Here is a 72,089-nt window from a genome sequence, read left to right as displayed (position 1 = left end):
ATTGTTAATTATGTTACATATAACTTAGCTTATATATAATTGTTAATTAGGGTATATATAACTTAGCTTATATATAATTGTTAATTAGGTTATATATAACTTAGCTTATATAATTGTTAATTAGGTTACATATAACTTAGCTTATATATAATTGTTAATTAGGGTATATATAACTTAGCTTACATATAATTGTTAATTAGGTTATATATAACTTAGTTTATACATAATTGTTAATTAGGTTACATATAACTTAGCTTATATAATTGTTAATTAGGGTATATATAACTTAGCTTATATATAATTGTTCATTAGGTTACAGTTAAATTATATATAACTTAGCTTATATAATTGTTAATTAGTTTATATATAACTTAGCTTATATATAATTGTTAATTAGGTTACATATAACTTAGCTTATATAATTGTTAATTAGGTTATATATAACTTAGCTTATATATAATTGTTAATTAGGTTATATATAACTTAGCTTATATAATTGTTAATTAGGGTATATATAACTTAGCTTACATATAATTGTTAATTAGGTTATATATAACTTAGCTTATATATAATTGTTAATTAGGTTACATGTAACTTAGCATATATATAATTGTTAATTAGGTAATATATAACTTAGCTTGTATGTAAATGTTAATTAGGGTATATATAACTTAGCTTATATATAAAATTGATCAACTTTATACATATTAATTTCAGTCTATGTTCAAATTACACAACCTTTATAAAAAGTAACTAAATTATGAAATATATTGATTTAAAAAAACGACATCGAATCTGAAATATGTTTATTAAATATATTTATTGGCTAAATATAAATTCAAGATTTTATATGTTGGCGATGTGAGTTAATGGTTATGTTCATGAAATGTGACTTAAACATTATTACAAATTAAGACAGTTTATCTTGACAGTGTCTACCTAAATAAACAGTAGCTGTCTGTTTTACACTGTTCATTGTGCCAACTGACTCTATGTACATACACACTGTTTGTTTTACATCTCAATGATTGTTTGTTTTATATCTCAATGCTCAACACTAATTTCTGTTTAAAGAATTGTGTGTGTGTGTGTGTGTGTTACGCACAAAGCTAGACGATGGGCTTTTCCCACACCTGGTATCGAAACCCGTTTTTACCGTTCATCAGATTTGTTGTTGCTCAATCGAGAGAATGAACAACAGACGAGTATGTGGTATTATCAGTAAATAATTGTTCCCTGTTCCAAGTTGTCAATCTAATTCAAAAGTAAATACACACATGTTCAGATAATTTAGGGTTTATCAGTTGTAGATTAGTGTAAAATAATACCTCGGACAAAAAAGGATTGAAATTCGCCCCGAACGATAATCAAGTCAAACCAATCAAATGAAAGAAATATATTGAAGACTTATAGATGAAAATACTAAATGCGGATCTGTTTTTACTTTCTCAAAGCAATAGGAACAACTAAATAAAGTTGGAGGGCCTGTAGTTGTTCTAACGTAAAGAACTATCCAAAACTGAGTGACTTGGAAACAGGGAGTTCTATCGCTCTACATAACAAATGGCCGGCTGGTCTAGTACAGTGAAGTAAAGCCACCATTGTCCGTCTTATCACCAAATAACAGAGACAGCCTAGACTGATGTAAAACAATAGAAAATATACCCGCAAGGGTTTTGTTTCCACGTGGGCATTAACAAACCTCCGCGTTTTACTTGGGAATGTTTTTCTATTCTAGAAAGATATGAACTAAACCTTCCACCCATTCATCACAACTTGTTCACGAGGTAAATTAAAATAAAACCCGACTTATTAAACAGTCCTTCATAAACTCACGAAACTGGAGAAAAGGATCAGAAAATAAAGATTAAGATATCACAAACTGTATACAGAAAAGTTACGTTTTAAAAACTAAATTTGGAATACAGATGAGAATACGTTAAAATAGTCTGCATAGATTTAAAACAGTATCAGATTAAATAAAATAAATGTTGCGTATTATCCATAATATTTAAAACGTTTCTTTACGAGAGACTAAAAGGTACATAAAACAAATTAGAATGAAGTAGTCACTTATAAACACATTACAATGAAGAAGTCACCTATTTTAATTGAAACTCGGATGGTAGCTCTGTGTAACCAAGGAAGACCAGCTGGCAAGTAGTACACATAACACTAGCGTCCAAAGACTGCCCCCACAGCAGAGGTAGTGATGTAATAAAAGATGACGAGATAATAGTTTCAAATTTTACCATCATATGTGTCGCTATCGAAGGGGACTAAGTAAATAGTTCCAATTTTCCACTAGAGAGGGCGTCGTTAGGGACGCGCTGCTTGGCCACCATAACAGGCCGTCATACTATCATAATGTTGAATTTGTAATTTGATACCAGACAGACGACCCTAATGGATGATTACATAACAGCGTCCATGAATTAGAAAATGGTTTGTTTTGTTTTGAATTTCGCACAAAGCTACGCGAGGGCTATCTGTTCTAGCCGCCCCTAATTTAGTAGTGTAATATTAGAGGAAAGGCAGCTAGTCATCACCACCCACCGTCAACTCATGAGCTGCTCTTTTACCAACGAATAGTGGGATTGACCGTCACATTATAACGCCTCCCCACAGCTGAAAGGGCGAGTATGTTTGGTGTGACAGGAATTTGAGCCCGCGATCCTCAGACAAGAGAATAACCCTACATGTTTCTAAATGTATCCTAGGTTTTGAAGGTGACTGGAGAAGTAGGATCCAAAATTGCGGTGGGGATACACCATCTATCAGTCACCTTCAAAACCTAGGTTACATTTTATTTTCACATTATAGTCAGTGATCTGGGAATACTTTTAATTTGTGCAGCATTTTTATGTTTTTAGGCTTGTTTTTGTTTATTACAAATTAATTGTTAGTCAGAATATTATATTTACTATTTTTAACGTAGCCCTTTCTTTTGATTATGATTTATTTTACTTGACTATTGAGTATTAATATTTTATACATGTATTTAATGAATGTGATTTGTTACTAACTATGTCATATTTCTCCATACTTTGTTCAATATTTATACAGGTAAATGTCATTGCTTTAACTAATTGACAAACTGTATAAAGTATAATTTAGCCTAGCGAGCTGATTATAGTAATTATATTGGTGCTAATGTTATAAATGTAGTAGTAAAAGTTGTTTCACGTGTCCTGTTATAAGCAATTTTCATTCTGTTACCTATACAAATGTATTCTGTAATTTATCTATTAACTTGTGCTGACTGTAATATAGAATATGTGGGTCAAACTTCAAATCCATTATATATTCGTATAAAGTTGCATAGGTTTCAAATTAAAAATAATTCAATGATTTCCATAGAATATAAGCACTTTAGAATTCATCCTTTTACTTCTGGTTTGTTTGTTTTTTGAATTTCGCGCAAATCTACTCGAAGGCTATCTGCGCTAACCGTCCATAATTTAGCAGTGTAAGAACATCACTGTAAGTCATCACCACCCACAGCCAACTCTTAGGCTACTCCTTTACCAACGAATACTAGGATCGACCGTCACTTTATAACGCCCCCACGGCTGGAAAGGCAAGCATGTTTGATGCGACGGGGATGCGAACCAGCGGCCCTCAGATTACGAGTCGCACGCCTTAACCCACTTGGCCATGCCGGGCCGCTACTTCTGTTAAGAAAATTATGTTAGAAATTGTTAATTAAAATATTAGGTTGTTCAAAAAAAATAATGGCAGATTTTTATATTAAAACTTTAATGATATGAAACCAGTTATTTTACAGTTGCAAAACAAAAGCTTTATTCTATTTGTTAGTACTTTTATTATTTTTTATAACTTTATTTTCAATGGTTCAGACATATGCTGTGCCGCTAGGGGGTGTTATTGTTCCTTACTTAAATATTATAAAAGATAAACTATTATGTCGAATGTTTAAAAAAGGATTAAAACAGAGAATTACCACAAAATGTAACATTGGTATGTGTTATGGTTCCATTGATGAAGCTAACTGTAATATTGGTATGTGTTATAGTCCCATTGATAAAGCTAACTGTAATATTGGTATGTGTTATAGTTCCATTGATGAAGCTAACTGTAATATTGGTATGTGTTATAGTCCCATTGATAAAGCTAAGTGTAATATTGGTATGTGTTATAGTCCCATTGATAAAGGTAACTGTAATATTGGTATGAGTTATAGTCCCATTGTTAAAGATAACTGTAATATTGGTATGTGTTATAGTCCCATTGATAAAGCTAACTATAATATTGGTATGTGTTATAGTTGCATTGATAAAGATAGCTGTAATATTGGTATGTGTTATAGTCCCATTGATAAAGATAGCTGTAATATTGGTATGTGTTATAGTCCCATTGATAAAGCTAACTGTAATATTGGTATGTGTTATAGTTCCATTAATAAAGATAGCTGTAGTATTGGTATGTGTTATAGTTGCATTGATAAAGATAGCTGTAATATTGGTATGTGTTATAGTCCCATTGATAAAGATAGCTGTAATATTGGTATGTGTTATAGTCCCATTGATAAAGATAGCTGTAATATTGGTATGTGTTATAGTCCCATTGATAAAGATAGCTGTAATATTGGTATGTGTTATAGTCCCATTGATAAAGCTAACTATAATATTGGTATGTGTTATAGTTGCATTGATAAAGATAGCTGTAATATTGGTATGTGTTATAGTCCCATTGATAAAGATAGCTGTAATATTGGTATGTGTTATAGTCCCATTGATAAAGCTAACTGTAATATTGGTATGTGTTATAGTTCCATTGATGAAGCTAACTGTAATATTGGTATGTGTTATAGTCCCATTGATAAAGCTAAGTGTAATATTGGTATGTGTTATAGTCCCATTGATAAAGGTAACTGTAATATTGGTATGAGTTATAGTCCCATTGTTAAAGATAACTGTAATATTGGTATGTGTTATAGTCCCATTGATAAAGCTAACTATAATATTGGTATGTGTTATAGTTGCATTGATAAAGATAGCTGTAATATTGGTATGTGTTATAGTCCCATTGATAAAGATAGCTGTAATATTGGTATGTGTTATAGTCCCATTGATAAAGCTAACTGTAATATTGGTATGTGTTATAGTTCCATTAATAAAGATAGCTGTAGTATTGGTATGTGTTATAGTTGCATTGATAAAGATAGCTGTAATATTGGTATGTGTTATAGTCCCATTGATAAAGATAGCTGTAATATTGGTATGTGTTATAGTCCCATTGATAAAGATAGCTGTAATATTGGTATGTGTTATAGTCCCATTGATAAAGATAGCTGTAATATTGGTATGTGTTATAGTCCCATTGATAAAGATAACTGTAATATTGGTATGTGTTATAGTCCCATTGATAAAGATAGCTGTAATATTGGTATGTGTTATAGTCCCATTGATAAAGATAACTGTAATATTGATAAAGATAGTAGACGTAGGAGATACAAATATTTTTATTATTACAAGCACAAACATGATTATTACAAGTAGCCATTTGGACCATGTCTTTTATTTATTATCAAAATTTATTTGTATCTCACTAGAAATTTTCTTTTCACCCCTTTCCAGCCCTGGGGGAACAATTTATCACTTTATTATATAGACCTATATAATATATAATAATTTGGGAGTTGCAACAAGTCGTAATATTTGTCTGTATGAGCGTATAGTCGTAAGGTATACACCAAAATCGTAATGGTTGGCATCTATGTATTATTACTGTTGTTTATATCTAGTCTCGTGGACACTTGTACATGAATGGAAATTCCAAAAAGGTAATTTTAGTAATCTTGCATTGAATACCATGTAAAATATATTGAATATATTGAATACCATGTATAGGATTCGTACAAGTCAGTTACTGACATTCTAAATTAAATAAACTTGAATTCAGCCCTTATCATTCATATACTTTTCACAAGCTTTCTCTTAACGTCATTACGTTTACTGTCTCTCTACCCACTTGAGGAGTATTCCTGTATGTGGTGAGAAAAAGGTTCTGTTTTCAGTTTACCCCCTCTGAGATCTGAACATCCACCCACGTGTTTGTTATTCGTGACGACCCGTGAAGAAGAGGAGAGGCTCCTGGTGGTCTTGATTTCCTGTAGGCTTTAGGGTGGCTTCCCAGGATCAATTGACTGGTTCTGTTTGACTAAGATCAACTGAGTGCCAATGTTGGACATTCTCAACGGGTACTGTGAACATTGCGTATGATGCTGGTGTTTGGGTATAGTGTTCACGAAGCCCTTGCATTGCTGCAATATATTTGTTTAGCTTTATAGTGCGTCCCCTCGTACGGCTCCATGGTGGGTGGGGTCACTAAACACTGAATTTTTCTTCTTTTTTATGGATCCCTCAAATTAACATAAAATGAAAATAATACAAAAATATCTTATTGGTAAACGACCATCACTTGAAGAGTAAAGACTAATGCTTCCATTGCATAACTTCCTCCAACCATTGGAAACGAGCTCTATGTCGACGTATTTTACATCTCGTGCCAGTCGTCAAACATGAAATTTATTGATTGGAAGCTTGAGATTGCCCTCAATCAGTTATTGAAATGGACCACAGCAAACATTTTCACCTTTTCTTTCGCTAAACCCGTTTGCATGCACTTTTGAAAGAAGTTGCTGTCTCCACTGGTCAGTCAATCCATGGCTTATTATCATCCCAACCTGTGACCTTTCTTTGAGTCACATGATTGGAAGTAACATGTTTTATATGTCGAACAACTTACGGACAATTTTTCTATTCCTGTTAAAACAGATGGTTTGATATCAGGTGACTCTATGGGCTTTGTCAGGGTTTGTTGTGGTTCGGTTGTTGCTCACAGAATTCCCTCTACAGTTTCTGTGTTTACTGCCGAATTGTACGCTATTTCTGTTGTTCTGGATCATACCGAAGCTTTGCAGTACATCAAATATACTGTTTATACCATCTTCCTTAGTTCTATACTGGCCCTGGAATCGCTTCTCATTAGTTCTCACCTTGTTCTCGGTTCTTGTTGGTATTCAAAACTGACTGTCCCTATTTCTTTATCTTCCGTTTCTATCCACATTTTCTGCATACCAGACCAAGTAGGTATTCGTGGGAACAAGCTCGCTGACACGCTCGTCTACTCTAGTGCTATCACAGCCTTTGTTGTGCCATATATGGACTACGGCCCCATATTCAGTTATCACTCGATTTGGAATGAGCAACGTGATAACATGCTTTTTTCAGATCAAACCTTTTGTTGCTCTTTGGCCAACTTGCTTCTATAAAGATTGGAAGGATGAAGTTGTCCTGACTAGGTCACAGTTTTTAACTCATCATTTCCTTTTATCAGGGACTGATGCATTAACGTGTAGCCTTTGTGACACTCAGGACACAATAACTCACGTTTTACTGTCATGCTGTAGTTTACCCCTAACACTGGACAGTATCATTGGCGATGGTGACACTGTTCACCTTGCTTGTGTTTTTAAATTTACTAGGGCCATTGGCCTTTTTATTCTATTTAAATTTTTAATCCGAAATCTGGCTATTGTTTTGTTTTAGCTTGTTTTTACGTGTTTTAATAATTTTACTTTTATTTTTTTACCGGTTACTTGACACAGATAGCCTAGATGCTCTACATCAATAAATGTCAAACAATTAACAACTAGCCTCTACAATATCTGAAGGCAACTCATTCCAAAAGTCAACTACCATGTTAGAAAAATAGAGCTGTCTTAGCTGAAGGCGACCTCTATCCTGTTAAAATTTATGCTTGTGTATCCTGGTCCTACTGTTGTCACTGTTAGATATGAAAAAGTGATGTATCAAAACTATAAATTCCCCTTAGAATCTTAAACTCAATCAAATTCTCCCAAACGCTATTTCTTTCAAGAACCCTGCAAGACCCTCGATTCGTAATCTGAGGGTCACTGGTTCGAATCCCTGTCGTACCAAACATGCTGGCCCTTTCAGCCGTAAGGGCGTTATAATGTTACGGTCAATCCTTGGTAAAAGAGTACCCCAAGAGTTGGCGGTGGATGGTGATGACTAGCTGCCTTTCCTTTAGTCTTACACTGTTAAATTGGGAACGACTAGTGCAGATAGCCCTCGTGTAGCTTTACGCGAAATTCAGAAAAAACAAATAAACTTCTTTAAAAAAAAGACATTTTGAGAGATTTTTGTTTTTCCTCATATGATAACCCTTCTGTTCTAGCAACCATTCAAATAACTCTTCTTTGAACCATTTCCAAATATTCGATGTCTTTCGCAGGACGAGGAGCCCAAGACTGAACGTAATATTTCAAACGTGGCCTAACAAGTGACCTGTAAAAAGAAATGATAACCTATTTAGACTTGCGCTCAATATTTATGTATATACAAACTAAAATTCTATTTACTCCACCCCTAGCAACAGCACGCTGCTCTGATCGGCTTTACTCCACCCCTAGCAACATTACGCTGCTCTGATCGGCTTTACTCCACCCCTAGCAACAGCACGCTGCTCTGATTGGCTTTACTCCACCCCTAGCAACAGCACGCTGCTCTGATCGGCTTTACTCCACCCCTAGCAACAGCACGCTGATCTGATCGACTTCTTAAACCAAGATCCCTCTCCTTTATGTCTCTGTTAAGGTTCTTCCAAATTATACTTATAATTCAAATTATGATAATACAGCTGCACTATTTTACATCCATTGTAATTAAAACCTATGATATAAATCTTTCTGTAAATCAGTAACATCTTCTTAACAGCTAACAACTCCTATAACTCAGTAACATCCTCTTAACAGCTAACAACACCCATTACTCAGTAACATCCTCTTAACAGCTAACAACACCCATTACTCAGTAACATCCTCTTAACAGCTAACAACACCCATTACTCAGTGATATCCTCTTAACAGCTAACAACACCCATTACTCAGTGATATCCTCTTAACAGCTAACAACACCCATTACTCAGTGATATCCTCTTAACAGCTAGCAACACCCATTACTCAGTGATATCCTCTTAACAGCTAACAACACCCATTACCTAAATATCAACTGGAAATTTAAGAAATTTATTGATTGTTCCTTCATCTGTTCCGTTCATATAAATCGAAAAGAGTAAAGGTACTGAAACTAAGCCTCGTGTGAAAATAAAACAGTTTGTCTGAGTTCCGTTTGCAAAACGCTCTGCTTTCTTTTATTCAACCACTTTTTATCCAATTTGCTAACTTATTCGTTAAACCTAAAATGATATTTTACAAGCCTTTCATGTACCATCATATCAACTGCTTTCTGAAAATCCAAATATTCAACCTCATCTACAAAAACTGTAGTCTTTTCAAAGAATGTTAAAGTATCTGTAAGGCAAGATTGTACGTTAGTCAAACGGCTTTGATTATCAAATAAAATTATATATATTTTTAAATCAATTTGCAAACAACATCTTTCAACAGACTTTCCAAAACCTTCCTCACAATTATTGTAAGGCTAATGGGTGTATAATTACTGATACATTTTTGTCACCTACTTTGAAAGAAGGAGTTACATAGCTATCTTCCAGCCCAGAACTAATAGAGTCGTGTATGATCTCGTTTCCATTGGTCAACTATTTTAGATGTAGAAAACTGCTTGAATAATTGTTAGTGAAAACCGATGTTATGTGTAATAATTTATAACGGACGAATCTCCGATTTATTACGTTATGTGCGTTACGTATTACTATCTCAGGTAACCGGAAATTTGAGCTTCGTACTTAATTAAATGCTAATTTGTGTTAAATTTATGCTATTTGTTAACAAGATTCATACACATAACTTCCTTTTTTAACACAAATATGTTTTAATATAGAAACATAAAAACAATACAATTTATAATGACGGTTATTACAAATGGTGAAACATATAAACAATACAATTTATAATGACGGTTATTACAAATGGGGATTTACATACAACAAACGTACAAACGATACTTAGTTTTATATCTGGTTTAGAACTGAATGTTTTATCGACGATCCAGATTTACAATGAGCAAATTAATTTGGAGTTGGTATTGTTGGATTTTGCTCAAGCCAGCTAGTTTGGTTGGCTACATACCGGTTAGAAGTTGGTTTCATACTGAAGAAGAGATTTGATATCCTCCTGGAAACAATAACGTCTAAAGTAATTCACTTAAGTTGAACGGTTTGTGCTATTCGAAATATACGTTTCTGGTCAAATTCTGTAGTTTTCCGATGAATAGGCGTTAATCACAACTATAGCTTCCTAGGCGCATAGCGCTCTCAATGTTTATGTCCAATAAAATTCTCTCCTCTTATATTGGCGCGTTACTATTATGCAAATCACACGAGTCTCAACAATGATGTAGCGCTTTTTCGTAGACAAATATGGTTGCTTTCATTTTCAAAAATTCTCTACAAAGTTTTAGAACGGTCGGGACTTACACAAAATACACGTCACATGCAGAAATAAACCGACCCCACCCTAACATTTTATTTGCCTTTGAAGAAATCCTTACTGTTAATCTTAACATTTTCAGCCAAATACTTCTGATGCATCCTTTTGATGTCCTGATTTCTTGTTTGACCAACCTTACTGATCTTCTAAATCTCATGCCAATTTAAATTTATTAACTTTGTGATGACTTCCTTCAGTTTATCTCTTGAACGTTTAATGTTTCTGTTTCTACTTACAGCTTCCATTTTCTTTCAACAAGAAAACATTTTCCCCGAATATTTAAACGTTATCTTTAAATCTTTTCAACGTGTCTCCAAATAACACAAATGCCCAATTCACAACACATATTTATTGTTGCATCTTTTTAAAATTTGTAACCAAAATATCATTGTCTTCATATGCAGCAAAACATCGATCTTCATAGAGCAGTGATCACTTTCATATTTTAATGTTTGAAATTAACAAATTTAAAATAGCATTTCTTCCAGTAGGTTTCTTAACGAGTTGGTGAAGAAATCCCTTTTGAACAGAAAACCTTTCTTCTTCATGGTTTGAATCTACCATTTCTCATTCTATTTTCCACAAACTAAAATCACCCTTAAATATGACTTCATTGTAATTATTACTTAACCTCACTGTAAAGTTTCTGTAACAAATTCTTACTAAAAGCCTTTTCTCTTCATATCTACAAATAGAAACCCAAGTGGATTCATTCTCCTTTGATATTCTTAACTTGAACAGGTGTAACTCACATTTTATATATAAATTAACTTTTCCACTTTTTAATACTTTAACTACTTCTACACTTGTTTTCTATCTTAAACGTATCTCTTTCTCTTATTTTTTTGCATTTAGTTTACCTTCGCCTTTGCCTCTATCTAATCCTTGTATAAAACTTCATTTACAGCTGAGTTAATAGTTTTAACAAACAAGCCAGCTCCACCCTATTTAAATGTAAACCATCTATTCCAAAAAGCTACTTTTCTCTACTAACCTGATCCCACTAGTCCAACCAGCCAGTCTGTTCATTCTTACCTGAGTCTACCATATAGCCTCAGTTAGTAGTCAATCTGTTCATTCTTACCTGAGTCTACCATATAGCCTCAGTTAGTAATCAATCAGTTCATTCTTACCTGAGCCTACCATATAGCCTCAGTTAGTAGCCAATCTGTTCATTCTTACCTGAGTCTACCATATAGCCTCAGTTAGTATCCAATCACTTCATTCTTACCTGAGTCTACCATATAGCCTCAGTTAGTAGCCAATCTGTTCATTCTTACCTGAGCCTACCATATAGCCTCAGTTAGTAGCCAATCTGTTCATTCTTACCTGAGTCTACCATATAGCCTCAGTTAGTAGCCAATCTGTTCCTTCTTACCTGAGCCTACCATATAGCCTCAGTTAGTAGCCGATCTGTTCATTCTTACCTGAGTCTACCATATAGCCTCAGTTAGTACTCAATCTGTTCATTCTTACCTGAGTCTACCATATAGCCTCAGTTAGTAGCCAATCTGTTCATTCTTACCTGAGTCTACCATATAGCCTCAGTTAGTAATCAATCTGTTCATTCTTACCTGACTCTACCATATAGCCTCAGTTAGTGGCCAATCTGTTCATTCTTACCTGAGTCTACCATATAGCCTCAGTTAGTAGCCAATCTGTTCATTCTTACCTGAGTCTACCATATAGCCTCAGTTAGTAATCAATCTGTTCATTCTTACCTGACTCTACCATATAGCCTCAGTTGGTAGTCAATCTGTTTATTCTTACCTGAGTCTTCCATATAGCCTCAGTTAGTAGTCAATCTGTTCATTCTTACCTGAGTCTACCATATAGCCTCAGTTAGTAATCAATCTGTTCATTCTTACCTGACTCTACCATATAGCCTCAGTTAGTAGTCAATCTGTTTATTCTTACCTGAGTCTTCCATATAGCCTCAGTTAGTAGTCAATCTGTTCATTCTTACCTGAGTCTACCATATAGCCTCAGTTAGTAATCAATCTGTTCATTCTTACCTGAGTCTACCATATAGCCTCAGTTAGTAGCTATAGCCCTTTTCTTTAAATGCCTTTGTACTTATTAATTAGCTCATCTGACGTATGTTTCCTGACGTCATTAACTCCTACACCCACCACAAAAACTACATCTTTGCTAGCCACCTTGATTATATGATATATTCTTCCAGATATGTCCTCCATTTGTGTCTCTGAATAACATAATTTGATTCTTTTCTCTATATGACTGTTCTACCAACGTGTTTTGTCAATAAATCACTTATAACTGTAACCTGCTTATCATCCACATCTTGCTCTGATCCTTTTGTGTTCCTTAAATATTATAGTTCCTCATCTACATAAGGCAAGGGCTCATTACAATTAAATTCACAAGTTTTAGTCCTGACAGGACTCCTTCTTACTTCCTGAAAGTTAGTGTTAGCATGTAAGAACTTAAGCTCACCTTCAAATCCTGCTGTATTTCCTTAAGGACTAACTTATATTTAGCTATTACTTACACTTTAATTAGTATATTCTCCACTTCTCTAACTTACAAACTCCAGTTAATTTGCTATAGATTTCTTAACAGACTGTTACTGACATTTGTTGGTTTGCTATAGGTTTATTACAAGACGGTTACTGATACTTGTTGGTTTGCTATAGGTTTCTTACAAGACAATTACTGACACTTGTTGGTTTGCTATAGGTTTCTTACAAGACGGTTACTGACACTTGTTGGTTTGCTATAGGTTTATTACAAGACGGTTACTGATACTTGTTGGTTTGCTATAGGTTTCTTACAAGACGGTTACTGACACTTGTTGGTTTGCTATAGGTTTATTACAAGACGGTTACTGATACTTGTTGGTTTGCTATAAGTTTCTTACAAGACGATTACTGACACTTGTTGGTTTGCTATGAGTTTCTTACAAGACGATTACTGACACTTGTTGGTTTGCTATAGGTTTCTTAACAGACAGTTACACTTTTTCAAATAGGATTCTTACAAGACGGTTACTGACACTTGTTAGTTTAGTGTATAATTCGTGACAATACGTTATTGACACTTGTTGGTTTAGTATATAATTCGTGACAATATGTTACTGACACTTGTTGGTTTAGTGTATAATTCGTGAGAATATGTTGCTGACACTGGTTGGTTTAGTATATAATTCGTGACAATACGTTACTGACACTTGTTGGTTTAGTATATAATTCGTGACAATATGTTACTGACACTGGTTGGTTTATATATAATTCGTGACAATACGTTACTGACCCTTATTGGTTTAGTATATAATTCGTGAGAATACGTTACTGACACTTATTGGTTTAGTATATAGATCGTGACAATACGTTACTGACGCTTGTTGGTTTAGTATATAATCCTTGACAATAAGTTACTGACAATTGTTGGTTTAGTATATAATTCGTGACAATACGTTACTGACACTTGTTGGTTTAGTATATAATTCGTGAGAATACGTTACTGACACTTGTTGGTTTAGTACATAATTCGTGACAATACGTTACTAACACTTGTTGGTTTAGTATATAATTCGTGACAATATGTTACTGACACTTGTTGGTTTAGTATATAATTCGTGACAATATGTTACTGACACTGGTTGGTTTATATATAATTCGTGACAATATGTTACTGACACTTGTTGGTTTAGTATATAATTCGTGACAATACGTTACTGACACTTATTGGTTTAGTATATAATTTGTTAGAATACGTTACTGACACTTGTTGATTTAGTATATAATTCGTGAGAATACGTTACTGACACTTGTTGGTTTAATATATAATTCGTGACAATATGTTACTGACACTTCTTGGTTTAGTATATAATTCGTGACAATATGTTACTAACACTGGTTGGTTTATGTATAATTCGTGTATATACGTTACTGACACTCGTTGGTTTAGTATATAATTCGTGACAATACGTTACTGACGCTTATTGGTTTAGTATATAATTCGTGAGAATACGTTACTGACACTTATTGGTTTAGTATATAATCCGTGACAATACGTTACTGACGCTTGTTGGTTTAGTATATAATTCGTGACAATACGTTACTGACACTTGTTGTTTTAGTATATAATTCGTGACAATACGTTACTGACACTTGTTGGTTTAGTATATAATTCGTGACAATACGTTACTGACACTTCTTGGTTTAGTATATAATTCGTGAGAATACGTTACTGACATTTGTTGGTTTAGTATATAATTCGTGAGAATACGTTACTGACACTTGTTGGTTTAGTATATAATTCGTGAGAATACGTTACTGAGACTTGTTGGGTTAGTATGTAATTCGTGAGAATAAGTCACTGACACTTGTTGGTTTAGTACATAATTCGTGACAACATGTTACTGACACTTATTGGTTTAGTATATAATTCGTGACAATATGTTACTGACACTTGTTGGTTTAGTATATAATTCGTGACAATACGTTACCGACACTTGTTGGTTTAGTATATAATTCGTGAGAATACGTTACTGACCCTTATTGGTTTAGTATATAATTCGTGAGAATACGTTACTGACACTTATTGGTTTATTATATAGATCGTGACAATACGTTACTGACGCTTGTTGGTTTAGTATATAATCCTTGACAATAAGTTACTGACAATTGTTGGTTTAGTATATAATTCGTGACAATACGTTAATGACACTTGTTGGTTTAGTATATAATTCGTGACAATACGTTACTGACACTTATTGGTTTAGTATATAATTCTTGAGAATACGTTACTGACACTTGTTGGTTTAGTATATAATTCGTGAGAATACGTTACTGACACTTGTTGGTTTAGTATATAATTCGTGACAATACGTTACTGACACTTGTTGGTTTAGTATATAATTCGTGAGAATACGTTACTGACACTTGTTGGTTTAGTACATAATTCGTGACAATACGTTACTAACACTTGTTGGTTTAGTATATAATTCGTGACAATACGTTACTGACACTTGTTGGTTTAGTATATAATTCGTGACAATACGTTACTGACACTTGTTGGTTTAGTATATAATTCGTGAGAATACGTTGCTGACATTTGTTGGTTTAGTATATAATTCGTGAGAATACGTTACTGTCACTTGTTGGTTTAGTATATAATTCGTGACAATACGTTACTGACCCTTATTGGTTTAGTATATAATTCGTGAGAATACGTTATTGACACTTATTGGTTTAGTATATAGATCGTGACAATACGTTACTGACGCTTGTTGGTTTAGTATATAATCCTTGACAATACGTTACTAACACTTGTTGGTTTAGTATATAATTCGTGACAATACGTTACTGACACTTGTTGGTTTAGTATATAATTCGTGAGAATACGTTACTGACACTTGTTGGTTTAGTACATAATTCGTGACAATACGTTACTAACACTTGTTGGTTTAGTATATAATTCGTGACAATACGTTACTGATACTTGTTGGTTTAGTATATAATTCGTGACAATACGTTACTAATACTGATTCATTATTTTATGCATGTCTTAGATAGGATGTTTAATAACGAAGGTTATTATTATTTATAAATCCTGATAAAGGTTCTTCAATCATTTCTGCCGACCAAGGTAAGGATTGAGGTCATTCTGTGGGCTTATTCATACCTGCAAACCTTAATAAGGATTTTTCTTTTTTTTTTGTTCTCATCTATACGAATTAGTGAAGATTCCCTCAATGTGTTTGCTCTTACCTATAGATCTTTGTATGTTTTTTCCTTTAGTCTGTTTATATTTCTATACAAACCTTGGTAAGGATTATTTTCAGTTTGTTTATTCTTATCAGTAGGTCTAACTTAGAATTACTTTACAAGTCTTTGTTTTATTTTTAATTCATAATGACCATTCTGTTCTGTGTGTCTATTATCTGGAGATGTTGACAAGGGTTGTCTTCTGTGTGCCTGTTATTATCTAGAGATGTTGACAAGGGCTGCCTTCTGTGTGTCTATTGTTATCTAGAGATGTTGACAAGGGCTGCCTTCTGTGTGCCTGTTATTATCTAGAGATGTTGACAAGGGCTGTCTTCTGTGTGCCTGTTATTATCTAGAGATGTAGACAAGGGCTGTCTTCTGTGTGCCTGTTATTATCTAGAGATGTAGACAAGGGCTGTCTTCTGTGTGCTTGTTATTATCTAGGGATGTAGAAAAAAGCTGTCTTCTGTGTGTCTATTATTAATAGAGATGTTGACAATGCTGTCTTCTGTGTGTCTATTATTATCTGGAGATGTTGACAAAAAGCTGTCTTCTGTGTGTCTATTATTATCTGGAGATGTTGACAATTGCTCATTTCAGAGTGTTTATTTTTATCTGCAAACTATCTAACACTAATTTATCAATAACAACACAATTATAATATATAACACTATCAGTTACTAGTAACGGACTAGTTAGGACGCGATTTAAGTTTAAAGAATCAATAAACCCACTAAAATATTGATACAAAACTGTCAAGTGTACTAACTGATTAGTAAGGAGAACAAAACCCTGTCAAGAATCGATATATATATATATATCATTCCATAGAATATATCTCATCATTCTAAATTATTAACACTTAAAAGTGGTTCTAATTAAGGAGACTTTATCTCACAGCTGCTGTAATTTCAATAAGGAATCATAACTCCCAGGACGATAACAGTTTGAAATTAGTATCTGCCATAAAGACATTAGAATTACTTTATGTCCACTTATTTAATATATAGATTACGTTCGTTCACGTCTTGAAATACATGAATTATGAATGAAACCATCTTCACTGCTTGAGTAGATAAAACTTTATGAAGGTAAAATATCACGGCCTAATGTGATTAAACTCTCTTGTCAAAGCAGAACAAACTTGTTGAGTAAACAAAAGGATAAAAAATTTAAAATCGTACGTTCTACAAGGTTCACGAGTTTTGTTAATATATAGAAATTAGTTCCATACTTCGCTTTGCTCAATGTAAACTTTCTATATAAGGAACAGCGTTATTGTTTTAACTTAGTATTCAACAAAATGCATTTGTCTCTTCTATGAAATCCATAACTCTTTAATAAACTTGTCAGTTCCTCACTGGTCCTAAAATTGAAATCCTGTTTATAAAAGCAACTAGGTCTAAAGGTAGTAGAATCTCAACCAATAACTCTCACTTGATCTGGATTAGAGATTTAAATCCTGGAACACAAAGTGAAGAAACATTAGAATGTGAACCTCAAAGTGAGAATAGTGAGCTAGCTGCACTCGAATGAGAGATTTGTCCACTAAAGCTATGGAGAGGTCGAAATATGTATATTCGTATTATTTATACTTTGTTATAAACATAAACAAACAGCCCCGCAAAAAACAACAACAAAAAACGCTCCATTAATCGAAAGGATCTGTTATATTAAAAGGATATATTACAGGGCAAAGGCTGTAACGTTAGATATAAAATGCACACTAGGTTTTCGAGGTCATTACGGATGTAGGACCCACATTGCGATGGGAATACACTGTCTATCAGTCTTAACCTCCGTTCGTCAGTCACACATGAATAATAATTAAATAACAAAAAATTATAGGAATAGAAAGGAGATGTGAGTACTAAAGCCCACAACGCCCCATATATATATATATCACCCTTCATTGCCTGCTGACAGTGATATATATATATATATATATATATATATATATATAAGATATTGGTGCTCAAGCCCACCTCATTGTACATCAAAGCTACCATTCACCGACCATAAGCAATTACTTCTGTTTAGTGTAAAATATTAGTATAACAGGCTAATTAAAACAGGTAACTGTAGATGAAATGTGAAACTAACATAAAAACCGATTATTAGTAAAAAAGGAAAGAATGCATTTATATATTTTAACAAATTGTACATAAAACACACTTTATATATTTTAACAAATTGTACCCAAAACACACTTTATATATTTCAACAAATTGTACATAAAACACACTTATATATTTTAACAAATTGTACACAAAACACACTTTATATATTTTAACAAATTGTACATAAAACACACTTTATATATTTCAACAAATTGTACACAAAACACACTTTATATATTTCAACAAATTGTACATAAAACACACTTTACATATTTTAACAAATTGTACATAAAACACACTTTATATATTTTAACAAATTGTACATAAAACACACTTTATATATTTTAACAAATTGTACATTAAACACACTTTATATATTTTAACAAATTGTACACAAAACACACTTTATATATTTCAACAAATTGTACATAAAACACACTTTATATATTTTAACAAATTGTACACAAAACACACTTTATATATTTCAACAAATTGTACATAAAACACACTTTATATATTTCAACAAATTGTACACAAAACACACTTTATATATTTCAACAAATTGGACATAAAACACACTTTACATATTTTAACAAATTGTACATAAAACACACCTTATATATTTTAACAAATTGTACATAAAACACACTTTATATATTTTAACAAATTGTACAGAAAACACACTTTATATATTTTAACAAATTGTACACAAAAGACACTTTATATATTTCAACAAATTGTACATAAAACACACTTTATATATTTCAACAAATTGTACACAAAACACACTTTATATATTTCAACAAATTGTACATAAAACACACTTTATATATTTTAACAAATTGTACATAAAACACACTTTATATATTTCAACAAATTGGACACAGAACACACATTATATATTTCAACAAATTGTACATAAAACACACTTTATATATTTCAACAAACTGTACATAAAACACACTTTATATATTTCAACAAATTGTACATAAAACACACTTTATATATTTCAACAAATTGTACATAAAACACACTTTATATATTTCAACAAACTGTACATAAAACACACTTTATATATTTCAACAAACTGTACATAAAACACACTTTATATATTTCAACAAATTGTACATAAAACACACTTTATATATTTCAACAAATTGTACATAAAACACACTTTATATATTTCAACAAATTGTACATAAAACACACTTTATATATTTCAACAAACTGTACATAAAACACACTTTATATATTTTAACAAATTGTACATAAAACACACTTTATATATTTCAACAAATTGTACATAAAACACACTTTATATATTTCAACAAATTATACATAAAACACACTTTATATATTTCAACAAATTGGACATAAAACACACTTTATATATTTTAACAAATTGTACATAAAACACACTATATATTTCAACAAATTGTACATAAAACACACTTTATATATTTCAACAAATTGTACACAAAACACACTTTATATATTTTAACAAATTGTACACAAAACACACTTTATATATTTTAACAAATTGTACACAAAACACACTTTATATATTTCAACAAATTGTACATAAAACACACTTTATATATTTTAACAAATTGTACACAAAACACACTTTATATATTTCAACAAATTGGACATAAAACACACTTTATATATTTTAACAAATTGTACATAAAACACATTATATATTTCAACAAATTGTACACAAAACACACTTTATATATTTCAACAAATTGTACACAAAACACACTTTATATATTTCAACAAATTGTACATAAAACACACTTTATATATTTCAACAAATTATACATAAAACACACTTTCTTTATTTTTGGATTAATATAATTTGCTAATCATTAGTGAGGAAGAAACAGATAAAATAATCCATTAGTATCACTAGTTCTCTACCCTCGAGTGTCATCTTTGGCGCATTATAAAAATAACAGTCAAACCTGTCGTTTGGTTAAAGAGTCCAACAATGCTGCGCATGCTGTTAGATATCTACCTTGTAGCTAGAGAGACAATTTCTAAAATCTAGGAATTTCAAAGCTTCACACTTGTCTCATATGTCGTTCAGGTTGAAAATTACAATCTCCGAACGTTTTTCTCACAATAAAATGATTTGTCGTCTATCACTAAGATACACATATCAGCGGTGAGGATTATTGACATCTATCATTAAGATACACATATCAGCGGTGAGGATTATTGACATCTGTCACTAAGATACACATATCAGCGGTGAGGATTATTGACATCTATCATTAAGATACACATATCAGCGGTGAGGATTATTGACATCTATCATTAAGATACAGATATCAGCGGTGAGGATTATTGACATCTGTCACTAAGATACACATATCAGCGGTGAGGATTATTGACATCTATCATTAAGATACACATATCAGCGGTGAGGATTATTGACATCTATCATTAAGATACACATATCAGCGGTGAGGATTATTGACATCTGTCACTAAGATACACATATCAGCGGTGAGGATTATTGACATCTATCATTAAGATACAGATATCAGCGGTGAGGATTATTGACATCTGTCATTAAGATACAGATATCAGCGGTGAGGATTATTGACATCTATCATTAAGATACACATATCAGCGGTGAGGATTATTGACATATATCACTAAGATACAGATATCAACGGTAATAATTATTTGAATCGAGAACTGACGTACAGATATCAGTAGTGAAAATAGCTATTATATTTATTCTACAGGTAAGGTGGACGCAGGACGTTATCGGTTATATTATTTACTCTAATTTTCACACGATATACAATACGATATACAGATAATTTTTAAAATTGAATGCTATATTATATTATTACTTTGCAATTGGTGTCCTGATCTTTATAATAAAGCTACTACGTATATATTTTAAACTTTCAAAAACAGTTGAAATGTTATTTGAAAGAGAACGTATGAAGTTCCGCCGTTATTAATATAGCATCATCAGGTACTTGGCGCAGCTAAAAATAATCATTAAATACACACATTGGTGGCGACATAAGACCATGAGCTTAGCATGACCCAGCCTCTTGTGTTTTATTTATCATAGGTTTGTAAACAACTGGAATATAACTTATATTCGTTTCATCAGGCACGCACTCAGAGTTGAAGTTAATTCTTCTATGACTTATCGAATTGAGTTTCCTTCATGACTTAGCTTGACTTCTTTGCCCAGTCACATAAAGACATAACTAAAGAAGTTTGTTTTTGAATTTCTCGCGAAGCTACATGAGGGCTATCTGCACTAGCCGTCCCTAATTTAGCAGTGTGAGACTAGAGGGAAGGCAGCTAGTCATTACCACTTACCGCCAACTCTTGGGCTACTCTTTTACCAACGACAATAGTAGGATTGATTGTCACGTTATAACGTCGCTAGGACTGAAAGGGGGTGCATGTTTAGTGCGACGGGGAGTCGAACGCCTTAACCCACCTGGTCGTGTTGGACCTAAATAAAGGAGTAACTGGTCTTGCCATAACCTCTGTTAACACCAGTTTCTTATTATACGAGTCGTTCTTGATACGTAAGTCTCATGTGTTCTCTGAGTAGTTTATTTTTTAACATGGATGTCTTTCTTTTACATTTTTATCAGGTTTAGAAAATTAACAGAAAAAATTTGGAATAAATATTTCCTTCTTAAAAGTTTTCAAAATAATAGCTCGGATACCTGTCTTTTTACAGTTAATAAACAATGAAACTTTTCACAATGTACCGTGTATTGAAGACTTAAAGTATAATCATAATGTATTATATTGTAAAGATAACAAGACAAAACCATTGTTATAGAATAATATGATCCAGTTCAATTTAGTCTCAGTTATCAGTTTCAAGTCAGCAGAAGACGTCATGAACATATTTGTACTTTCCAGAAAATAGCAAAATCATCTGTAAAACAGAAACAGATGAACCTTGTGAGTAACCGTCTAGTTGTCGTACATTAAAGTAATAAAATAGATTCTGTTTAATACCCTACCAGTTTGTAACTGATATGATATTAAACATACGTTCAACTGTCAAATTACGAAACATACGTTTTATTAATATACTCGTTGAAATATATATGTTGTTTCAATATTTACTAACAGCGTGAGAACAGTACGTAACGCTTTTCATCGAAGTCTGCTATATGGTAAGAATCAATACTCGAGGAAAGCATCAAAGGCTTTCCATTAGAGGGAGCCACAAGTTTGTCGCTGTCTATTGAATTTAAAGGCACAGAGCTGGTTTGTGAGTCAGATTTTGTGGGTTGTTGTTGCGTTACTCAGTTGAGACGATGTAACTGGTAGAGAAAGCTAGCAGACACAACTTCAACAACTTAGGTAAATACATTAGTTAAATATGAGTCATTTTCTATAGCCTGTTTTCTGTAAATATGTTTTAGAGATCATATGATATCAACTATGGTTTTGAAAAAACGCAAACTAGATAAAAAAAACAATATTAATGTTTTCAGATACTCGCGGATATCGTTACAAAATACAATAAACATTTAAGTGCAGAGCTAGTCAAACATCGAGATAAACATCATTGAGACATAAGTATTGAAACATCATAGAGACGTAAGTATTGAAACATCATAGAGACGTAAGTATTGTTTCTTGGAATTTGTGTACAATAAGTAGCATATAACATTAAAGTGAGTACACAATTTAAAATATTGACTCTACATGTTTCACGTTACAATGTGTACTCATTATAACATCGGATGTTATTATTTATTATTTTAAAATTACAACTAAATGCCAGGAAATAATACGAGTCTAGAAACAGAACTCATGGCGAAGAGACTCCTGACAACGACGTAGCAACGTCTCTTTAATTATGCACTTTGTTTGTTTTGAATTTTGCGCAACGCTACACGGGGGATATCTGCGCTAGCCGTCCCTAAGTTAGTAGCGTAGGATTCGAGGGCAGACAATCAGTCACTATTACCCACCGCAAAGTATTAGTGTATTCTTTTACCAACGAATAGTGCGATTGACTGTAAATTATAACGTCTTCAAGGCTGAAAGGGCGAGCATGTTTGGTGTGACGGGAATTCGAACCCACGACCCTCAGAGTACGAGTCGAGCACTTAAGCATCTGGTTATGTGGGGCCTTATTGTGTACTGATGTTAAAGATGAGTGTTATGTATTATGAAGAGAAAAATTACAATTTTAACAGAAAGTAGGGATATTTGGTTATTCGTAGAATTGCTATAACAAGTATATAAAACAAAGTGAATGCTGTGATTAAAATGTACACAAACAAGTAACGTGTTACTAAATGACAAAAAAGATTTTCAATCCATACTTTGGCTGGCAAATTTAGACTGCTTTATTTAGCCATACGGATCAGAGTACCAACCAAACTAGGAAACAAAAATAGTTTGAAAACTATCCATCTAGTTTCAATTAATTTATTTATTTTCTTTTTGTCGCAGCATTTATTGTTTCTTGGATACTTCTTACAACAATTCCAAGGATAATAAACTGTGCGTGTATGTGTTTTCTTATAGCAAAGCCACATGAGGCTATCTGCAGAGTCCGCCGGGATTAATCGAACGCCTGATTTTAGCGTTGTGAATCCGTAGGCTTACCGCTGTACTAGCGGGGGCCTTATTTATTACTAGTTCAACACTAACAAGTCTTAACTTTGGTTTAGTAAATTTTAATACTCTATATGTGTACTTTTATGTTGTATCTGCATAAAGTATATACTTTACCTTTAAATTTTTCCACGTGTCTATACATCTTTGCGCAGGTAGCCCTCGTGTAGCTTTGCGCGAAATTTAAAACAAAACAAATCATCCATTAATATGTAGCCCCATTTGTTGGGTTGAATTGGATTGAAAAGATGTTAAAGGACGTGCATTATACGTTTACTATTTATATTATATCTGTATATATATAATATAATATTTATCGGAATATTAAAAACTGAGATTCACAAACCAGTCATGTACGCTGAAGTTTTCTAGCGAGAGTCCGAGCCACCAAGATGGTAGCCCCACTGACGTGATCACGTAGGAAGTTAGTAGATATAAAAGTTGCTGTTTTTATACTGGAAATGCGAGCGCCTTTTAAAGATGTAATAATATGAGCTCATAATGTACCGTAACGAACACGTTGAATGGTCGGATTCTCATTTGCAGATTCGATAGAATGGTTTCGGCACGTGAATTATTTGGAATCCTTGTGGATCCATTCCATTAAGTATTACAGTACTTAAAACTTTACCAGATAAAACTGCATATATGTAGAAACGTTATATACATGTATTATTTATTCCAAATCTAGTTATAACATACTTAACTAAAACTTGATATTATGATTTAACAATTGTCAGACAGAGAAGAAATGATACATAACGAAATGTGTGTAATTATCCACCTAGTGTGAGCATATTTTTGTTACCTGGTTTGAAGTGTTTCTACTTCTACTATAGATTTATCACCCGGTTTGAAGTGGTTCAAATTCTACTATATTGTTGTTACCTGGTTTGGAGTATTACTACTTCAACTATAGTTTTATCACCCGGATTGAGGTGTTTTTAATTCTACTATATTGTTGTTACCTGGTTTGGAGTGTTTCTACTTCTACTATAGTTTTATCATCTGGTTTAAAGTGTTTCTAATTATACTATATTGTTGTTACCTGGTTTGGAGTGTTTCTACTTCTACTATAGTTTTATCACACGATTTGAAGTGTTTCTAATTCTACTATATTGTTGTTACCTGGTTTGGAGTATTTCTACTTCTACTATAGTTTTATCATCTGGTTTGAAGTGTTTCTAATTCTACTATATTGTTGATACCTGGTTTGGAGTGTTTCTACTTGTACTATAGTTTTATCATCTGGTTTGAAGTGTTTCTAATTCTACTATATTGTTGATACCTGGTTTGGAGTGTTTCTACTTGTACTATAGTTTTATCATCTGGTTTGAAGTGTTTCTAATTCTACTATATTGTTGTTACATGGTTTGGAGTGTTTCTACTTCTACTACAGTTTTATCATCTGGTTTAAAGTGTTTCTAATTCTACTATATTGTTGTTACCTGGTTTAGAGTGTTTTTACTTCTACTATAGTTTTATCATCTGGTTTGAAGTGTTTCTAATTCTACTATATTGTTGTTACCTGGTTTGGAGTGTTTCTACTTCTACTATAGTTTTATCATCTGGTTTAAAGTGTTTCTAATTCGACTATATAGTTGTTACCTGGTTTAGAGCGTTTCTACATCTAATATATTTTTATCATCTGGTTTAAGGAGTTTCTAATTCTACTAAATTGCTGTTACCTGGTTTGGAGTGTTTCTATTTCTACTATAGTTTTACCACCCGGTTTCATGTGTTTCTAATTCTACTATATTGTTGTTACCTGGTTTGGAGTATTTCTACTTCTACTATAGTTTTATCATCCGGTTTGCAGTGTTTCTAATTCTACTATATTCTTGATACCTGGTTTGGAGCGTTTCTACTTCTAATATATTTTTATCATCTGGTTCAAAGTGTTTCTAATTCTACTATATTGCTGTTACCTGGTTTGGAGTGTTTCTACTTCTACTATAGATTTAACACACACGGTTTGATGTGTTTCTAATTCTACTATATTGTTGTTACCTGGTTTGGAGTGTTTCTACTTGTACTATAGTTTTATCATCTGGTTTGAAGTGTTTCTAATTCTACTATATTGTTGTTACCTGGTTTGGAGTGTTTTATTTCTACTATAGTATTATCATCTGGTTTGAAGTGATTCTAATTCTACTATATTGTTGATACCTGGTTTAAAGCGTTTCTACTTCCAATATATTTTTAATTCTACTATATTGTTGTTACCTGGTTTGGACTGTTTCTACATCAAATATATTTTTATCATCTGATTAAAAGTGTTTCTAATTCTACTATATAGTTGTTACCTGGTTTAGAGTGTTTCTACTTGTACTATAGTTTTATCATCTGGTTTAAAGTGTTTCTAATTCTACTGTATAGTTGTTACCTGGTTTAGAGTGTTTCTACTTCTACTATAGTTTTATCATCTGGTTTAAAGTGTTTCTAATTCTACTATATAGTTGTTACCTGGATTAGTGTATTTCTACTTCTACTATAGTTTTATCATCTGGTTTGCAGTGTTTCTAATTCTACTACATTAGTTGATACCTGGTTTAAAGCGTTTCTACTTGTACTATAGTTTTATCACACGATTTGAAGTGTTTCTAATTCTACTATATTGTTGTTACCTGGTTTAGAGTGTTTCTACTTCAAATATATTTTTATCATCTGGTTTAGAGTGTTTCTACTTCAAATATATTTTTATCATCTGGTTTAAAGTGTTTCTAAATCTACTATATTGTTGTTACCTGGTTTGGAGTATTTCTGCTTCTACTATAGTTTTATCATCTGGTTTGAAGTGTTTCTACTTCTATTATATTGTTGTTACCTGGTTTGCAGTGTTTCTACTTCTACTATAGTTTTATCATCTGGTTTGAAGTGTTTCTAATTCTACTATATTGTTGTTACCTGGTTTGGAGTATTTATACTTCTACTATAGTTTTATCATCTGGTTTGCAGTGTTTCTAATTCTACTATATTGTTGTTACCTGGTTTGGAGTGTTTCTACTTCTACTATAGTTTTATCATCTGGTTTAAAGTGTTTCTAATTCGACTATATAGTTGTTACCTGGTTTGGAGTGTTTCTGCTTCAAATTTATTTTTATCATCTGGTTTAAAGTGTTTCTAATTCTACTATATAGGTGTTACCTGGTTTAGAGTGTTTCTGCTTCAAATATATTTTTATCATCTGGTTCAAAGTGTTTCTAATTCTACTATATTGCTGTTACCTGGTTTGGAGTGTTTCTACTTCTACTATAGATTTATCACACGGTTGGATGTGTTTCTAATTCTACTATATTGTTGTTACCTGGTTTGGAGCATTTCTAATTTTAATATATTTTTATCATCTGGTGTAAAGTGTTTCTAATTCTACTATATTGTTGATACCTGGTATGGAGCGTTTCTACTTCTAATATATTTTTATCATCTGGTTTAAAGTGTTTCTAATTCTACTATATTGTTGTTACCAGGTTTGGAGTATTTCTACTTTTACTATAGTTTTACCATCTGGATTGCAGTGTTTCTACTTCTACTATAGTTTTTTCATATGGGTTGAAGTGTTTCTAATTCTACTATATTGTTGTTAACTGGTTTGGAGCATTTCTCTTTCTACTATAGTTTTATCACCCGGTTTGAAGTATTTCTAATTCTACCATATTGTTGTTGCCTACTTTGAAGTGTTTCTACTTCTACTATAGTTTTATCACCTGGTTTGAAGTGTTTTTAATTCTACTATATTGTTGTTACCTCGTTTGGAGTGTTTCTACTTCTATTATAGTTTTATCATCTGGTTTGAAGTGTTTCTAATTCTATTATATTGTTGTTACCTGGTTTGCAGTGTTTCTACTTCTACTATAGTTTTATCATCTGGTTTGAAGTGTTTCTAATTCTACTATATTGTTGTTACCTGGTTTTGAGTATTTCTACTTCTACTATAGTTTTATCATCTGGTTTGCAGTGTTTCTAATTCTACTATATTGTTGATACCTGGTTTAAAGCGTTTCTACTTTTAATATATTTTTATCATCTGGTTTAAAGTGTTTCTAATTCTACTATATTGTTGTTACCTGGTTTAGAGTGTTTCTACTTCAAATATAATTTTATCATCTGGTTTAAAGTGTTTCTAATTCTACTATATAGTTGTTACCTGGTTTAGAGTGTTTCTACTTCAAATATATTTTTATCATCTGGTTTAAAGTGTTTCTAATTCTACTATATAGTTGTTACCTGGTTTAGAGTGTTTCTGCTTCAAATATATTTTTAGCATCTGATTTAAAGTGTTTCTAATTCTACTATATTGTTGTTACCTGGTTTAGAGTGTTTCTACATCAAATATATTTTTATCATCTGAATAAAAGTGTTTCTAATTCTACTATATAGTTGTTACCTGGTTTAGAGTGTTTCTACTTCAAATATATTTTTATCATCTGGTTTAAAGTGTTTCTAATTTTACTAAATTGCTGTTACCTGGTTTGGAGTGTTTCTACTTCTACTATAGTTTTATCACCCGGATTGAAGTGTTTTTAATTCTACTATATTGTTGTTACCTGGTTTGGAGTGTTTCTATTTCTACTACAGTTTTATCATCTGGTTTAAAGTGTTTCTAATTATACTATATTGTTGTGCCCTGGTTTGGAGTGTTTCTACTTCTACTATAGTTTTATCATCTGGTTTGAAGTGTTTCAAATTCTACTATATTGTTGTTACCTGGTTTGGAGTGTTTCTACTTCTACTATAGTTTTATCATCTGGTTTAAAGTGTTTCTAATTCTACTATATAGTTGTTACCTGGATTAGTGTATTTCTACTTCTACTATAGTTTTATCATCTGGTTTGCAGTGTTTCTAATTCTACTACATTAGTTGATACCTGGTTTAAAGCGTTTCTACTTCCAATATATTTTTAATTCTACTATATTGTTGTTACCTGGTTTGGAGTGTTTCTACTTCTACTACAGTTTTATCATCTGGTTTAAAGTGTTTCTAATTATACTATATTGTTGGTACCTGGTTTGGAGTGTTTCTACTTGTACTATAGTTTTATCACACGATTTGAAGTGTTTCTAATTCTACTATATTGTTGTTACCTGGTTTAGAGTGTTTCTACTTCAAATATATTTTTATCATCTGGTTTAAAGTGTTTCTAATTCTACTATATTGTTGTTACCTGGTTTGGAGTATTTCTGCTTCTACTATAGTTTTATCATCTGGTTTGAAGTGTTTCTAATTCTATTATATTGTTGTTACCTGGTTTGCAGTGTTTCTACTTCTACTATAGTTTTATCATCTGGTTTGAAGTGTTTCTAATTCTACTATATTGTTGTTACCTGGTTTGGAGTATTTATACTTCTACTATAGTTTTATCATCTGGTTTGCAGTGTTTCTAATTCTACTATATTGTTGATACCTGGTTTGAAGAGTTTCTACTTCTACTATTGTTTTATCACCCGGTTTTAAGTGTTTCTAATTCTACTATATTGTTGTTACCTGGTTTGGAGTGTTTCTACTTCTACTATAGTTTTATCATCTGGTTTAAAGTGTTTCTAATTCTACTATATAGTTGTTACCTGGTTTAGAGTGATTCTACTTCAAATATATTTTTATCATCTGGTTTAAAGTGTTTTTAATTCTACTATATTGGTGTTACCTGGTTTGGAATGTTTCTACTTCTACTATAGTTTTATCATCTGGTTTAAAGTGTTTCTAATTCTACTATATTGTTGTTACCTGGTTTGGAGTATTTCTACTTCTACTATAGTTTTATCTTCTGGTTTGCAGTGTTTCTAATTCTACTATATTGTTGATACCTGGTTTGGAGCGTTTCTACTTCTAATATATTTTTATCATCTGGTTCAAAGTGTTTTTAATTCTACTATATTGTTGTTACCTGGTTTGGAGTGTCTCTACTTCTACTATAGTTTTATCATCTGGTTCAAAGTGTTTCTAATTCTACTATATTGATGTTACCTGGTTTGGAGTGTATTTACTTCTACTATAGATTTATCACCCGGTTTGATGTGTTTCTAATTCTACTATATTGTTGTTACCCCTTTTGGAGCATTTCTACTTTTAATATATTTTTATCATCTGGTTTAAAGTGTTTCTAATTCTACTATATTGTTGATACCTGGTATGGAGCGTTTCTACTTCTAATATATTTTTATCATTTTGTTTAAAGTGTTTCTAATTCTACTATATTGTTGTTACCAGGTTTGGAGTATTTCTACTTCTACTATAGTTTTACCATCTGGATTGCAGTGTTTCTACTTCTACTATAGTTTTTTCATCTGGGTTGAAGTGTTTCTAATTCTACTATATTGTTGTTATCTGGTTTGGAGAATTTCTCTTTCTACTATAGTTTTATCACCCGGTTTGAAGTATTTCTAATTTTACTATATTGTTGTTACCTAGTTTGAGGTGTTTCTACTTCTACTATAGTTTTATCACCTGGTTTGAAGTGTTTCTAATTCTACTATATTGTTGTTACCTGGTTTGGAGTGTTTCTACTTCTACTATAGTTTTATCATCTGGTTTGAAGTGTTTCTAATTCTACTATATTCTTGTTACCTGGTTTAGAGTGTTTCTACTTCAACTATAGTTTTATCATCTGGGTTGAAGTGTTTCTAATTCAATTGTATTGTTGTTAACTGGTTTGGAGTGTTTATACTTCTACTATAGTTTTATCATCTGGTTTGGAGTGTTTCTAATACTACTAAATTGTTGTTACCTGGTTTGGAGTGTTTCTACTTCTAGTATAGTTTTATCATCTGGTTTGAAGTGTTTCTAATTCTACTATATTGTTGTTACCTGGTTTGGAGTGTTTCTACTTCTACTATAGTTTTATCATTTGATTTGAAGTGTTTCTAATTCTACTATATTGTTACTTACTTACTTTCAATATAAAATACTTTAGGATTTTGTTATCCTTTTTATAGTACACTCAGCAGTACGTCTGCTGACCTGACCCCTTGAAATTGGGTTTCGAAACTTACGGTGAAAGAGCATATAGAGACCATTGTGTAGTCTTATACTTAATAATAAGAAACATATTAAATATTTCAGAATCATGTAATACTGTTTAATGTTTTGCTTACTATAAAAACTGAAAGGGCTTACAACACAAATTACTTTTATTTATTGGTGAAAAGTGTTAAATAAAAATAATTTCATTAAAATGTTTGTTTAACTCAAACATCTTACATATTTAAATGTAATGAACTAAAATAGACTTGTATCAGTTCTTCTCTAACTTATCTTTCTGTCCACGCAGATATTCTTGAAACAGAAATTATTTTTAGTTAAAACATCAGGTTCGTTTTTGTTCATGTTTGTTTTTTATTTTTCGTTGTATATTTATTCAATATACAAACAAATCATTGCTATTTTCAAAATATTGTATCCAAAGAATAGAACTCACAATTTTATCTTCTCATAAATGTCAGCTTTAGTGTATTCAAGAAGCATTAGTGTATACAAGAAACACTTTGACACAAGAAGCATTAGTCTACACAAGAAGCATTAGTCTACACAAGAAGCATTAGTGTATACAAGAAACACTTTGACACAAGAAGCATTAGTCTACACAAGAAGCATTAGTGTATACAAGAAACATTAGTATACAAGAAACATTAGTGTATACAAGAAACACTTTGACACAAGAAGCATTAGTCTACACAAGAAGCATTAGTGTATACAAGAAACATTAGTATACAAGAAACATTAGTGTATACAAGAAGCATTAGTGTATACATGAAGCATTAGTGTACACAAGAAGCATTAGTGTAAACAAGAAGCATTATTGTATACAAGAAGCATTAGTGTATGAAGAAACATTAGTGTATACAAGAAACATTAGTGTATAGAAGAAGCACTTTGACACAAGGAACATTAGTAGAGAAAAGAAAATTTTTATCTTGACAACAATGTGTTTTTTCTGATTACAACAAAATCTTCTGACCTTTTAAGAGACATTTCAATAAATGTTTTGTAATGTTTACAGTGCTATATTTTGTTAACAGCAAGAAAGTACTTCTACTATAGTTTTATCACCCGGTTTGAAGTGTTTGTAATTCTACCATATTGTTGTTACCTTGTTTGGAGTGTTTTTAATTCTACTATATTGTTGTTACCTGGTTTGGAGTGTTTCTACTTCTACTATAGTTTCATCATCTGGTTTGAAGTGTTTCTAATTCTACTATATTGTAGTTACCTGGTTTGGAGTGTTTCTACTTCTACTATAGTTTCATCATCTGGTTTAAAGTGTTTCTAATTCTACTATATTGTTGTTACCTGGTTTAGAGTGTTTCTACTTTTACTATAGTTTCATCATCTGGTTTGAAGTGTTTCTAATTCTACTATATTGTTGATACCTGGTTTGGAGTGTTTCTACTTCTACTATAGTTTTATCATCTGGTTTGAAGTGTTTCTAATTCTACTATATTGTTACTTACTTACTTTCAATATAAAATACTTTAGGATTTTGTTATCTTATTTATAGTACACCGAGCAGCACGTCTGATGGTCTCACCCCTTGAAATTGGGTTTCGAAACTTACGGTGAAAGAGCATATAGAGCCCATTGTGTGGTCTTATACTTAATAACGAGAAACATATTAAATATTTCAGAATCATGTAGTACTGTTTAATGTTTTGCTTACTATAAAAACTGAAAGGGCTTACAACACAAATTACTTTTATTTATTGGTGAAAAGTGTTAAATAAAAATAATTTCATTAAAATGTTTGTTTAACTCAAACATCTTACATATTTAAATGTAATGAACTAAAATAGACTTGTATCAGTTCTTCTTTAACTTATCTTTCTGTCTACGCAGATATTTTTGAAACAGAAATTATTTTTAGTTAAAACATCAGGTTCGTTTTTGTTCATGTTTGTTTTTTATTTTTCGTTGTATATTTATTCAATATACAAACAAAGCATTGCTATTTTCAAAATATTGTATCCAAAGAATAGAACTCACAATTTTATCTTCTCATAAATGTCAGCTTTAGTGTATTCAAGAAGCATTAGTGTATACAAGAAACACTTTGACACAAGAAGCATTAGTCTACACAAGAAGCATTAGTGTATACAAGAAACATTAGTATACAAGAAACATTAGTGTATACAAGAAGCATTAGTGTATACATGAAGCATTAGTGTACACAAGAAGCATTATTGTATACAAGAAGCATTAGTGTATGAAGAAACATTAGTGTATACAAGAAACATTAGTGTATAGAAGAAGCACTTTGACACAAGAAACATTAGTAGAGAAAAGAAAATGTTTATCTTGACAACAACGTGTTTTTTTCTGATCACAACAAAATCTTCTGACCTTTTAAGAGACATTTCAATAAATGTTTTGTAATGTTTACAGTGCTATATTTTGTTAACAGCAAGAAAGTACTTCTACTATAGTTTTATCACCCGGTTTGAAGTGTTTGTAATTCTACCATATTGTTGTTACCTTGTTTGGAGTGTTTTTAATTCTACTATATTGTTGTTACCTGGTTTGGAGTGTTTCTACTTCTACTATAGTTTCATCATCTGGTTTGAAGTGTTTCTAATTCTACTATATTGTTGTTACCTGGTTTGTAGTGTTTCTTTTTCTACTATAATTTCATCATCTGGTTTGAAGTGTTTCTACTTCTACTATATTGTTGTTACCTGGTTTGGAGTGTTTCTACTTCTACTATAGTTTCATCATCTGGTTTGAAGTGTTTCTAATTCTACTATATTGTTGTTACCTGGTTTGGAGTGTTTCTACTTCTACTATAGTTTCATCATCTGGTTTGAAGTGTTTCTAATTCTACTATATTGTTGTTACCTGGTTTCGAGTGTTTCTACTTCTTCTATAGTTTTATCATCTTGTTTGAAGTGTTTCTAATTCTACTATATTGTTGTTACCTGGTTTGGAGTGCTTCTACTTCTACTATAGTTTTATCATCTGGTTTGAAGTGTCTCTAATTCTACTATATTGTTGTTACCTTGTTTGGAGTGTTTCTACTTCTACTATAGTTTTATCATCTGATTTGAAGTGTTTCTAATTCTACTATATTGTTACTTACTTACTTTCAATATAAAATACTTTAGGATTTTGTTATCCTTTTTATAGTACACTCAGCAGTACGTCTGCTGACCTGACCCCTGGAAATTGGGTTTCGAAACTTACGGTGAAAGAGCATATAGAGACCATTGTGTAGTCTTATACTTAATAACAAGAAACATATTAAATATTTCAGAATCATGTAATACTGTTTAATGTTTTGCTTACTATAAAAACTGAAAGGGCTTACAACACAAATTACTTTTATTTATTGGTGAAAAGTGTTAAATAAAAATAATTTCATTAAAATGTTTGTTTAACTCAAACATCTTACATATTTAAATGTAATGAACTAAAATAGACTTGTATCAGTTCTTCTCTAACTTATCTTTCTGTCCACGCAGATATTCTTGAAACAGAAATTATTTTAGTTAAAACATCAGGTTCGTTTTTGTTCATGTTTGTTTTTTTTTATTTTTTCGTTGTATATTTATTCAATATACAAACAAATCATTGCTATTTTCAAAATATTGTATCCAAAGAATAGAACTCACAATTTTATCTTCTCATAAATGTCAGCTTTAGTGTATTCAAGAAGCATTAGTGTATACAAGAAACACTTTGACACAAGAAGCATTAGTCTACACAAGAAGCATTAGTGTATACAAGAAACACTTTGACACAAGAAGCATTAGTCTACACAAGAAGCATTAGTGTATACAAGAAACATTAGTATACAAGAAACATTAGTGTATACAAGAAACACTTTGACACAAGAAGCATTAGTCTACACAAGAAGCATTAGTGTATACAAGAAACATTAGTATACAAGAAACATTAGTGTATACAAGAAGCATTAGTGTATACATGAAGCATTAGTGTACACAAGAAGCATTAGTGTAAACAAGAAGCATTATTGTATACAAGAAGCATTAGTGTATGAAGAAACATTAGTGTATACAAGAAACATTAGTGTATAGAAGAAGCACTTTGACACAAGGAACATTAGTAGAGAAAAGAAAATTTTTATCTTGACAACAATGTGTTTTTTTCTGATTACAACAAAATCTTCTGACCTTTTAAGAGACATTTCAATAAATGTTTTGTAATGTTTACAGTGCTATATTTTGTTAACAGCAAGAAAGTACTTCTACTATAGTTTTATCACCCGGTTTGAAGTGTTTGTAATTCTACCATATTGTTGTTACCTTGTTTGGAGTGTTTTTAATTCTACTATATTGTTGTTACCTGGTTTGGAGTGTTTCTACTTCTACTATAGTTTCATCATCTGGTTTGAAGTGTTTCTAATTCTACTATATTGTTGTTACCTGGTTTGGAGTGTTTCTACTTCTACTATAGTTTCATCATCTGGTTTAAAGTGTTTCTAATTCTACTATATTGTTGTTACCTGGTTTAGAGTGTTTCTACTTTTACTATAGTTTCATCATCTGGTTTGAAGTGTTTCTAATTCTACTATATTGTTGATACCTGGTTTGAAGTGTTTCTAATTCTACTATATTGTTACTTACTTACTTTCAATATAAAATACTTTAGGATTTTGTTATCTTATTTATAGTACACCGAGCAGCACGTCTGATGGTCTCACCCCTGGAAATTGGGTTTCGAAACTTACGGTGAAAGAGCATATAGAGCCCATTGTGTGGTCTTATACTTAATAACGAGAAACATATTAAATATTTCAGAATCATGTAGTACTGTTTAATGTTTTGCTTACTATAAAAACTGAAAGGGCTTACAACACAAATTACTTTTATTTATTGGTGAAAAGTGTTAAATAAAATAATTTCATTAAAATGTTTGTTTAACTCAAACATCTTACATATTTAAATGTAATGAACTAAAATAGACTTGTATCAGTTCTTCTCTAACTTATCTTTCTGTCTACGCAGATATTTTTGAAACAGAAATTATTTTTAGTTAAAACATCAGGTTCGTTTTTGTTCATGTTTGTTTTTCATTTTTCGTTGTATATTTATTCAATATACAAACAAAGCATTGCTATTTTCAAAATATTGTATCCAAAGAATAGAACTCACAATTTTATCTTCTCATAAATGTCAGCTTTAGTGTATTCAAGAAGCATTAGTGTATACAAGAAACACTTTGATTTACAAGAAGCATTAGTCTACACAAGAAGCATTAGTGTATACAAGAAACATTAGTATACAAGAAACATTAGTGTATACAAGAAGCATTAGTGTATACATGAAGCATTAGTGTACACAAGAAGCATTATTGTATACAAGAAGCATTAGTGTATGAAGAAACATTAGTGTATACAAGAAACATTAGTGTATAGAAGAAGCACTTTGACACAAGAAACATTAGTAGAGAAAAGAAAATTTTTATCTTGACAACAACGTGTTTTTTTCTGATTACAACAAAATCTTCTGACCTTTTAAGAGACATTTCAATAAATGTTTTGTAATGTTTACAGTGCTATATTTTGTTAACAGCAAGAAAGTACTTCTACTATAGTTTTATCACCCGGTTTGAAGTGTTTGTAATTCTACCATATTGTTGTTACCTTGTTTGGAGTGTTTTTAATTCTACTATATTGTTGTTACCTGGTTTGGAGTGTTTCTACTTCTACTATAGTTTCATCATCTGGTTTGAAGTGTTTCTAATTCTACTATATTGTTGTTACCTGGTTTGTAGTGTTTCTTTTTCTACTATAATTTCATCATCTGGTTTGAAGTGTTTCTACTTCTACTATATTGTTGTTACCTGGTTTGGAGTGTTTCTACTTCTACTATAGTTTCATCATCTGGTTTGAAGTGTTTCTAATTCTACTATATTGTTGTTACCTGGTTTGGAGTGTTTCTACTTCTACTATAGTTTCATCATCTGGTTTGAAGTGTTTCTAATTCTACTATATTGTTGTTACCTGGTTTCGAGTGTTTCTACTTCTACTATAGTTTTATCATCTGGTTTGAAGTGTTTCTACTTCTACTATATTGTTGTTACCTGGTTTGGAGTGTTTCTACTTCTACTATAGTTTCATCATCTGGTTTAAAGTGTTTCTAATTCTACTATATTGTTGATACCTGGTTTGGAGTGTTTCTATTTCTACTATAGTTTTATCATCTGGTTTGAAGTGTTTCTACTTCTACTATATTGTTGTTACCTGGTTTGGAGTGTTTCTACTTCTACTATAGTTTCATCATCTGGTTTAAAGTGTTTCTAATTCTACTATATTGTTGATACCTTGTTTGAAGTGTTTCTAATTCTACTATATTGTTGTTACCTGGTTTGGAGTGCTTCTACTTCTACTATAGTTTTATCATCTGGTTTGAAGTGTCTCTAATTCTACTATATTGTTGTTACCTTGTTTGGAGTGTTTCTACTTCTACTATAGTTTTATCATCTGGTTTGAAGTGTTTCTACTTCTACTATATTGTTGTTACCTGGTTTGGAGTGTTTCTACTTCTACTATAGTTTCATCATCTGGTTTAAAGTGTTTCTAATTCTACTATATTGTTGATACCTGGTTTGGAGTGTTTCTATTTCTACTATAGTTTTATCATCTGGTTTGAAGTGTTTCTACTTCTACTATATTGTTGATACCTGGTTTGGAGTGTTTCTACTTCTACTATAGTTTTATCATCTGGTTTGAAGTGTTTCTAATTCTACTATATTGTTACTTACTTACTTTCAATATAAAATACTTTAGGATTTTGTTATCCTATTTATAGTACACCGAGCAGCACGTCTGATGATCTCACCCCTGGAAATTGGGTTTCGAAACTTACGGTGAAAGAGCATATAGGGCCCATTGTGTAGTCTTATACTTAATAACGAGAAACATATTAAATATTTCAGAATCATGTAGTACTGTTTAATGTTTTGCTTACTATAAAAACTGAAAGGGCTTACAACACAAATTACTTTTATTTATTTGTGAAAAGTGTTAAATAAAAATAATTTCATTAAAATGTTTGTTTAACTCAAACATCTTACATATTTAAATGTAATGAACTAAAATAGACTTGTATCAGTTCTTCTCTAACTTATCTTTCTGTCTACGCAGATATTTTTGAAACAGAAATTATTTTTAGTTAAAACATCAGGTTCGTTTTTGTTCATGTTTGTTTTTCATTTTTCGTTGTATATTTATTCAATATACAAACAAAGCATTGCTATTTTCAAAATATTGTATCCAAAGAATAGAACTCACAATTTTATCTTCTCATAAATGTCAGCTTTAGTGTATTCAAGAAGCATTAGTGTATACAAGAAACACTTTGACACAAGAAGCATTAGTCTACACAAGAAGCATTAGTGTATACAAGAAACATTAGTATACAAGAAACATTAGTGTATACAAGAAGCATTAGTGTATACATGAAGCATTAGTGTACACAAGAAGCATTATTGTATACAAGAAGCATTAGTGTATGAAGAAACATTAGTGTATACAAGAAACATTAGTGTATAGAAGAAGCACTTTGACACAAGAAACATTAGTAGAGAAAAGAAAATTTTATCTTGACAACAACGTGTTTTTTTCTGATTACAACAAAATCTTCTGACCTTTTAAGAGACATTTCAATAAATGTTTTGTAATGTTTACAGTGCTATATTTTGTTAACAGCAAGAAAGTACTTCTACTATAGTTTTATCACCCGGTTTGAAGTGTTTGTAATTCTACCATATTGTTGTTACCTTGTTTGGAGTGTTTTTAATTCTACTATATTGTTGTTACCTGGTTTGGAGTGTTTCTACTTCTACTATAGTTTCATCATCTGGTTTGAAGTGTTTCTAATTCTACTATATTGTTGTTACCTGGTTTGTAGTGTTTCTTTTCTACTATAATTTCATCATCTGGTTTGAAGTGTTTCTACTTCTACTATATTGTTGTTACCTGGTTTGGAGTGTTTCTACTTCTACTATAGTTTCATCATCTGGTTTGAAGTGTTTCTAATTCTACTATATTGTTGTTACCTGGTTTGGAGTGTTTCTACTTCTACTATAGTTTCATCATCTGGTTTGAAGTGTTTCTAATTCTACTATATTGTTGTTACCTGGTTTCGAGTGTTTCTACTTCTACTATAGTTTTATCATCTGGTTTGAAGTGTTTCTACTTCTACTATATTGTTGTTACCTGGTTTGGAGTGTTTCTACTTCTACTATAGTTTCATCATCTGGTTTAAAGTGTTTCTAATTCTACTATATTGTTGTTACCTGGTTTGGAGTGTTTCTATTTCTACTATAGTTTTATCATCTGGTTTGAAGTGTTTCTACTTCTACTATATTGTTGTTACCTGGTTTGGAGTGTTTCTACTTCTACTATAGTTTCATCATCTGGTTTAAAGTGTTTCTAATTCTACTATATTGTTGATACCTTGTTTGAAGTGTTTCTACTTCTACTATATTGTTGTTACCTGGTTTGGAGTGCTTCTACTTCTACTATAGTTTTATCATCTGGTTTGAAGTGTCTCTAATTCTACTATATTGTTGTTACCTTGTTTGGAGTGTTTCTACTTCTACTATAGTTTTATCATCTGGTTTGAAGTGTTTCTACTTCTACTATATTGTTGTTACCTGGTTTGGAGTGTTTCTACTTCTACTATAGTTTCATCATCTGGTTTAAAGTGTTTCTAATTCTACTATATTGTTGATACCTGGTTTGGAGTGTTTCTATTTCTACTATAGTTTTATCATCTGGTTTGAAGTGTTTCTACTTCTACTATATTGTTGATACCTGGTTTGGAGTGTTTCTACTTCTACTATAGTTTTATCATCTGGTTTGAAGTGTTTCTAATTCTACTATATTGTTACTTACTTACTTTCAATATAAAATACTTTAGGATTTTGTTATCCTATTTATAGTACACCGAGCAGCACGTCTGATGATCTCACCCCTTGAAATTGGGTTTCGAAACTTACGGTGAAAGAGCATATAGGGCCCATTGTGTAGTGTTATACTTAATAACAAGAAACATATTAAATATTTCAGAATCCTGTATTACTGTTTAAAGTTTTGCTTACTATAAAAACTGAAAGGGCTTACAACACAAATTACTTTTATTTATTGGTGAAAAGTGTTAAATAAAAATAATTTCATTAAAATGTTAGTTTAACTCAGACATCTTACATATTTAAATGTAATGGACTAAAACAGACTTGTATCAGTTCTTCTCTAACTTATCTTTCTATCCACGCAGATATTCTTGAAATAGAAATTATTTTTAGTTAAAACATCAGGTTCGCTCTTGTTCATGTTCGTTTTTCACTTTTTTGTTGTATATTTATTCAATATACAAACAAAGCATTGCTATTTTCAAAATATTGTATTCAAAGAATAGAACTCACAATTTTTTCTTCTCATAAACTTTAGCATTAGAGTATACAAGAAGCATTAGTGTATACATGAATAATTAGTGTATACATGAAGCACTAGTGTATACAAGAAACACTAGTGTATACAAGAAACATTAGTGTATACAAGAAGCATTAATGTATACAAGAAGCATTAGTGTATACAAGGAACATTAGTGTATACAAGAAGCATTAGTGTTTATCTTAACACTTCCATGTACAAGTTTATTCTCTTCCATGTGGGTCACTGAAGGTTCTCTTCTTCAGAATGGTTATCTTAACACTTCCATGTACATGTTTATTCTCTTCCATGTGGGTCACTGAAGGTTCTCTACTTCAGAATGGTTATCTTAACACTTCCATGTACAAGTTTATTCTCTTCCATGTGGGTCACTGAAGGTTCTCTACTTCAGAATGGTTATCTTAACACTTCCATGTACAAGTTTATTCTCTTCCATGTGGGTCACTGAAGGTTCTCTACTTCAGAATGGTTATCTTAACACTTCCATGTACAAGTTTATTCTCTTCCATGTGGGTCACTGAAGGTTCTCTTCTTCAGAATGGTTATCTTAACACTTCCATGTACAAGTTTATTCTCTTCCATGTGGGTCACTGAAGGTTCTCTACTTCAGAATGGTTATCTTAACACTTCCATGTACAAGTTTATTCTCTTCCATGTGGGTCACTGAAGGTTCTCTACTTCAGAATGGTTATCTTAACACTTCCATGTACAAGTTTATTCTCTTCCATGTGGGTCACTGAAGGTTCTCTACTTCAGAATGGTTATCTTAACACTTCCATGTACAAGTTTATTCTCTTCCATGTGGGTCACTGAAGGTTCTCTACTTCAGAATGGTTATCTTAACACTTCCATGTACAAGTTTATTCTCTTCCATGTGGGTCACTGAAGGTTCTCTACTTCCAGAATGGTTATCTTAACACTTCCATGTACAAGTTTATTCTCTTCCATGTGGGTCACTGAAGGTTCTCTACTTCAGAATGGTTATCTTAACACTTCCATGTACAAGTTTATTCTCTTCCATGTGGGTCACTGAAGGTTCTCTACTTCAGAATGGTTATCTTAACACTTCCATGTACAAGTTTATTCTCTTCCATGTGGGTCACTGAAGGTTCTCTTCTTCAGAATGGTTATCTTAACACTTCCATGTACAAGTTTATTCTCTTCCATGTGGGTCACTGAAGGTTCTCTACTTCAGAATGGTTATCTTAACACTTCCATGTACAAGTTTATTCTCTTCCATGTGGGTCACTGAAGGTTCTCTACTTCAGAATGGTTATCTTAACACTTCCATGTACATGTTTATTCTCTTCCATGTGGGTCACTGAAGGTTCTCTACTTTCAGAATGGTTATCTTAACACTTCCATGTACAAGTTTATTCTCTTCCATGTGGGTCACTGAAGGTTCTCTACTTCAGAATGGTTATCTTAACACTTCCATGTACAAGTTTATTCTCTTCCATGTGGGTCACTGAAGGTTCTCTACTTCAGAATGGTTATCTTAACACTTCCATGTACAAGTTTATTCTCTTCCATGTGGGTCACTGAAGGTTCTCTTCTTCAGAATGGTTATCTTAACACTTCCATGTACAAGTTTATTCTCTTCCATGTGGGTCACTGAAGGTTCTCTACTTCAGAATGGTTATCTTAACACTTCCATGTACAAGTTTATTCTCTTCCATGTGGGTCACTGAAGGTTCTCTACTTCAGAATGGTTATCTTAACACTTCCATGTACAAGTTTATTCTCTTCCATGTGGGTCACTGAAGGTTCTCTCTACTCAGAATGGTTATCTTAACACTTCCATGTACAAGTTTATTCTCTTCCATGTGGGTCACTGAAGGTTCTCTACTTCAGAATGGTTATCTTAACACTTCCATGTACAAGTTTATTCTCTTCCATGTGGGTCACTGAAGGTTCTCTACTTCAGAATGGTTATCTTAACACTTCCATGTACAAGTTTATTCTCTTCCATGTGGGTCACTGAAGGTTCTCTACTTCAGAATGGTTATCTTAACACTTCCATGTACAAGTTTATTCTCTTCCATGTGGGTCACTGAAGGTTCTCTTCTTCAGAATGGTTATCTTAACACTTCCATGTACAAGTTTATTTTTTTCCACGTGGGTCACTCAAAGCTCTCTTCTTCAGAATGTTTATCTTTTATTTCTATAATGTTTGACAGAACTACTTCTTCCTTTTTAAATTGTATAATTTTCAGGTTTTCTAGAAGAATGTTTAACATTATCTTTGGTTCTTAGGTCAACCATAGCAACATTTAATGATGAACTATTGGAAATTCGTCATGAACTAAAATCGTAGTTTGTGTCGTCTCGACTTACACCTGTGGCGAGAGATTACTTCATTAATAAACGTCGATGATTCTTGTAAAATATGGTCAGTAAAATGTATGTAAACAGTCACCATGATGAGTGTGAGTAGAAATGAGATTCAATCACCACTCGTCTAATAACAGCCTTCAGTCAACAAGTGTTGTCTTATTCTGCTGTCAACATAGAACGTGTTGGAACGTGGGTCTGGAACGTGAACTGCCTTCACTTATATCCAGTTTGATATCTATTCACTGATATCCAGTTTGATATTTATCCAGTGATATCCAGTTTGATATCTATCCAGTTATATCCAGTTTGATATCTATCCAGTGATATCCAGTTTGATATCTATTCACTGATATCCAGTTTGATATCTATCCTGTGATATGCAGTTTGATATCTATCCCGTTATATCCAGTTTGATATCTATCCAGTTATATCCAGTTTGATATCTATCCAGTGATATCCAGTTTGATATCTATTCACTGATATCCAGTTTGATATCTATCCAGTGATATGCAGTTTGATATCTATCCAGTGATATCCAGTTTGATATCTATATTTTCAGTGTCCTGTACGAAAGACAACGCATTGATAGCCAACACCAACAATAATCTATACAACACTCTGATAACGTTCCGAGCTCACGCATTCTAAGAACGTGAACCGTTTTTAGGGTCTCTGTGTTAGAATGGAAGGCTGAAAGACGAAATATTTTTCACCGCTTTACGACTCAACAAAGAAGCCTGTGATAACTTTATGACTTGTCAGTTGTATTTAACGACACAAAGTATATAATTCCCTTGTTGAAAGATGAGAGGCAGTTTCTGAATGTTTGTATAACAACCGCACATTGCTCAGCGCTGGGGAGGAGACTACTTAGTAGAAATACTCACATGATTTGAATGAGTGTTGTTGAAACTATGAAAGTTTATTCTTGTAACTGTGTGTCCTGTTTTAAAAGATATCGTAAGCTTTAAACAGTTAAAGAATCTCTCTATCTATAATCATTACTTCTGTTCACGTGCGATTGTTGTTAATAGAACGCTGCTTTCAAGTTGTATAACGTTCTATAGTTAATGGCAGAACTATAAACTAAGTAGAGAAATTAGCTCTTTTCTCACGAGGACTTTTAAAGCGTGTAAACAGAGCGCAATGATATTAAAATTCACTCTTTCCAGACATAATTTTTCTCTTGTAGAATGTCATCATTTTGAATCCGATCAGTAAAAATCCTTTATTACTATAAGACATGAATATGATAGTTTTATTGGAAGTAGTTTTGTTACTTACCGTAGATACTTTTATAATTAAAGTTAAAACGACAATTGTTTAAATTATAATTAACACACAACTTTAATGTTACACAATAAATATAGATATGAGATCTTAATCACTGTGTATCTTACAACGTTGGTTTCCTTTTAATAAGATATTAGTCATTTTTGATATAAGAGTTAGTACATACATAAAAACTACAAAGAATCTTAAAAAAGGTCCAAAACTCGAGTGTTTTCAAGTAGCTGACTATTATTTCTCAGGAGAATGAAAAGTGGAAGTTGGTGAGTGCAGTGTAATATAGATGTCACGTAAGCAGGAAGTTGACCTTGTGACACGACTGAGTTTTGGTTATGTTCTCAAAATTTATTATAGTAGACTGGCAACAAACAGAATTATTAATGTTATTGTAGTAGACTGACAACAAACACAATTATTAATGTTATTGTAGTAGACTGGCAACAAACACAATTATTAATGTTATCGTAGTAGACTGGCAACAAACACAATTGTTAATGTTATTGTAGTAGACTGGCAACAAACACAATTATTAATGTTATTGTAGTAGACTGGCAACAAACACAATTATTAATGTTATTGTAGTAGACTGACAACAAACACAATTGTTAATGCTATTGTAGTAGACTGACAACAAACACAATTATTAATGTTATTGTAGTAGACTGACAACAAACACAATTATTAATGTTATTGTAGTAGACTGACAACAAACACAATTATTAATGTTATTGTAGTAGACTGGCAACAAACACAATTATTAATGTTATTGTAGTAGACTGACAACAAACACAATTATTAATGTTATTGTAGTAGACTGACAACAAACACAATTATTAATGTTATTGTAGTAGACTGACAACAAACACAATTATTAATGTTATTGTAGTAGACTGGCAACAAACACAATTATTAATGTTATTGTAGTAGACTGGCAACAAACACAATTGTTAATGTTATTGTAGTAGACTGACAACAAACACAATTATTAATGTTATTGTAGTAGACTGGCAACAAACACAATTGTTAATGTTATTGTAGTAGACTGATAACAAACACAATTATTAATGTTATTGTAGTAGACTGACAACAAACACAATTATTAATGTTATTGTAGTAGACTGGCAACAAACACAATTGTTAATGTTATTGTAGTAGACTGACAACAAACACAATTATTAATGTTATTGTAGTAGACTGACAACAAACACAATTGTTAATGTTATTCTAGTAGACTGGCAACAAACACAATTATTAATATTATTGTAGTAGACTGGCAACAAACACAATTATTAATATTATTGTAGTAGACTGACAACAAACACAATTATTAATGTTATTGTAGTAGACTGAAAACAAACACAATTATTAATGTTATTGTAGTAGACTGGCAACAAACACAGTTATTAACGTTATTGTAGTAGACTGGCAACAAATACAATTACTGATGTTATTGTAGTAGACTGGCAACAAACAGAATTGTTAATGGTACATCAAAACAGTAAAATATATAGGGTATATAATACACTGAAGTTGTACATGGTTTCACGGATACGAGATTACATATAGTATGTGTGTGTGTTTTCATATAGCAAAGCTACATGGGGCTATCTGCTGAGTCCACCGAGGGGAATCGAACTTCTCAATTTAGCGTCGTAAATCCGTAGACTTACCGCTGTACGATTACACCTAGTACAGAGTATGTTGTGTTTAGTTCAAGGATACATAGTTGGGAGTGGGTTGTGTTTTGTATAAAATTACATAATGTGAAGTGATTTGTGTTTGGTACAAGGTTACACAGTGTGAAATGAGTCGTCTTTAATAGAAAGTTACATAGTAATAAATCACAAACCCCTATTCTAAAGAACCCGTCGTATCCGAACATGAAACTTTACAGGTTTGTAATTCTAACAATAATCAACCCAAGTTTTGATGTTTGTTTTTACAAAATGTGGAAAACCTTCAAACCTTTCAAATGAATAAACAGCATCTCGTTCTGGTTGTTAACACTATAATGATTAGAAAAGTTTCAGTGGATCTGAAATAGTGTTACTATTACTGTGTGTTAGATGCAACGCAACTAAAATATTGTTTTGTAAGTTATTGATACACACATTTATTTATCGGTGTATACAAATTTTGATTTTGGTAGAATAGGGAAGATTCAGAAGTATTTCAATTAGTGTGCAAAATGTTTGAACTAAAATTATTTAGGTTTCAGTATTTCAGATTTATCGTCTATAGAGATATCTGTAGATAATATGCCTGGTCTCTGGTCTGAAAAGATTTGAAACACCGTGTGCTGTTTTTGTTTTCTAAGCTGTAGAGGTCTCACTGTATACTATTTTATATTTTTGGCTTATAGAGGTCTCACTGTATACTATTTTATATTTTTGGCTTACAGAGGTCTCATAGTATACTATTTTATATTTTTGGCTTATAGAGGTCTCATAGTATACTCTTTCTAGCTTCTCGTCTATATACAGTCACGTGAGAAAGTTATGACACCCTATGAAAGCCTGTGTATTTTTGTAATATTTTTGAATATATAGATATTTAATCTCAATTTTAACAATACTGAGAGATTATAGGAATATAACTAAACAATTAAAACTGAAGAAAAGACTTTTCAGGATCTTCTGTAAATGTAATTCTACAAAAATGCATATTCTGAGGAAAAAGTTAGGACACCCTACCCCCTAATAGCTAGTGTTACCCCGTTTGGCTGAAATAACTGCAGTGAGTCGCTTCTTGTAGCAATCTACCAGTCTCTTATATCAGTCTGAAAGAAGTTTGCCCCACTGCTCAATGCAAAATTCTGTCAGCTGTGAGATGTTTGAGGGGTTTCTTGCATGTACAGCCCGTTTCAAGTCACCCCACAGCATCTCAATGGGATTAAGGAATGGGCTTTGACTCAGCCATTCCAGGACTCTCCATTTCTTAGTTTTTAGCCAGTCCTTGGTGGATTTACTGGAATGTTTTGGGTCATTGTCGTGCTGCAGGGTCCAGTTCCGCTTCAGCTTTAATTTTCTTACAGATGGTCTCACATGATCCTCAAGCACCCTCTGATACACAGTATAATTCATGGTGGATTCTATGACTGTGAGCTGTCCAGGTCCTGCTGCAGCAAAGCAGCCCCAAACCATGACACTTCCACCTCCATGTTTCACAGTTGGTATGAGGTTCTTTTCCTGGAATGCTGTATTTGGTTTACGCCAAACATGTCCTCTATTCTGGTTACAAAATAGTTCAATTTTGGACTCATCTGTCCAAAGAACGTTATTCCAGAAGTCCTGGTCTTTGTCTACATTCTCTCTGGCAAACTTCAGTTTGGCCTTGATGTTTCTCTTAGAGAGCAAAGTTTCCTTCTTGCTGCTTTATTTAGTATTTGGGTGTTTTCTATGATTATGTTGTGGTTATTTGATTTGCAGTGTTCGAAAACGTGGGAAGGTGACTTTTTGTGTTCTTTGAATCTGGTTTCCATTTTCCTACTTGTTTCTCCAATATAGAAGTCGTGGCAGTTATCACATTGTATTTTATAAATAATGTTGGTGTGATGTTTGTCAGTGTGGTGTTCGCTCCTCTATATAAAAAAATTTCTTGACCTAAACCAGCCGTCTTTACATATATATTTCTCTACAAGTGGGTTTTCTCGTCATCACTGATTAAAAAACCATACTGTTTGCCAAGGCTTAGCAAAATCCAAACCATGGACTTCACATCCTTACAAGTAAGTACTCTTTCACTGGAGAATCATCCAACCAACAAATACGTTGTCTACACACAAGACTTGAAGTAACACCTCGGTCTCATCTAAGGAAGAAGTCGTGGCTTGAAGTGGCTGCACTGGCTTGCCAGAAGATCTGCAATTCATATTCCCTTTTCAGTCAACCTCCATGGCTTTGGTCTGCAGAAGATAAATGGCCGTGCCAACCTGCAGTGAGTATCATGTTCAACAGAGAGTGGCCTCAAGGTGCAGTGGAAGCGGCATGTCAGAAGATGTTCCAGGAACTTGGACAGAAGGGAAATCTGTTCAACAGAGATTTTAGAGAGTGGCCTCAAGGTGCAGTGGAAGTGGCATGCCAGAAGATGCTCCAGGAACTTGGACAGAAGGGAAATATGTTCAACAGAGATTGTAGAGAGTGGCCTCAAGGTGCAGTGGAAGTAGCATGCCAGAAGATGTTCCAGGAACTTGGACAGAAAGGAAATCTGTTCAACAGAGATTTTAGAGAGTGGCCTCAAGGTGCAGTGGAAGCGGCATGCCAGAAGATGTTCCAGGAACTTGGACAGAAGGAAAATCTGTTCAAAAGATTGTAAAGAGTAGTCTCAAGGTGCAGTGGAAGCGGCATGCCAGAAAATGTTCCAGGAACTTGGACAGAAGGGAAATCTGTTCAACAGAAATTGCAGAGAGTGGCCTCAAGGTCCAGTGGAAGCGGCATGTCAAAAGATGTTCCAGAAACTTGGACAGAAGAGAAATCTGTTCAACAGAGATTGTAGAGAGTGGCCTCAAGGTGCAGTGGAAGCGGCATGCCAGAAGATGTTCCAGGAACTTGGACAGAATGGAAATCTGTTCAACAGAGATTTTAGAGAGTGGCCTCAAGGTGCAGTGGAAGTGGCATGCCAGAAGATGCTCCAGGAACTTGGACAGAAGGGAAATATGTTCAACAGAGATTGTAGAGAGTGGCCTCAAGGTGCAGTGGAAGTGGCATGCCAGAAGATGTTCCAGGAACTTGGACAGAAGGGAAATCTGTTCAACAGAGATTGCAGAGAGTTGCCTCAAGGTGCAGTGGAAGCGGCATGCCAAAAGATGTTCCAGGAACTTGGACAGAAGGAAATCTGTTCAAGAGATTGTATAAAGTGGCCTCAAGGTGCAGTGGAAGCGGGATGTCAGAAGATGTTCCAGGAACTTGGACAGAAGGGAAATATGTTCAACAGAGATTGTAGAGAGTGGCCTCAAGGTGCAGTGGAAGTGGCATGCCAGAAGATGTTCCAGGAACTTGGTCAGAAGGGAAATCTGTTCAACAGAGATTGTAGAGAGTGGCCTCAAGGTGCAGTGGAAGCGGCATGCCAGAAGATGTTCCAGGAACTTGGACAGAAGGAAAATCTGTTCAACAGAAATTGCAGAGAGTGGCCTCAAGGTGCAGTGGAAGCGGCATGTCAGAAGATGTTCCAGAAACTTGGACAGAAGGGAAATCTGTTCAACAGAGATTGCAGAGAGTTGCCTCAAGGTGCAGTGGAAGCGGCATGCCAAAAGATGTTCCAGGAACTTGGACAGAAGGGAAATCTGTTCAAGAGATTGTAGAAAGTGGCCTCAAGGTGCAGTGGAAGCGGCATGCCAGAAAATGTTCCAGGAACTTGGACAGAAGGGAAATCTGTTCAACAGAAATTGCAGAGAGTGGCCTCAAGGTCCAGTGGAAGCGGCATGTCAAAAGATGTTCCAGAAACTTGGACAGAAGAGAAATCTGTTCAACAGAGATTGTAGAGAGTGGCCTCAAGGTGCAGTGGAAGCGGCATGCCAGAAGATGTTCCAGGAACTTGGACAGAAGGGAAATATGTTCAACAGAGATTGTAGAGAGTGGCCTCAAGGTGCAGTGGAAGTGGCATGCCAGAAGATGTTCCAGGAACTTGGACAGAAGGGAAATCTGTTCAACAGAGATTGTAGAGAGTGGCCTCAAGGTGCAGTGGAAGCGGCATGCCAGAAGATGTTCCAGGAACTTGGACAGAAGGAAAATCTGTTCAACAGAAATTGCAGAGAGTGGCCTCAAGGTGCAGTGGAAGCGGCATGTCAGAAGATGTTCCAGGAACTTGGACAGAAGGGAAATCTGTTCAACAGAGATTGTAGAGAGTGGCCTCAAGGTGCAGTGGAAGCGGCATGCCAGAAGATGTTCCAGGAACTTGGACAGAAGGAAAATCTGTTCAACAGAAATTGCAGAGAGTGGCCTCAAGGTGCAGTGGAAGCGGCATGTCAGAAGATGTTCCAGGAACTTGGACAGAAGGGAAATCTGTTCAACAGAGATTGCAGAGAGTTGCCTCAAGGTGCAGTGGAAGCGGCATGCCAAAAGATGTTCCAGGAACTTGGACAGAAGGGAAATCTGTTCAAGAGATTGTAGAAAGTGGCCTCAAGGTGCAGTGGAAGCGGGATGTCAGAAGATGTTCCAGGAACTTGGACAGAAGGGAAATCTGTTCAACAGAGATTGCAGAGAGTTGCCTCAAGGTGCAGTGGAAGCGGCATGCCAAAAGATATTCCAGGAACTTGGACAGAAGGGAAATATGTTCAACAGAGATTGTAGAGAGTGGCCTCAAGGTGCAGTGGAAGTGGCATGCCAGAAGATGTTCCAGGAACTTGGTCAGAAGGGAAATCTGTTCAACAGAGATTGTAGAGAGTGGCCTCAAGGTGCAGTGGAAGCGGCATGCCAGAAGATGTTCCAGGAACTTGGACAGAAGGAAAATCTGTTCAACAGAAATTGCAGAGAGTGGCCTCAAGGTGCAGTGGAAGCGGCATGTCAGAAGATGTTCCAGGAACTTGGACAGAAGGGAAATCTGTTCAACAGAGATTGCAGAGAGTTGCCTCAAGGTGCAGTGGAAGCGGCATGCCAAAAGATGTTCCAGGAACTTGGACAGAAGGGAAATCTGTTCAAGAGATTGTAGAAAGTGGCCTCAAGGTGCAGTGGAAGCGGCATGTCAGAAGATGTTCCAGAAACTTGGATAGAAGGGAAATCTGTTCAACAGAGATTGTAGAGAGTGGCCTCAAGGTGCAGTGGAAGCAGCATGCCAGAAGATGTTCCAGGAACTTAGACAAAAGGAAAATCTGTTCAAGAGATTGTAGAGAGTGGCTTCAAGGTGCAGTAGAAGCGGTATGCCAGAAGATGTTCCAGGAACTTGAACAGAAGGGAAATCTCATCATTGCAACAGGCGACTCGTTAACATCAGAGATCATGAGAGCAGGTTGGTGATTTGCTGCGTTTCTAGATGCCACACCCATAACTGAGAATTCTGGAGCATGCACCCTGTACACAAGTAGCACCAGGATGGAACTTGAGGCTGTCAAGCAAGCTATTGAATGGCTTGTCCGAGAATCCTCTAATGTCACTACAGTTGTGTTTGCCACCAACTCCATGGCAGTGTTTCAGAGAATCCAGCGCAGCTGGCTATCTAATGGGTGAAGAGAGGCTACAACTTATCTCCATGATAATTCTCCCACTTTCTGTGTAAAGTGCATTAAGAAGGCTGACAAACTTGCAGCAACAGCCGAACCAACAAACCAGATGACACTCTTTCCTCAAGATATAACACTCTTGTGCCAACAATCAGTACGCCAAAGTATCAAAGAGTCTCTCATGCACTCAGAAAATAGAGATAGAATTCTCAGCCTCAGATCCCCTTTTGGCATCTCTCGTGAGTCAAAACAAAGGCATGGACAGATGTCACAGGAATCAGTTGATCACCGCAACATTAGCAGAAATACACTCGACCTCCTGGTGACCAGAAGGGTCAAGGTGAAGAGGATTTGTGACCCCCTGGACACACCTTCCGGGATGCTCACCCCAAGAACAAGTAACTCGGCTATATTGTTTCTGGTTTCTTGCTTATCGAAGTTTCATTGTATATGTTCTTATTTTCTAGCCTAGTGAGTTACATTCCCGTCGGTAGACGTATATGTCGCAGGGTACACGGCTCCTCGTTTCCTGACCTATATATGTCCCAGGGTTTACAGTTTGTTTTCTGACTTATAGGGGTCTTATAATTTACGGTTTGTGATTTCTGTACTATAGAAGTATAAGATTATACTCTTTCTTGTCTATAGACGTTTTAGTGTATACAGTTTCAGATTTCATAATATACTGTTTTGGATTATGGCCTCTACATGTTTCAGTGTATACTGTTTCTGGTCTTGGGTCAATAGAAATTTCAGTACACACTAGTTCTGGTGTTTGGCCTGTATAGGTGGTTCATGAGAGCCGAGATACATTTAATAAATACTTTTCGTTATCCCCTTCTCAAAGAAAAACAGTTTTGGTTTACGTATAACCACCTATTCTACGTTAAAGATGTCTGTAAGCATGCTCTACACAAAGGATCCATCAAACATAGCCACTCTTTTAATATTATGCTTGATGTCTGTAAGCATGCTCTACACAAAGGATCCATGAAACACAGCCACTTTTTTAATATTATGCTTGATGTCTGTAAGCATGCTCTACACAAAGGATCCATGAAACATAGCCACTCTTTTAATATTATGCTTGATGTCTGTAAGCATGCTCTACACAAAGGATCCATGAAACATAGCCACTCTTTTAATATTATGCTTGATGTCTTTAAGCATGCTCTACACAAAGGATCCATGAAACATAGCCACTCTTTTAATATTATGCTTGATGTCTTTAAGCATGCTCTACACAAAGGATCCATGAAACATAGCCACTCTTTAATATTATGCTTGATGTCTGTAAGCATGCTCTACACAAAGGATCCATGCAACATAGCCACTCTTTTAATATTATGCTTGATGTCTGTAAGCATGCTCTACACAAAGGATCTATGAAACATAGCCACTCTTTTAATATGATGCTTGATGTCTTTAAGCATGCTCTACACAAAGGATCCATGAAACATAGCCACTCTTTTAATATTATGCTTGATGTCTTTAAGCATGCTCTACACAAAGGATCCATGCAACATAGCCACTCTTTTAATATTATGCTTGATGTCTTTAAGCATGCTCTACACAAAGGATCCATGAAACATAACCACTCTTTTAATATTATGCTTGATGTCTGTAAGCATGCTCTACACAAAGGATCCATGAAACATAGCCACTCTTTTAATATTATGCTTGATGTCTTTAAGCATGCTCTACACAAAGGATCCATGAAACATAGCCACTCTTTTAATATTATGCTTGATGTCTTTTCAAAGTCAACTAATATTTTTTCTCTACCCATGTTCGTACATTTTTCTTCATTTTCTTTCTTAAAAACACAAAACTAGTTAGGGTTATAAAGTGTACTTTTTAATACCACTTTTCTTAATGAATCTTCACAATCTTTTCCATTGATCACAGTGTTTTTGTTCTTTCTACTAACTGTTAGACCATAACTAACAACCTGTCTTTTATACATCTGTAAGACAACTGTTCGTTAACAACCTGTCGTTTCTACTTATACATCTGTAAGACAACTGTTCGTTAACAACCTGTCGTTTCTACTTATACACCTGTAAGACGACTGTTCGTTAACAACCTGTCGTTTCTACTTATACACCTGTAAGACAACTGTTCGTTAACAACCTGTCGTTTCTACTTATACATCTGTAAGACGACTGTTCGTTAACAACCTGTCGTTTCTACTTATACATCTGTAAGACGACTGTTCGTTGACAACCTGTCGTTTCTACTTATACATCTGTAAGACAACTGTTCGTTAACAACCTGTCGTTTATACATCTGTAAGACAACTGTTTGTTCTCTTCCTTATTGTCAACCATGACACCAATAAAGACATGGATATTTCACACAAATAGGACTAGATATTTGAGAAAAACATTTCGAATAAAGGTGATGGAAGAATAATGTTGTTGTTTTTTCCCTAAGGTTTGGTGAAGAGATGTAAGGTAAATACGAAGTGTTCCATTATTGACTGAAATTCCTTTCGTTATGGTGAGAGGTCGTTAGCGTGCGAGAATTTTCCTGAAACAAAGGAAGCCAGTAAGGTTGAAGAGTCGATTAAGGTGCTGTTATGTGATACAGGTTGATTGGATAAAATTATTTTGTCATGCATTTTGTGAGAAACTAAAAAACTGTCTCAACTTTATTAAGCCTAATAATTACCTATAACTAATAATATAAATTTTTGCATTAAAAGACAAAAATCAAACTGTTCCAGTTCTATTTCCCATTATATTTAACTTAGTGCAACTCTGAAAAAACTATTTTCCAAGAAATTAGTTTACAAGTATTGCTATCAAATTAGTTTTCAAGTATTGCTATCAAATTAGTTTTCAAGTATTGCTACCAAATTAGTTTTCAAGTATTGCTACCAAATTAGTTTTCAAGTATTGCTACCAAATTAATTTTCAAGTATTGCTACCAAATTAGTTTTCAAGTATTGTTATCTCGTTTATCAGTTACAAATAAACAATAAATAAATAGAAATATTAATTTATTTTTTACCGAGGTTTCATTTGATACTTCCTTATTTATTCTTTAAGGGTTATGTAAGATAATTCCCGCAGACATTTGTATTTCTAGATGGAAAGGCTTCTTTATTTCAAGAAGTTAACTGTAACGTAGACAAATTAGTTTAAAACGAATTTCATCTCAATGATATCATGATTTACTAACCTAATCTGTTACCCACGTTGTTGTTTCATAAGATCACGTGAATAATAATTATGTAAAATGTATCTTACGTAAAATCCACTTTTTATACAACATCAGTAACAACAGAAATATGTCTTCATGTGACTAGCCCCTCACCCTAGGGCTACACTGTAAGCATGAGAGCTGATAAAGCTAAACTTGATGTTCAGTCCCTGCAATAAGCATAGAGGATGTATAAACATTTCAGAAATCTAAATACAATTTTTATTTATTGCTAAGGATTACAAATTTTATATCATCTTTTGTTCTTTCTTCACAAAATTGTGCACTTTTTAACATATATTTTAATTTATTTCTATAGCACCGTCAGTTTTATCACTTGTTTGTTATTTAGAGTAGTACAAGTTATGACAGCACGAATATTTTCCAAGATTCTTAATTTATAAAATATTTTACAAGAGATGTTTAGTTAGGGTTTTAAACTTATGACTGAAGAATCTTGGCTTCTGTGTAGTCACTCAGGTTACAAAGTAATGGGTTGGTTGTAACTTGAAACCTTTCTACTAGGTTTAGATCTTCTGGCAGATTATAGCCCTAGAAGTCAGTCATTCATTTATGTTGGGACATCTCCGTTACAGAGGTTGGTTCCAACTGACTGCCATCACTGTCCTTTGTGTCCCCTCTGAGATCTTAAAGCTTATCCACTGTTTGAAACTATCCTCCAGTTCCATTCCTTAACATCTTCTAACATAAACGTTTCCATCTTATTATGCCTTACTATGTATTCTTAGCTCAGTTTACGAAATGACCCTCGCGTGTAGGCTTTGGTCGTAGCAACCCCGTTAACTGTACAAGAACAAAAAATATGGTGGTTTTTGGCGAAGTTCATAACAAAAGTGTTATCTGCCTGTCTCTGAGATTAAAAAAAAGTTAACTTATTTTTTACAACTTATTCTCTCCCTTGAAAACCTATTTGTGGCCTGAAAGAGGTCGTGACCTATCGTTTGAGAAACATTGGTCTAAAGTATATTATTTCTCTTACTTTATGTGTTCATGAGTTTTTATTTTTACATTAAGCTTTTAAGATCTCTTTATTGGTTGATTTTTAATTTATCCGTGATATGTCTTTGGAATATCCGTATCTCAAACACTTCTATTGATTGTCCAAATCTCTGTACCACACAACAGTGTATACATATATCATCTCGTTTTTAATTTGATATTAATTTTGGTTGATATAAGAATTTGTTTAAAATTGTTAAAGACATTTTTTTTCAATAAGTACTGCATTTTTTTTACTTCTGTCTGGTCGGTGGATGCAGCAGATAGCCTGATGTGGCTTTGTTATACCCACACTCGATACTCCTTGGTGGACGCAGCAGATAGCCTGATGTGGCTTTGTTATACCCACACTCGATACTCCTTGGTGGACGCAGCAGATAGCCTGATGTGGCTTTGTTATACCCACACTCGATACTCCTTGGTGGACGCAGCAGATAGCCTGATGTGGCTTTGTTATACCCACACTCGATACTCTTTGGTGGACGCAGCAGATAGCCTGATGTGGCTTTGTTATACCCACACTCGATACTCTTTGGTAGACGCAGCAGATAGCCTGGTGTGGCTTTGTTATATCCACACTCGATACTCTTTGGTGGACGCAGCAGATAGCCTGGTGTGGCTTTGTTATACCCACACTCGATACTCTTTGGTGGACGCAGCAGATAGCCTGATGTGCCTTTGCTATAAGAAAAAACACTCATAAACGTATCTTTTCTACACTCATGCTATCTTATGTGAATAATTATCCAAGACAAATAAAGTTTTTAATTTTTACAGTTCCTTTCATGTTTTTATTATTTTAAATTTGGACTTTTGTTTCTTCTAACTGATAACCATTGTCTTTCTTTTCTTAAGATCCACATTCAATCCATATCTTTGATTATTTATCCGCTGTGATTTGTCCTTGTATTACCTTGTATTACTTCTATGTCTCTCAAGTAATATCTTATTGTCGGATTTAACTGTTCCTATTTGCTCACACTACCAGTTGGTAATAAGTCAAATGTCCTTGCCGTTTAAACAGATGACGTCAAGACATTCTATTAACTTTCATTGAATTAGAAACCCTATGATCCGAGCGCTTTTGAAAGGGGCAAACTGGGAGTGGTAGTTTGTTTGTTTGTTTTGAAATTTCGCGAAAAGCTACACGATGGTTATCTGCGTTAACTGTCCCTAATTTAGCAGTATAAGACTAAAGGAAAGGCAGCTAGTCATCACCAACCACCGCCAACTCTTGGGCTACTCTTTTACTAACGAATAATGGAATTGACCGTCACATTATAACTCCCCCACGGCTGAAAGGGCGAGCACGCTTGGTGCTACGGGGATTCGAACCCACGACCCTCAGATTACGAGTCGAACGCCTTAACACACCTGGCGCGCGATTGATGTATATAGAGAGTGTTTAGTGGCATCATGGTGTTCCGGGAATTGTTTATTTCTCTGTGTACTGCTGTGAGCGTCTTATTTCCTGTGCAACGTAGCTGATGGCGAGAGTGTGTGTGGAGAGGTGTTAGTGATATTTTAATTTTGAAATGGCTAAATTACGTGTATTTAAAAAATATATATGTTTAGGTGTTTAAGTAAAGTAAAATAAAAATAAAATATCTTGTAAAAGATATGTTTTATTTATTAATTAAAAAATTAGCTTTGATATTTCATGAAATATTAAGTGAAGAATAAAATTATTTTTCCTTTTCTGAGAGAAACTAATCACCAGAGGTCACTGATATCTGTCTCTAGATTCATTCTGAAAGTCTGAACACGTTCAATGGTAGACTTCGTCCAATATCTTGTTGTAATTTATAAAACAGACATAAATGTCATGTTCATGCATAAATCCCTCCTCTAGGAGTTGATGGTAAAAAACTCTCTTTAAAGTTTCAAGTTTTCTGGTCATGCAATGACTGTTGAAGTACTGTGTTAAATTTCAGAGACATTTATTCCTGTAGAAAGTAATCTGGTGCTTTGAAAGGAGTGGCAAACCTTTGTTTATCACCAGTTTTTAATATCTTTCTTATTATTTTCTTTGATTTCATCCTTTTTGATTTTAAAAGTATAGAAAACACATCTTTGCTGTTTTTTCGGGAGGGTTAGAGTAAAAGTGGAAGTAAATACGTTTGATAAAAACTTATTCGCTGCTGGCTATTCGAAAGTTAACGGCAAATGGCTTTTCGAGATAGAACCTCAGATCATGAGAAATATAGTTTTTGATAGTCTAATTAAGGGCTCTTTATGTCTTCCTCAAATCTAACTTTTGCATTTGGATTCTTAAGTTGGGGAGAGGCAGCTTGATTCAGTTTATTAAATTTCTGGGAGTGTTGTCTCTTTGGTTCTGAGCCTTAGGGTACTAAAACAAACAAGTGTTGTTTGCGCCTAAGAAAGGTTTAACATTACTTCACCTGACTTTTAGCTGCTTGTGTGTGAATTTTAGAAAATCACCATTGATCACGAATTATACACACATGTGTATTGAAGAATAAAAAGGACTACTAATAAAATAGTGTAGGTTTTCACCTAATAAAGACAATGCACTATTAATAATTCTATATTGGCCTATGTATAACATTTTAAAGAATACACAAGCTGAAGAAATATAAAACACTATGTAGATTCTTTATTTCAGCTAGAGTGATCTATTAAAACCCAAACATAACTAAATTATAGTTTCATTTCGACTTTACTTACTGATAAAGTATATTTTATTACAAGTTACAGCTTTTACGGTAAGTTTGTTTTCGAATTTCGTGCAAAGCTACACGAAGGCAATCTACGCTAGCCGTCCCTAATTTAGCAGTGCAGGGTCAGAGGGAGGCACCTAGTCCTCATCACCCACCACCAACTCTTTGGTTACTCTTTTGCCAACGAATAGTGGGATTGACCATTACATTATAAAGCCCCCACGGCTGAAAGGGCGAGCATGTTTGTTGCAAGAGGGATTCGAACCCACGACCCTCGGATTGCGAGTCGAGCGCCCTAACCATCTGCCATGCCGGGACTTTACGGTAAGTAAGATAAGTTTTAGAACAGGAATGAGCCGTGACTTAGCGGTAAGTAAGATAAGTTTTAGAACAGGAATGATGTTTCAGTATTAAGTACACAGGTTTTTACAGTAAAGATCGTTTTAACTGAGTTAATATTGGAGGTACAGCTGGAGTTTCAAAACTCAGTGAAGTATTCATCGAATGACAATATGTAATTTTAAGTTAATATTGGAGGTACAGCTGTAGTTTCAAAACTCAGTGAAGTATTCATCGAATGACAATATGTAATTTTAAGTTAATAATGGAGGTACAGCTGGAGTTTCAAAACTCAGTGAAGTATTCATCGAATGACAATATGTAATTTTAAGTTAATAATGGAGGTACAGCTGGAGTTTCAAAACTCAGTGAAGTATTCATCGAATGACAATATGTAATTTTAAGTTAATAATGGAGGTACATCTGGAGTTTCGAAACTCAGTGAGGTATTCATCGAATGACAATATGTAATTTTAAGTTAATATTGGAGGTACAGCTGGAGTTTAAAACTCAGTGAAGTATTCATCGAATGACAATATGTAATTTTACCTCAACTTGGAAACTTGTTTGTGAGATCTATCGTTTCGCATTACAGCAGAGTGAAACATGCATGTCAGACTGATAAATACGTGCCCGGTTATTTCTGACTGTACCTAAAATATTATCTTTAATTAAACTGGATGTTTGATATGCCAGTTGGCAGTTCAGTATAATTACTTTATCCACAATAGTCCCACCGGCATTTAGGCTGAACTATACCTATATCTCCTCCATTCGGAAACTTACGACTCTATTACTAATTTCACGAAGATGCGTTTGTTACATGAAACATTAAAGCTCAGAAGATCAGTTTCTTGCATAAGATAAGCTGTAATTAAGTACACGTGAATCACACTTGTTGGAACGTGGGTAATTACATAGAAACTGAGCAATACGGATAGAACAAACTACTTAGTAACTGTTTGTACAGTGATCTATTTTGAACAAGGAAGTAATTTGACAAATATCAGATGAACTAGTACATCCCATCGTTTGATATCTTCTGGAAAAAAACTAAATATTTACATCATAAAAACGTTCATCGGTTAAGTCACGATATTTCCTCATTCACCCCTCATGAGGTTCAGCTTACTTACAGATACCAGAATGATTACAGCACTGGTAACTCCTGGTATGTGTTGGTAGTTGGAAATTAGGCACTTGATACAAAGTGTATGATACTTGGGATCTAATTCCAAGCAGTGTTATAGTTGTAGTTATATAGTTGTGTTTAACACATAACTCATGCCCGAGATTTATTCATTTTCTTCTATGTATGTATATATATATAGATACACTGCTGGCCAAAATCTTAAGGTCAATGAACATAAAGAAAAAATATGCATTTTGCGTTGTTAGACTCAACCACTTATTTGAGTAGAGCTTCGAAAGATGAAAATAAGAAAATGGAAAAAAAAACCTTTTTAGTATTTAATAGGGAAATATGAACACTATGAAATTAGCCTAAATACTAGCTGGTCAAAAGTTTAAGACTATACTGAAACGAAACGTTAATCGGTAAACACGTAACGAAATTTAGTAATTTGTGTTCAAGCATTAGCGTTGTCAACACCTCCCACTGACATCTCCTGTGTTACATTGGGTAAAAACATGGCAAAGGCTAAAAAGTTGACAGAGTTTGAACGTGGCAGAATTGTCGAGGTGCAAAATCAAGGTCTCTCTCAACGTGTCATCACTGGTGAGATTGGGTGTAGTAAAACTGATATTGTAAATTTATTAAACGACCCTGAGGGATACGGAACGATAATTTCAAGTGGTCGGCCCAAGAAAATTTCGCCGGCATCGAGTAGGAGGATTCGACGGGTTCTCCGGCAAGACACTAGCCGATCGTCGAACCAGATTAAGGCCCTTACGGATGCAGAATGCAGCTCAAGAACAATAAGGCGGCATTTACGAGAGAAAGACTTTAAACAAAGGCCGTGCCTTATTCCACCCCACGAAATAGCTCGGTTAAACTTTGCTGAGAAGCACCAAACATGGGACGTAGAAAAGTGGAAGAAGGTTTTGTTCTCTGATGAGAAAAAAATTTAACCTGAATGGTTCAGATGGCTTCCAAGTTACTGACACGATAAGGATATCCCACCGGAGACATTTTCTAAACGACACAGTAGAGGAGGTTCCATCATGATCTGGGGTGCTTTCTCCTTCCATGGAACAATGGAGCTTCAGGTTATACAGGGGTGTCAAACAGTAGCTGACTACATTGGCATGTTAGAGAGAGCATCCTTATTGACTGAAGGCCCTCTCTTGTGTGGAAATGACTGGATCTTTCAACAGGACAATGCTGCAATCCACAATGACCGCAGGACAAAGGACTTTTTTATGGCGAATAACGTGATTCTTTTGGACCATCCAGCGTGTTCGCCCGAACTGAACCACATTGAAAATGTTTGGGGGTGGATGGCAAGAGAAGTCTATAGAAATGGCCGTCAATTCCAAACAGTGCATGATCTTCGTAAAGTCATCTCTACCAATTGGAATAACATTCCAGCCAGCCTTTTGCAAACGCTTATATCGACCATACCAAAGCGAACGTTTGCAGTTATTCCCAATGACGGCCGTGCAACTCACTATTGAGACCTCTTGTTGGGCATTTCTCACCCTGTTTAGGACTTCTTTTTGGTACGGTTTTAAACTTTTAACCAGCTAGTATTTAGGCTAAGTTCATAGTGTTCACATTTTCCTTATTAAATGCTAAAAAGTTTTTTATTTTTATTTTCCATTTTCTTATTTTCATATTTCGAAGCTCTACTCAAATAACTGGTTGAGTCTAACAAAACAAAATGCATATTTTTTCTTTGTGTTCATTGGCCTTAAGATTTTGGCCAGCAGTGTAGATGGATGCTCAAATTTTGTCCTTAAAACTTGAACCCATATAAAAACTGGATCAACAATTTGACGTATTAAAGAAGATACTGGCTGTCACGAGATATGTTTGTCTTCAATAGGTGGGATGCTCCCCAGAATGTTGGTGATATTAAGATTTGTAATAATAATTGAAATGTTGTCGAATTTAATAACTATTAGCATGTATCTAGTACCTGGTACGTCCCTGTAGTTATACTGATATTTGTCTCTAGTACTTGAGATGTTCCTCAAATTGTTGGTCATACTGATGTTTGTCTCTAGTATTTGAGACATTTCTGCGTTGTTGGACATACAGAAGTTTATTTTTCATACTTTAGTACACTTTATCAAGTCTCTAAAATGATATACAAGCTGAATATTTCATCTTTAGACGATGATACAGGTATTGTTTGTTATCTTGAAGATTGTCTCATATGTCTCATTTATTATATAAATATTTATCCTATTTTGGAAATTGTTTCAAATAATTAACATGCTATACTAACTGGTAATTATTTGGGAAGTTTATTCCAAGTAATTACGAGATATGTACATCTACCTCTTCTATGAGGGATGCTTTTCACGACACACAAAACATTGAATGGTAAACGGAAGATATGTTACAGTGACGACAAGGAAAACAAGTGCTCTTAACATGTTAACAACCTCTCTAGTCCCTTGTAGAAAGAATAATTTGTGTGTTTTGAAATTTATTAGTCGTTAAGATGTGGTTTATATAGTGATTTTAAAGAATCTTTGCTGGGTTTGAGATTAATTATAGAATTTTACGTGCTCGAAAAGCAATGAATAAGTCCCAAAGAAAACATATGGGCGTTTCTCTCTAATCGAGAGTCACGTGTTGAATGTAAGCCAACCAATCATATAAAGTAGTGCAAATGCACTACAAATGTCTCAGAAGAACAGTTTCCAAGCCAACGGGTACAATTACTTGACTATCTGGATAAGACACACAAAACGGAATGGTATAGTTACTTGGTTTGCTGGATGAGACACACAATTTCAATAACACAGTTACTTGGTTTCCTGGATAAAACACACAATTTTAATGAACAGTTACTTGGTCACCAGGATAAGGCAAAAATTTTTTTTTATAATTTAGCAGTGTAAGACTAGAGGAAAGGCAGCTAGTCATCACCACCCACCGCCAACTCTTGTGCTACTCTTTTACCAATAAATAGTGGGATTGACCGTTACTTATAATGCCCCCACGGATAAAAGGCGAGCATGTTTGGTGCGACCGGGATTTGAACCCGCGACCCTCAGATTACGACCCGAACACCTTAACCCACATGGCCTATTTTGTAGGTAAGAAGTGAGAGTGTAGTAACAAAACTATTTAGAAAACTGAGAGGTTTACAAGCAAACATTGAGACAGTGGTAACATAAGCTGTTTGAAACTTTGAATTAAACAAGTAAATCGTGTAAGTATCACAGACTGTTTATAAAACCGATAATTGTACCATTAAACACTAAGAGAGGGGGAAACTGTTCGTAAAAATGAGAACCATTCATGTAAAGTGTCATACAGGGTTAACATGAACAGTTTAAAACTTAGAATTATTCAGTGAATAATGTGAAGGGTAAACATAAACTGGATACTACAGAAGTGTAGAAGTACATGAGAGAATATGGATTGTTCAGTAAACAGTTGGAGACAGAAAGATTACAAGGACAGTTCCATAAACCATGAAAGAAAGAAAGGTCACATTGACCGTTCATGAAATATACAATGAAACAAAAAGGAAGTTATTCAGGTTGTTAAGGATATTTATAATTTAATAATAGCAAATGGATTTTTAATACAGTAAAATTAATGAAATCTATTTTATGTATTTCATTTAAAGGCGTCTGCAAATGTATTAAATCAAATCTTATTGTATTCTAAGTATCGTTGTCTGAGAACTGAGTTGCTGCATCCGATCAACAATTCTTGAAGACCAGACAATAACTGCTAGATATAAAACTGATAACTTTAGGGTTCCGCACTGGTTGCTTTCATTCGCGACTCGTTAATCTGATCACAACGCCTTAGTTGAGGCAAAAATATAACATGTTACGCTTTTGAACAAAACAGGAACGATTGGTTTCCTGCTCATCTGTTCTCGTGACGATTGGTTTCCTGTTCATATATTCTCGTAACGATTGGTTTCCTGCTCATCTGTTATCGTGACGATTGGCTTCCTGTTCATCTATTCTTGTATTAAATTATTACAATATTTATTACAATGCATTATCTACTTATTTATTACATTAAATTATCTACTTATTTATTTCAATACATTATCTACTTATTTATTACAATACATTATCTAGTTATTTATTTCAATACATTATCTACTTATTTATTACAATACATTATCTACTTATTTATTACAATACATTATCTACTTATTTATTACAGTGCCATCTACTTATTTATTACATTACATTATCTACTTATTTATTTCAATACATTATCTACTTATTTATTACAATACATTATCTACTTATTTATTACAATACATTATCTACTTATTTATTACAATACATTATCTACTTATTTATTACATTATATTATCTACTTATTTATTACAATACATTATCTACTTATTTATTACAATACATTATCTACTTATTTATTACAATACATTATCTACTTATTTATTTCAATACATTATCTACTTATTTATTACAATACATTATCTACTTATTTATTGCAGTGCCATCTACTTATTTATTACAATACATTATCTACTTATTTATTACAATACATTATCTACTTATTTGTTACAATACATTATCTGCTTATTTATTACAATACATTATCTACTTATTTATTACAATATGTTATCTGCTTGTTTATTACGGTTGCCATCTACTTATTTATTACAATACATTATCTACTTATTTATTACAATACATTATCTACTTATTTATTACAATACATTATCTAATTATTTATTACAATACATTATCTACTTATTTATTACAATACATTACTTACTTATTTATTACAATACATTATCTACTTATTTATTACAATATATTATCTACTTATTTATTACAATACATTATCTAATTATTTATTACAATATATTATCTACTTATTTATTACAATACATTATCTACTTATTTATTACAATATATTATCTACTTATTTATTACAATACATTATCTAATTATTTATTACAATACATATCTACTTATTTATTACAATACATTATCTAATTATTTATTACAATACATTATCTACTTATTTATTACAATACATTACTTACTTATTTATTACAATACATTATCTACTTATTTATTACAATATATTATCTACTTATTTATTACAATACATTATCTACTTATTTATTACAATACATTATCTACTTATTTATTACAGTGCCATCTACTTATTTATTACAGTGCCATCTACTTATTTATTACAATACATTATCTACTTATTTATTACAATACATTATCTACTTATTTATTACAATACATTATCTACTTATTTATTTCAATATATTATCTACTTATTTATTACAATACATTATCTACTTATTTATTAAAGTGCCATCTACTTTTCTGTCTGTGTGACCGAAAGTTCCCTCATGCTCTTACAATGTTTCTTTATTTCACATCCCAATATTTTAATGTTCACACATTTATCAGTTTAATTGGTTATCTGCAATTTTTCTCTTGTTTTATTGCATATTATCAGGTAGTTTATTCCATTTTACAAGTTTGAAACACGTTAATTTTACTATGTAGCTGTACGAAGTTTTAAAACTATGTGCTATACGTCTAAGTCACTGGATTTCAACGCTGTGATGTTGTTATTATTTATCTAATTTTGACTAAAATATAAGTTTGGAACATTGTCCACAAACAACGTCACACATAAGAAGAGTACAGCGAATCAATGAGGAAACGTTTGTTTGTTTTATTAAATCAACATTCGAGAGTCAGCATCACTTAAGGTAAATATTTATGAATTAGGCTACTATTTTAATATTCAAATACTGCAAGTTGTTGGAGTACTAATTCCAAATAGACACCATTCGAATGAAGATATTTCAAGAAGTAAATGGAACACGTTTCTGTTTGTTTCTATAAACGATTTGTTACAGTTTAAATAGATGTTAAATTGTAAAAACATAATGTATTCTAGAACGTTAACCGTCCCCCCTCAAATAAATTAATTACAAATCAAACAAATATTGTTAGAACATGACCGAAAAACTGATAAAACTCCTAATGACTAAAAATAAAATAAAAAGATGATGAAAAGAAAGCACGAGACAAAGATGATGAAGGAAAACAGCACGAGACAAAGATGGCAAAGAAAAACAGCACGAGACAAAGATGGCAAAGAAAAACAGCACAAGACAAAGATGGCAAAGAAAAACAGCACGAGACAAAGATGGCAAAGAAAAACAGCACGAGACAAAGATGGCAAAGAAAAACAGCACAAGACAAAGATGATAAAGAAAAGCACGAGACAAAGATGATAAAGAAAAACAGCACGAAACAAATAAAATATCACGAGACAAAGGTGATAAAGAAAAGTTAAGGAATACAAAAGGGAATCCTCAGTAGCAGCGAAATTTTAAATCGTTTTAGGCAGGTTTAAAGTAAATTAAGTTATGAGACTTTTTTGTTTTCATTAGCTATATTTCTTGCGAATACGTGATTTGATTTTATTACAATTCAAAATCTCTAATTGCATACCCAAAAGATGAAATTATTTATTAATCTATGACACATTTGGCGTGATGAAATACACTAATTAAAAGGGTTTTTCTTCATCAGTCCTAAACTATAATTATATCTCAAATCAGTGAAGAGATGATTAAGCTATGAGCTAAATATTTGTATTTGAAAAGCTCAGAGACAGTCTATGAGCAGATATGGTGCGGCTAAAATTAACTTATCTCGACCAGAAACTTAGATACTTCTGAAATGTCACAAAGAACTTAAAAGTTTGAAGGTTTGATCACTAGTTTAAAAGAAAACAACAACCTGCTATGTATAAATTAGATTTATTACAAATGTACACAAAATATTTTAAGCACAGAGCAAACGCCAATATGTCTGTTATTCAAGATAAAGTGTAGTCGTCTCTTCTGGAAATCTCCCGGTAATATTTAATTCAAAACACATTTAAAGATATGGTTTTACACCGTTCTTTAGGATGAGAAATTTCAGCTTCGTTTTATTTTTACATATTCATACCTAGATTGACAGATATTAATACTGAATGTTACAATATTTAATATAAAAGTTAAGAAATGATAATAAAAGACAAATTGAAAAGAGAAAAAGCGAAACTTCGCAGAATTATGTTGAGCAATCTAAACTACCACATAATATCCTAGAATATCCTATGCATTTACTCAACTGTATTTGTTGTCAGTTTCTCATGTAGCTTGTAACGACTCCACGTTCTTGTTATGATGGTCTATTAATCTTTATCCTCGGTGTTGGATTTAGTTGAACATTGTCACTCTGTGTTTGGTTTCGTTGATTTAAAAAAATGCCTCTCTGATGTGATAGCCCTTTATTCAAGTCGAAGTCACTATCAATCTACAATTGAAATGCGTGGCTAACATTAAATTAAAGCTGAAAAACATTTAAACAACAAACACGTATAATGATCTAGAAAGCAACAAGTGATCATTTGTTTGTCTTACTTTTCAATTGGGCCAACAGTATCCAGATCACCTGAGATAGTGATTGGACCAACAGTATCCAGATCACCTGAGATAGTGATTGGACCAACAGTATCCAGATCACCTGAGATTGTGATTGGACCAACAGTATCCAGATCACCTGAGATAGTGATATAATTTAAGATCATCGATGTTTTGGTAGAAACTGTCAAAATTTGGACGTACAGACAGAGCATTAACATTAACGAGACCATATTTTTCCTCAGTTCTACTGCTGTTCAGACCTGTTATTGCCCAGTTCTCTTGCTGTTCAGTCCTGTTATTGCCCAGTTCTCTTGCTGTCCAGTCCTGTTATTGCACAGTTCTCTTGCTGTTCAATCCTATTATTGTTCAGCTCTAATGCTGTTCAGTCCTGTTATTGCCCAGTTCTCTTGCTGTTCAATCCTATTATTGTTCACCTCTATTGCTGTTCAGTCCTGTTATTGCCCAGTTCTCTTGCTGTTCAATCCTATTATTGTTCAGCTCTATTGCTGTTCAGTCCTGTTATTGCCCAGTTCTCTTGCTATTCAGTCCTATTATTGCCCAGCTCTATTGTTGTTCAAACCCATTGTTGTTTAATTCTATTCATTATTGTTATTAACCTCATGGTCAGTAATGTTTTAATGAACTTCACACTGCAAGCTGCCATGTACCCACTTTTACCCTTGGTTCATGACCAGTAGATCACCGTCTTGTTTGGTTGTTATTCTTCACTTTCTTGTATACCCTTGGTTCATGTCCAGTAGATCTCCGTCTTGATTGGTTGTTATTCTTCTCTTGCTTGTATACCCTTGGTTCATGTTTAGTAGATCCTCTTCTTGTTTGGTTGTTATTTTTCTCTTGCTTGTATACCCTTGGTTCATGTCCAGTAGATCTCCATCTTGTTTGGTTGTTATTCTTCTCTTGCTTGTATACCCTTGGTTCATGTCCAGTAGAACCCCGTCTTGTTTGGCTTTTTTTTCTCTTGTTTGTGTACCCTTGGTTCATGTCCAGTAGATCCCCGTCTTGTTTGGTTGTTATTCTTCTCTTGCTTGTATACCCTTGGATCATGTCCAGTAGATCCCCGTCTTGTTTGGTTGTTATTTTTCTCTTGCTTGTATACCCTTGGTTCATGTCCAGTAGATCTCCATCTTGTTTGGTTGTTATTTTTCTCTTGCTTGTATACCCTTGGTTCATGTCCAGTAGATCCCCGTCTTGTTTGGTTGTTATTCTTCTCTTGCTTGTATACCCTTGGTTCATGTCCAGTAGATCTCCGTCTTGTTTGGTTGTTATTCTTCTCTTGCTGGTATACCTTTGGTTCATGTCCAGTGGATCTCCGTCTTGGTTGGTTGATTTTCTTCTCTTGCTTGTATACCCTTGGTTCATGTCCAGTAGATCTCCGTCTTGTTTGGTTGTTATTCTTCTCTTGCTGGTATACCCTTGGTTCATGTCCAGTAGATTTTCGTCTTGATTGGTTGATATTCTTCTCTTGCTTGTATACCCTTGGTTCATGTCCAGTAGATCCCTGTTTTGTTTGGTTGTTATTCTTCTTTTGCTTGTATACCCTTAATTCATGTCCAGTAGATAGATCCCCGTCTTGTTTGGTTGATTTTCTTCTCTTGCTTGTATACCCATGGTTCATGTCCAGTAGATCCCCGTCTTGTTTGGTTGTTTTTCTTCTCTTGCTTGTATATCCTTGGTTCATGTTTAGTAGATCCTCTTCTTGTTTGGTTGTTATTTTTCTCTTGCTTGTATACTCATGGTTCATGTCCAGTAGATCCCCGTCTTGTTTGGTTGTTATTCTTCACTTTCTTGTATACCCTTGGTTCATGTCCAGTAGATCTCCGTCTTGTTTAGTTGTTATTCTTCTCTTGCTTGTATACCCTTGGTTCATGTCCAGTAGATCTCCGTCGTGTTTGATTGTTTTTCTTCTCTTGCTTGTATACCCTTGGTTCATGTCCAATAGATCTCCATCTTGTTTGGTTGTTATTCTTCTCTTGCTTGTATACCCTTGGTTCATGTCCAGTAGAACCCCGTCTTGTTTGGCTTTTTTTTCTCTTGTTTGTGTACCCTTGGTTCATGTCCAGTAGATCCCCGTCTTGTTTGGTTGTTATTCTTCTCTTGCTTGTATACCCTTGGATCATGTCCAGTAGATCCCCGTCTTGTTTGGTTGTTATTTTTCTCTTGCTTGTATACCCTTGGTTCATGTCCAGTAGATCTCCATCTTGTTTGGTTGTTATTTTTCTCTTGCTTGTATACCCTTGGTTCATGTCCAGTAGATCCCCGTCTTGTTTGGTTGTTATTCTTCTCTTGCTGGTATACCCTTGGTTCATGTCCAGTAGATTTTCGTCTTGATTGGTTGATATTCTTCTCTTGCTTGTATACCCTTGGTTCATGTCCAGTAGATCCCTGTTTTGTTTGGTTGTTATTCTTCTTTTGCTTGTATACCCTTAATTCATGTCCAGTAGATAGATCCCCGTCTTGTTTGGTTGATTTTCTTCTCTTGCTTGTATACCCATGGTTCATGTCCAGTAGATCCCCGTCTTGTTTGGTTGTTTTTCTTCTCTTGCTTGTATATCCTTGGTTCATGTTTAGTAGATCCTCTTCTTGTTTGGTTGTTATTTTTCTCTTGCTTGTATACTCATGGTTCATGTCCAGTAGATCCCCGTCTTGTTTGGTTGTTATTCTTCACTTTCTTGTATACCCTTGGTTCATGTCCAGTAGATCTCCGTCTTGTTTAGTTGTTATTCTTCTCTTGCTTGTATACCCTTGGTTCATGTCCAGTAGATCTCCGTCGTGTTTGATTGTTTTTCTTCTCTTGCTTGTATACCCTTGGTTCATGTCCAGTAGATCCCCGTCTTGTTTGGTTGTTATTCTTCTCTTGCTTGTATACCCTTGGATCATGTCCAGTAGATCCCCGTCTTGTTTGGTTGTTATTTTTCTCTTGCTTGTATACCCTTGGTTCATGTCCAGTAGATCTCCATCTTGTTTGGTTGTTATTTTTCTCTTGCTTGTATACCCTTGGTTCATGTCCAGTAGATCCCCGTCTTGTTTGGTTGTTATTCTTCTCTTGCTGGTATACCCTTGGTTCATGTCCAGTAGATTTTCGTCTTGATTGGTTGATATTCTTCTCTTGCTTGTATACCCTTGGTTCATGTCCAGTAGATCCCTGTTTTGTTTGGTTGTTATTCTTCTTTTGCTTGTATACCCTTAATTCATGTCCAGTAGATAGATCCCCGTCTTGTTTGGTTGATTTTCTTCTCTTGCTTGTATACCCATGGTTCATGTCCAGTAGATCCCCGTCTTGTTTGGTTGTTTTTCTTCTCTTGCTTGTATATCCTTGGTTCATGTTTAGTAGATCCTCTTCTTGTTTGGTTGTTATTTTTCTCTTGCTTGTATACTCATGGTTCATGTCCAGTAGATCCCCGTCTTGTTTGGTTGTTATTCTTCACTTTCTTGTATACCCTTGGTTCATGTCCAGTAGATCTCCGTCTTGTTTAGTTGTTATTCTTCTCTTGCTTGTATACCCTTGGTTCATGTCCAGTAGATCTCCGTCGTGTTTGATTGTTTTTCTTCTCTTGCTTGTATACCCTTGGTTCATGTCCAGTAGATCTCCGTCGTGTTTGATTGTTTTTCTTCTCTTGCTTGTATACCCTTGGTTCATGTCCAATAGATCACCGTCCTGTTGGTTGGTATTTTTCTCTTGCTACGTACACTTGCTTATTGTTAAAATAAGATACGTTGCTCTAACATAGAGACCAAATTTTACGCTGTATTTTCCAAGTTTGTTTGATATATGTTTTTTGAAATCAACCTAGACTGAATGCAGGCGCGTAAAGCAACGAATAGTGAGATTAACCGTCACTTTATAACACTCGCACGGCTAAGAGTAAACATGTTTGGTGTGATGGAGACTCGGACCTGCGGCCCTCACATTATGAGTCGAGAGCTTTAACCACGTAGCTGTGCCGGGTCACGTGCAGGAGAAACGTAAGGTAGAAAGATATATGGATATCATTGTAATGATATAGCCTCTGTGGGGTATTACATTCTATGTTAATAAGAAAGGAAGCACTTTAACATATCACACAGTAACACCTTTCAATGTTGTGCCTCACACCCTTCATTGTTGTGCCTCTTTTAAGGCTGCTCAAATGTCTGAATATGGTGCAGACATCTTCCGGTTAGTAAAATAGATACAGTTCTTGACAACTGGAAAGTTTAACTTCATGGTGAAGTTAGGCCTACAATTACTGAAACTCTTATTAATAATAAGGACTGTATGAATTTTGTTTCATGTCGTTTGACCTCTGACACTTTTCAACAGAACATACAGTTATTCTTGATGACGAGAAATCAACTTGAAGTAAAAATGTATCACGGAACGGCTTGTATGGGTATTAACACTTTCATTAATAAAGCAGAGAACAACGTTCAGACTTTCTTAGGTCATCTTCGGGTTAATGTTGTTCCCTGCTTTGTTAGTAAAAGTGTTACTACCAGCACCAGCCGTTCTGAGATACAATGCACAGTCAGAAGACTACAACAGGTGTCTCATCTGTCCAGGTAACTTTGTTTGTGGCCACTCATTTGAGGATGAAATTGAAAAAGTAAAAATGGAATCCCAGTTTTGATTCAAGCTTAAAAACAAAACCAGAAATGTGTGCATGGAAGTCAATCTATTTGATCAATAGTAAGCAGGTAAGTTCATTAATCTTATAAAGACATCATTGTTCGTGAACTTGTCTAAGTCTGAGATTAACTAAGATACCTTCATTTCTCTAGGCTCTGTTATTGTTGATTGTGGTAGCGCTCGCCAAACTAACCAAACCACTAGATATCCATGAATCAGAGAAAACTTTCTTCATAATAACACAATGGCTGGTGTTGTATTACTCACTCATCCTAGAAACTGATATATTAACTGTAAAGTGTCCTTACAGAAACAGCAAAACACAGATGATTTGATCACACACACTAAGTGTGTGCTAATATCTTCCAAATATCGATACTGTATCACAAGGAAATGTTTCCAACTTCATAATTTGTTAAGTATTATCAGTTCAACTGAGACATACCATGAACATCAAAAATGTGGAAATATAATTGTTCATTGA

At 33.6% G+C, this 72,089-nt stretch overlaps 1 long non-coding RNA gene across 1 annotated transcript; it reads left to right on the top strand.

Annotated features, from left to right (window-relative positions):
• The first annotated feature begins 22,615 nt into the window (after nt 1-22,615).
• On the top strand, nt 22,616-55,879 carry LOC143231438 (uncharacterized). Its single transcript, XR_013016922.1, has 3 exons — nt 22,616-22,679; nt 53,574-53,729; nt 55,625-55,879. It is a non-coding gene; the product is annotated as an uncharacterized LOC143231438 (long non-coding RNA).
• The last annotated feature ends 16,210 nt before the right edge of the window (nt 55,880-72,089 follow it).

The sequence above is a fragment of the Tachypleus tridentatus genome, chromosome 11 (genome assembly GCF_004210375.1).
Source record: "Tachypleus tridentatus isolate NWPU-2018 chromosome 11, ASM421037v1, whole genome shotgun sequence".
NCBI lineage: Eukaryota > Metazoa > Arthropoda > Merostomata > Xiphosura > Limulidae > Tachypleus > Tachypleus tridentatus.
Note: the sequence above shows the minus strand (reverse complement) of the source record. Positions and strands in the feature narration are given on the sequence as shown.